This window comes from Mercenaria mercenaria, chromosome 6, assembly GCF_021730395.1.
Source record: "Mercenaria mercenaria strain notata chromosome 6, MADL_Memer_1, whole genome shotgun sequence".
NCBI classification, from domain to species: domain Eukaryota; kingdom Metazoa; phylum Mollusca; class Bivalvia; order Venerida; family Veneridae; genus Mercenaria; species Mercenaria mercenaria.
The window spans coordinates 44686838-44758926 of NC_069366.1; the positions used below are offsets into that span (position 1 = coordinate 44686838).

Genomic DNA, 72089 nt, shown 5'->3' on the forward strand with positions numbered 1-72089 from the left:
ATCTAGTGACCTTATTTTTGACCCCAGACGACCAAGGAACTAACTGGTGGGAATGTTATAAATGAAGAGTAGCATTCTGACTAAGTTCCATTAGGATTGGGTCAAAATTGTAACCTGTAGAGTGAAATTGTTGATGACAGATGACACGAAACAACAGCAGACACAGGGCGATCACATAAGCTTACCATGAGCACCGTGTTCAGTGAGCTAAAACTAGAATGTGTCTGTAGGACACATGGTGTGCCCCCACTGATACATCTGTCACAAATAAGAGGCAATAATTCAAATGTTTGCAGTCTTAAGGAGTTATAGCCACAAACATTTTATATAAAGGACTCATTATTCTAGGTCATATACCTTTAGAGCTATGAGCATCACAAACAAAAATTCCACTATTTTGGCTATTTCAAGGGCCACAAGTCTGTAAAAAGCACCGAGATTCTCATGAAGAATGCCAAGTGTGCAAGGTCACATCAAGATCAAGACTCATGCAAGGTTTCATAAATTTTCATCAAACACTTTTTGAGCTAGGCATGTCATTAGGTGAAAATGTGTATAATTATTTGACAATTTCAGGGACCGTAATTTTAAAAATATGGGATGCAGCCTGATGAAAAATAAGATGTGTGCAAGTTTATTTCATGATAAAGACTCGTGCAAGTTTTCATCAATTTATATCAAATACTTTTTGTGCATCACAAGGTGAAAATGTGAATTTTTGAATATTTCAGGGGCCATAACTCTGGAAATAGGGGCAGAGCCAGATGAAAAAATAGGAGGTGCGCAAGTTCATATCACGATAAAGACTCATGCAATGTTTCATCAATTTACATGAAATACTTTTTAAGCAAGGCGTGTCACAAGATGAAAATTTGCATTTTTTACTATTTCAGAGGCCATAACTCTGGAAATAGGGGGTGGAGTCAGGTGCCTGATTCAAATCATGATTAAGACTCATGAAAGATTTCATCAATCTATTTGATACTTTATGGGCTAGGCGCCTCACAAGGCGAAAATGTGTGTTTTTGACTATTTCAGGGACATAACTCTTGGAATAATGGACGGAGCCAGATGAAAAATTAAAGGTGCGCAAGTTTATATCATGATAAAGACTCATGCAAGGTTTCATCAATTTATATCAAATACATTCTAGCTAGGCACTTTGGAAAGATGGACAGACAGACAGATGCACATATGGATGCATGGACAAGACCAAATCTATACGCTCCCAAAACTGATTAAAGGGCGGGGTGGGGAGTCAGACACAATAAAAATCCCTTGATGGATGGCAAAGTTACGGAACAGGCATAAAACAGACATTTAGCTTTTGTCCTCCAGCTGAGCGTTACCTTGGTATCCGAACTAGCAAACTTTGTGTTGCACATGATACATCACTGAGTTTGTATTGAATGTTTGCGCAGAGTTATTTGAACATTTATCCATGCTTGGCAGTTACCGACTGGACAAGAATAACTATGTGAAATCTTTGACCTAAAAGTTTAACCTGAACATCTGATCTGGTAGTCTGGGTGTTTTGCACATGTCATCTCATTATGGGGAACATTTATGCCATGTAATGTTACAATTCCTAGACAGATGGTCGAGTTATGATGCAGAACAGGAAAAAGTCCTGATGACCTTTGACCTCCAACATTGACCTTAACGTTTGAGCTAAGGGTATGACAGTGGAGCATGGTATGTGGTCTTTCACATGGGGGACATTTTACTTAAATGTGCAAAGTAACATTAAAATCTCTTGATGGATTGCTATTAATGACAGGACATGAAAATGAGCATGGACCAAGTTTGACTGACTGACAAACAGACACTGGACTAATTAACAACTGTAGCAATTGGATTGGAATTCTGTTACTTCATTTATATTTTAAATTTATTCTTAATTTTTCATACTATCATAAATTCATGCTGATCATCAATGAAAAAATGAATGAAAACAATTACATTTAGTACTCCATATACATTGACAATTTCCACACAAATTTGACTCCTGTCTAAATTTTTCTCCACTGTCGTCCTGATAAATTCTGACAACTGCTCTTTGGTGCCTTAACTTTGATATCCTAAGCAATTTTACATTAAATAGATTATACAGAAATCCTAAAAGCCATTACATGTAGTTACTTGTTCTTTAGATGCCATCATTAAATCAGTCTTGAAAGCTTTTGATTGGGTAACATATTTAAATAGAAAAATATTTTCACATAACAAAGTATATAAACCCGTCTTTCTTTTTAAAATTCAGCTATGAAAAAGAGTTTAAATGTATGCAAAATAGCATTTAAAAAGCTTAAGTGTCTGTTGATACCAATTTCAAAATTAAACAATTTTACAGTATAGCTACACGACATCAGGAATATCAATGTATTTTCCTATAAATTTCCTATATGATACCAAAGGGGTCAAATGTCTCTTTTCCATCTCTTCTTTATGACATGAAAAAATCAATACATTTTCTTATCTTCTTATAATGCATGATACCAAAAGTGACAATGTCTCTTTCCAACTCTTCCATATGACATTAAAAATATCAAATGTCTTTCCCTAATCTTCCCTCTAGCCAGTTAAACCTTGAAAATTCAGAGTTATCTCCCCATTTATGTAGTTTTCCGTTGGTTCTATACTGCCAGTGAACAGATCTTCTCCAATTCTTAGTAGAATAATCATCTCTATAAAGACCCATTCCAGAAACTAACTGCATCTGTTTATGTCTTGGTTTCAAAGTGCATTCTACATATAAACGTCCAAAACGCCTTTCAAAGTAACAACCAGCACAGCGCTTCTTCAACACTCGTTTCGCTTTGTAATTCCTGTAAGGCTGCACTTCTAAAGGTTTTACTGTCAAAACTGAGCTCACAGCACATGTTCCTTTTGAACTGCAAGTAAGAGAGGTAAATCCTCTTGAAATAAAACTGCAACTAGGGGAGGTAAATTGTCCTTTCACTGGTAAAACATGCAGATTTCTTAGAAGTCTTGTAAGGTGATTCATCTTTCTGTAAATGGAAAGAATTTATTTTAAAGATAAAGAAACTGTCTAATAATAAAGAGCAGTCATTTAAAACCCACTTTTTTTCATTGATAATACCTGTGTATCGGTCAGTTTTTTCCCCAGTCAATTTTTTCCCCGGGGAAAAAACTGACTAGTTAGTTTCTTCCCCGGGGGAAAGAACTGACTGGTCTGGTCAGTTCTTTCACCCCACCACCAAGTCAATTTCCTCCCCCACCCCCCTCAATTGCAACTGGTTACTATTGATCATGCTTATGGGGGGGGGGGGGGGGAGTGAAACTAACTAGTCAATTCTTTTTCCCCTTGTCAATTATTTCCCCTGTTAGTGAATTAAAACTGGTTATTCTTGGTTATTCTTAACTAACCTGTTTTTTTATTTCCGATAGTCGGTTTTCATTTAAATTTCATATAAAATAAGAAATATATTTCATATTTTGTGTAAATTAAAGAAATGTTTTTAAATGAATTTATTTTAATTTCTGTTATATTTTTTTTAATTGATGGCCTTTTTCCTGTTTCAATCTCTTCTAAGGTAAGGAAATTACTGCTGGTCAGTTCTTTTCCTACCTAGCCAGTACTTGACCAGTAAGGTGGGGGAAGTAAATTGACCAGTCAGTTTTGTATTTGACCTGTTGGGTGGGGAGAATAAATTGACCAGTCAGTTCTTTCCCCCCTAGCCAGTACTTGACTTGTTGGTGGGGAAATAGCTAGTACTTGCTCTGTTAGGTGGGGGAAGAAATTGAGCATGCAGTCAGTTCTTTCCCCCTAGCCAGAACTTGACCTTTCAGGTGGGGAAAAGAAAAGAAACTGACCGGTCAGTTCTTCCCCCCCCCCCCCCCCCCCCCCCCCTCTAGCCGGTACTTGACCTGTCAGGCGGGGGAAGAAATTGACCTAGTAATTTGAAGAAATTTCCTCATAATTTGAGGTATTTGCTATCAACAGAAGTAAGTCTGAATTTTAAACCCCTAGGTCACCATTTGCCTCATTATTTTGAAAACCATCCATAAAGAGATATTTTGTAATACAGTTAATTTTCTTAGTAAATGCTGTTCATATGCTGGTTGTGTATGTATGAGAAATTTCAAAACTATCTCAGTCAACCAGTTTGTCTGTAAAAGACTGAAATACCTAATCACCTGCTTAATGATTGTCCAATAATCAATTGCTTTTACCGGTAGTTAAGTTTTGTACTTTTAATTTGAATGAAATCATATCACTTTTCTGAAAGTTTCTCTGAAAGTGCTAAATTTACCAGTCTAAAATTATTATTGATTGTCACTTAAATAATCCAATAAACAAAAGCACCGCAATGTGGAGCAAATTAAGCCTGAAGATATAACCTTTGACCCCTAAGTGTGACCTTGACCTTGAAGCATGCCATCCAGGACATGCGTTCTGCACGTTGTCTCCATGTGGTAAACATTTATGTGAAGTTTCTTTGAAATCCTTCAAGGGGTTCAGGTATGAACTTTGACCCCTAAATGTGACCTTGACCTTGAAGGGAGCCATCCAAAACATGCGCTCTGCACGTCATGTTGATGTGGTGAACATTTGTGCCAAGTTTCTTTAAAATCCTTCAAGCAGTTCAAGAGTTACAGAGCGGACACGAAACAAAGTCATCTGACCTTTGACCCCTAAGTGTGACCTTGACCTTGAAGAGAGCAATCTAGAACATGTGTCCTGCATGTCATCTAGATGTGGTGAACATTTGTGCCAAGTTTCTTTAAAATCCTTCAAGCAGTTCAAGAGTTAGAGAGTGGACACGAAACAAAGTCATATGACCTTTGACCCCTAAGTGTGACCTTGACCTTTCAGCGAGCCACCCAGAACTCTGCATGTTGTCTCGATGTGTTGAACATTTGTGTCAAGTTTCTTTGAAATCCTTCAAGGGGTTCAAGAGTTACAGCATCACTGTGCCAAAATGGTGACCGCATCGCAATGAAAAGTAAATTTGCACGACTTTTTCAGTCCTCCTGCCCCTAAGAAAATGAATGAAGATTTTAGTTATGCCGAGGAAAGATACAAATAACAATGGTAAATCGAACAAAAGCACTTCAACAAAAGATACCACTGAACATTTAACAACGACCTCAGAATCACAGAGTGATCTGACCCCCACACAGTCCAGTAATTTGAGTAAATCATGTTCCGAGCCCGAAAACAGTGGTAACAAGAGCTGTCTCCATAGGATGACACATGCCCCCGATGGCACTTTGAATGAATAGTTATGGCCGATGTTAGAGTTTAGGACCTTTGACCTACGGACCTGGGTCTTGCGCGCGACACGTCGTCTTACTGTGGTACACATTCATGCCCAATAATTTTAAAATCCATGCATGAATGACAAAGATATGGACCGGACACGAATGCACTATCATGAAAAATGACCTTTAATGTCTAAGTGTGACCTTGACCTTTGAGCTACAGACCTGGGTCTTGCGCGCCACACGTCGTCTTACTGTGGTACACATTCATGCCAAGTTATTTGAAAATCCATCCATCGATGACAAAGATATGGACCAGACACGAAAATTGCGGACAGACTGACAGAATGACAGACGGTTCAAAAACTATATGCCTCCCTTCGGGGGCATAAAAAGTCTAGTAAAACGTCTGACAAATGGAACTTACGTGGCTCAGTTATGATTAAATTAGTAATGGTGACAGAAAGACAATACAGGTAGTGATTATAGGTGAGTTGTTTAAATGTAAAATTTGTATGGCCCCAAAAATTTCAGAATGGCCCATGTTTTCAGGGTAGATGGGCCACGGGCCCGTTGTGCTGAAAACATTGGCAGAACTCTGCATATATAGTCAGTGGTTGCAGAGATTATAACCTAGCTGTAAGACAGTGGATGATAATGGCATGATTGCCTTCGTTGTTAGGGGGATGAGATAATCTTCCATAAGGTTTGCAACTAGTTGATTTGTGATTTTATACTAAGACAGAGTAGGGCGTCAATGCGCCAGAGATCTAGCCTGCGCCATTTTAAACTGTTTAGCATGTCAGTGACACTGGAGGTGCGGCCAGTCGGACATAGCCCAACACACTGCCAATCTTTGGTCCGCTTCTATTGAAACCAAGGTTGGGATCCCTAGCACCAGTTCTCAACATTTTTCTAAAGATCTGAAGTCTCTCATTTAAACGTATGTGTTTATATTCAACTCATTTCAAGCTTCTACATGAATATTTATGTTTAAATCTTAATTTATTGGACCAATATCTAATTATGACTGTTTTGGATTTTTGTAGGGCTGTCATTGACTGGGTCTTAGGCATATCGACGATACTGATATATATCAGAAGACAAATATCGACGATACATCGATATATCGATTATTAAGTTAGATTAACAACCTATTTGTTCATATGCATACTATATACCTTCCTGTAAATGCTATTTTTAGTTTTAATGCCTACTTTTCATATTTCTGTTTGATTGTGTTGTATTTGTATTTATGAAATAAAAGAAATAAATAAAAATTAAAAAAATCTTTCATTTTTTTTGCCTTCACTTCTCTTTTTACATTTATCTAAATTTACAACTTTGTGAACTTAACTGTTTTTGAGGGTCTGAGTGTTTATCTGGATAGTTTTTTCTCTCTGTAAAATATTGATTTTTGAACATGGTAATCGACAACCGATCGACAAAAAAATATCTTTGATCGATATCATTTCTATCGATGACAGCCCTAGATTTTTGAATGTCTTTGTTTTCCTAACTGTAAAATGCAGATATGGCTAAGGCTTAGAGGAATGGCAACTACCAAAATCAGATTATAAAATAACCTATCCAAATAAGCCGAACAAGTAAGGGCCATCCAAATAAGCCCAAGAACGTCTAAAGAAATGAGCGCTGGATATATTTTTGGGCTCTGTATATTTCCTTATCATAGACATTATCATTATTGACCCAAAAAATGTGCCAAATATGGCCAAATGCCCACAGACACTTGGGGGTCAGCACCCGTCCCCCTCCCATGCCGCCCCTGACAACCTTCAAGTCAATACATTTTTGTTTTTTAAAACAAACTGAGCACAGGTCTTGATCATCCAACGACTTCCGTTACCATTTCAACATGTTTGAAAAATTCCCATACTCTATCAATGCTCAAAAAAACTAAAGACAACTTACTTCGCAATGTAAACACGATTTTCTTGTCCAAGGAATAGGAGAATAAATCCCAGCTTGATGTTGCGCAGTCAAATTTACTACGCAGAGCCGGGACACAGACGACATCGTTAGCGGTTAAAATAAAAATACTTGCTTAGAAAGTTAACAGTCGCGATGGTCGAGATAGTACAGACGCTGGATTTGAAAGAACTATTTTGGGCAGGGCCACGGGTTCGCTCCGCGCTTCGGGCATTCTTTTTTTTCTTTTTCTAATATAATATTTTCATTTTCTTTTTAAACAATATATTCTCAAGATATAAAAAAACAAGAGGACCATGATGGTCCTGAATCGCTCACCTCTTCCCACATGACCCAGTTTTGAGTATGACGTCGTTTTTTCTATTATTTGACATAGTGACCTAGTTTTTGAGCTCATATGACCCAGTTTTGAACTTGACCTAGATATTATCAAGATAAAAATTCTGACCAATTTTCATGAAGATCCATTGAAAAATATGGTCTCTAGAGAGGTCACAAGGTTTTTCTATTATTTGACCTATTGACCTAGTTTTCGAAGGTATGTGACCCTGTTTTGAACTTTATCTAGATATCATCAAGGTGAACATTCTCACTAATTTTCATGAAGATCTCATGAAAAATATGGCCTCTAGAGAGGTCACAAGGTTTTTCAATTTTTATACCTACTGGCCTAGATTTTGACTGCACGTGACCCAGTTTCGAAACTGACCTAGATATCATCAAGGTGAAAATTCAGATCAATTTTCATAAAGATCCATTGAAAAATATGGCCTCTAGAGAAGTCAAAATATTTTAATAATTTTAGACCTACTGACCTAGTTTTTGACCGCAGTTGACCCAGTTTCAAACATGACCTAGATATCATCAAGATGAACATTTAGACCAACTTTCATACAGATCCCATGAAAAGTATGGCCTCTAGAGAGGTCACAAGGTTTTTTTATTATTTGACCTACTGACCTAGTTTTTTTAAGGCACGTGACCCAGTTTCAAATTTGACCTAGATATCATCAAGGTGAACATTCTGACCAATTTTTATGGAGATCCATTCACAAGTATGGCCTCTAGAGAGGTCACAAGGTTTTTCTATTTTTAGATCTACTGACCTAGTTTTTGACCGCACATGACCCTGTTTCGAACTTGACCTAGATATCATCAAGATGAACATTCAGACCAATTTTCATACAGATCCCATGAAAAATATGGCCTTTAGAGAATTAGCAAGGTTTTTCTATTATTTGACCTACTGACCTAGTTTTTGAAGGCACGTGACCCAGTTTCGAACTTGACCTAGATTTCATCAAGATGAACATTCAGACCAATTTTCATACAGATCCCATAAAAAATATGGCCTCTAGAGAGGTCAAAAGGTTTTTCTATTATTTGACCTACTGACCTAGTTTTTGATGGCACGTGACCCACTTTCAAACTTGACCTAGATATCATCAAGGTGAACATTCTGACCAATTTTCATGAAGATCTCATGAAATATATGGCCTCTAGAGAGGTCACAAGGTTTTTCTATTTTTAGACCTACTGACCTAGTTTTTGACCGCACGTGACCCAGTTTCGAACTTGACCTAGATATCATCAAGACGAACATTCAGACCAACTTTCATACAGATCCCATGAAAAATATGGCCTTTATAGAGGTCACAAGGTTTTTCTATTATTTGACCTACTGACCTAGTTTTTGATGGCACGTGACCCAGTTTCGAACTTGACCTAGATATCATCAAGGTGAACGTTCTGACCAATTTTCATGAAGATCTTATGAAATATATGGCCTCTAGAGAGGTCACAAGGTTTTTCTATTTTTAGACCTACTGACCTAGTTTTTGAAGGCACGTGACCCAGTTTCGAACTTGACCTAGATATCATCAAGGTGAACAATCTGACCAATTTTCATGAATATCTTGTGTAATATATGGCCTCTAGAGAGGTCACAAGGTTTTTCTATTTTTAGACCTACTGACCTAGTTTTTGAAGGCACGTGACCCAGTTTCGAACTTGACCTAGATATCATCAAGATAAACATTCTGACCAACTTTCATAAAGATCCCATGAAAAATGTGACCTCTAGAGTGGTCACAAGCAAAAGTTTACGGACGCACGCACGGACGGACGACGGACACCGCGCGATCACAAAAGCTCACCTTGTCACTTTGTGACAGGTGAGCTAAAAATACCTAAAAAAGGGAAAAAAATGATCGCCCATAGTGCGGAGCGAACCCGCGGCCCTGCCCAAAAATAAGCTCACAGAACCAGCGTCTGTACTCTCTCGGCCACCGCGGCAGTTGACGTCATGGGCGAGTATTTTTATTTTAACCACTTACGATATTGTCTGTGTCCCGGCTCTGTGTAGTAAATTTGACATCAAGATGGGATCTATTCTCCTATTCCTTGGACAAGCTAGTTTGTGTTGAAAACGCTCGGAGTAAGTTGTCTTTAGTTTTTCTGAGCATTGATAGCATATGGGAGATTTTTTAAACATATTGAAATGGTAACAGAAGTTGTTGTATACCGTTCATCTGTAATGTCGCGGTACTTAACATTTGAGGTAACGACATGAAATAAGAAACAACACAACAGAGTATTTCTTTTCTTTACCGTAATATTTCATGTCATATGCATCAATTACTGTGTGAAAATAAATCAGATATCATCAAAGAAACATCAATGTGTACTTAGAACAACAATAGTCAGCCATTGTCATCATGTGACGTCACATCACTAATTTCGCGGTATAGGTCAACAATTGTGTCAATCAAACTATCAAAGGTTAAAAAACACTAAATATTGCTCAAACATTGAAAAGTTATCAAAGTTAAACTAACGGGAACACTCAAAAGTCATTAAACGCCAACTTGAATGTTTTATATCATCCGTTTATAATGGTACAACCGAAATTATTCTCTAGGCAGTGGACATACCAGATATTTTGCAAGTAAACCACAAGGTCGCGGGCGTGGTCATAATGTTTCGGAGCCTAAGAATTGTACTATTACTGAATATTTTCTATCTGATACTTATCTAACATGTTCCAATTCACTGCTAAGTATCATAGGTGTATTTTGAGGGGATGGTCGCGAGGCCCCCATCCCCTCGTCCCTCTTAAAATCCCGTCAAGTTTAGACGTTTTGATGTTTCACCTAATACTGATATTTCATTCATTTTTTGCCTTGCTGGGTATGTTGCGTAAATTTCGTGTTCTCTAACCTATGGGCGGGACTTAATTTGTATAATTAATGAGGACAAATGCCGAACGGATGGTAGACAAACTTGTAAACATTGCAAATATTTGCTTAATTTATGGATATTTTTGATTTTTTTGCAATAGCTGTGCAAAAATACGCTTTTAATAAATATTATCAGATATTTAGCATGATAACTGCAGGGAAGATCGTTTTTTCGCTAGCATGCGTAAAATAGGTCACAAACTTTGACATGTAAACACCACGCAGGTAGCGAAACTCAAATACCGCGAAATTAGTGATGACGCGAGATTAGTGATGTCGAGTATATGATCGAGACATGTGCTCAGTTTGATTTAAGGCAGTGGCTAGGATTACGGAAGTTCTGTATTCCTAGACAACCCTATGAGGATAGGCTAGGATTACGGAAGTATTTAAGAGACATCAAAAATATGTTAGGACATGCATAAATGATGTTGTAAACTTCTTATTTCACTTTATTAAAATAGCGATTTTTGATGCCTGCCTTATATTGTTATCTAACCGCCATTTTGGGTTAGTATAATCTTAAACGCTATATTAAGGAAATATTATAGAAATATGAGGGTAAAAGTTAGGTTTAAAAAAATATATTCTATACTTTGATTTTTTTTATTTATAACCATATTGTATGTTATTAAAGACCATTTGTGTTGATTTGATGACAAAAATTGCAGGTATATATGAAACATAGATAATTCTATAATATTTCCGCGTGCCACCATTAAGATTATACTAACCCAAAACAGCGGATCGATAGCACAAAATTATAGTGAAATAAGTAATTTTACAACGTCATTTATGCATGTCCTAACATATACATGTATTTGATGCCTCTTAAATACTTCCGTAATCCTAGCCTATCCTCATAGGGTTGTCTAGGAATACGGAACTTCCGTAATCCTAGAACCAGAGGCTAGGATTACGGTACCGTAATCGTAGCCACTGCCTTGATTTAAAAAGCGAAAATATATTGGATGAAGATTGGCAGGGGCGGATTGGGAGGGGGGACAGGTTCTGACCACCAAGTGTCTGTGCAAATGCCCGCAACAAGTTACAAACTCGGTTATTGGCAAGGTCAATCAAGACCCTGCGTTCGCGGAAACTTGTGACATTTGGAAATTCACAGACACCAATACTGGTATGATATATTTGAGAATAAGAGATACATGAAACTTCTGTTTTTAGTTATGAAGATAACATTTTTGGTGGCATTTAAACCAACTTACTAAGTTAAAACCGTATATTTTATTTTATTCTAAAACGTCTGAGTGTCCAAACGCTTGTTTCTAGGTTGAAGACTACTAATTTGTTTCTATGGTCAGTCAAACCTAAATATTATCACTTTATATTCTATATAAAATTTGACTATTTTCGCAAAGCTACCAAACATATCTAGTTCCATTTCAGAGTATAAATCCTTGCCACATTTTAAAGAATCATCCTAAAACTCATATAAAATAAGGAGAAAAGTAGAGGTCAATTATCTCCCTTGTCGAATTTGCTTACTGCAGAATCACTGATAAAACTTCAACGGTATTAAAATTGAGTTTTACTTCACCGAATACATCCTTCTCTCCGATCGTTTCTACCAAAATGACAAAAATATATATCCACAACAACATTTAAATAAAAATTGGCTTTAATTTAGACCTTTGTGGCCACTCCAAGTGAAAATTAGTGATCAGTAAGTATATAACCTGTCCGCCATTATGGGATAAACAAGATGGCTCTCGCACCTGTTCTTTAGTACTGTTACGCCTTATTTCATACAAAATCCACTTACTTTATAAAGAAATTTCGACATTTTCCAGAGTATCAGATTTTCAGAGACTTATATTCACATAGATAATTATATATCGCTACTTTAGAAAAAGAAAACGTGGAGTTAACTTATTATGAAAAAGTTACACTTCATTAAATACAACTCCATGAATTTACTCCTTTTCGCTTTTTCTAATGCCTCTCTTGAGTTCTAATGTCGCCATTTTATCTAGCGGAACGAAGCTTTTGAGAAACGGCGAGAGGAAAGGAAGAGGGGACTATTCATATTAGAACTACTAGACCTACGTATATAAAGGCGTACGTACATATTTGATTTGGTAGTGATTTATGAGTCAATAATTTGAAAAATATCTCTCATATGAATAACTCATGATCAAGATGGTCGCCATTTTCAAAATTGCCACCTGAAATTAAAAACAAGCTTTACATTCAGCTAGCAGAAGCAGAGCTATCCAAATACTTATTTTCGTCCTTAAAATAGCCCAGTATTAATTGAAACAAAGCAGTCAGGTTTACTGATCCATCTTGTTCACGTTATTAAACGCCATAAAATGGCCACCCAAAACTTAAGACCTGTAATGTATATAAGGGAGAGGAATAACTCTTTGAATGCAAACTGCTCTATAATAAGCATGTGGTATTGCTTTTAAATTGCTGTGTATTTTAATTGTATTTTTTTATCTTGATTTCTCATAGCCGGGTGCAGTTGAAATGGTAATCCACCACACGAAGTAAATCTAATGTGAACATATAATCAGTTCAATAACAGGAACAGCTAACTTATGTACACGTACACTTTCAATAATTTACAATTCACACACAAATCTGTTCTATTTCATTCTTACGAGAAAGACCACATGCAACTACCAGGTGGTCAACCAAGAAGATATCAGCACATACTTTTATACAGTCTATACCGTAATGTATGCAGATGGTAAATTAGTCTTCTTATGTGAAATTCTAGCATCTTAACAAACTGTTCTTCCAACAAAGAGCTTGGAAACATTTTTGTATAGTCATTTTTGAGTGGGTTTATGGAAGAGTGTGGCTACATCATTCTCTTCCAGAATATTAACAATATCACATAAGATAGGTTCTGTAACATGTTGCAATGATGCACAGTTTATGAGGAAATGTTCCAGGGTTTCATCTTCCAACGAACATAATGGGCACAATGGAGGAATCGCGTTCTGATTAAATCTGCTTCTGTTTACCTGCAGAACATAATTAAGTACCAGTGAGAATAAAATCTGTAAAAAGATCCTTTGGAAGCAGAGAATGCAACCAAGAAGAATAATAGCAGACTCGGTTTGATTGAGTCTGTTCATGAGAGGTAATGAAATGTGCAACACCTCTCACGCCCCCCCCCCCCCCCCCCCCACACACACACACCCCACAGCAATGGCTTAAGAGGAATTCTATTACAGATATGTTGAATGGACTCATCCCAAAGGACCAGAAAATATAACAGCACTGAATCCAAGTACGGGGATACTTTTTACAGCCGCCAAACGGCACTTAAAGATTACTTTTGTGATAGTTAATAAAATCTGTAAAAAGACCCTTTGAAAGCAAAGAATGCAACCAAGAAGAATAATAGCAGGCTCGGTTTGATTGAGTCTGTTCATGAGAGGTAATGAAATATGCAACACCTCTCACGCCCCTAGCACCGGCTTAAGCGGAATTCTATTACACATATGCTGAATGGACTCCATCATCCTAAAGGATCAGTCTCAGTCACAGTATCGTTGGCATTCTTGTAACTTCCATCACTGACAAGCATCCAACACGCAAGATCGGATGCAGCTTACCAGGTACAAACTCAGTATTCATATGTTTTAAGGTAGAATATGACAATGCAGAACGTTCAACTTCTAATTTCCATTTGTTCACATTAGTTAAGTGTATTTTCGTCTGCATGTTCCCACTGGTTCTTATCTAGTGGATTTTCGAGTAATGTCTGTATGTCGCCGAGGCTGTATTTAACAAGTAGAGCCTGTACTTGAATTGCCCATGATTTAGTCTTCCCAAGTTACACTGTAAGTTGGCGTTCGAGTATTTGACGTTCAGTACTTGTTTCCGTCTGATTGTATATATCATTAAGAAAGTACAGTGCCTTCAAATGCAGATTGCTTCTATAGGTAGGAGTCCGGAAAGAATAAACAGTCGAATCTGCGACATTTCTGGAAGTGACAGTATTTGCTTCACAGTTTTCTTATGAACTAATTCAAGTTTACCAACAAGTTTATTTGATGGTAAAAGGATTTCCAGCCCATACGTAAGAACTGGTAACACATACACTTTATACGGGTTATTAGATGTTTCGTGATCAAGACCATTATGTCCATCCAATCCTGCTCCTAGAAGACTACACAGTACAGAGTGCGATGAGCCTTTACAATGTTTCCTTCTACATTAACTTCAGCATTCTCGATCATTAACCGAGGAAGTTGGTGTAATTCCAAGATGCATTGCAGAGTTGACATTCTTCAGTTGAGTTCCATCCATATCAAAGAGTTGCTGATCGGAAAAGCTCGAATTACTATACTTGGTAGACTAACTTTAATGACATGGCTTTTGCCGTTTTTGTATGTTGTTATTAATATGCATGAATCACTACAGTCATGTTCTTTGACTGCGAAATGATAAATCTTACACTGTAATAACTGTGTTTCCGTTTAAAAAAATCTGTAACATATTTTGGTCATGTAATTTAAATTTTCTTTTCCAGTAAATAATACACTTTCATATGATACCAAAATTATATGAGCCGCGCCATGAGAAAACCAACATAGTGGGTTTGCGACCAGCATGGATCCAGACCAGCCTGCGCATCCGCGCAGTCTGGTCAGGATCCATGCTGTTCGCTTTCAAAGCCTACTGTAATTAGAGAAACCATTAGTGAACAGCATGGATCCTGACCAGACTGCGCGGATGCGCAGGCTGGACTGGATCCATGCTGGTCGCAAACCCACTATGTTGGTTTTTACATGGCGCGGCTCAATGAGCTTACCAGGCATCAATATTTGATATATTTTTACAGCACTGTTATACTAAACTTGCTTATTTGTGGATCGGATACCTTAATACAAAGTAATAGTGTGCATTTTGATGCAAGATAGTCATACAATTATACATTTATTTTCATTGAAATTTGATAAACGACTTTATTTTCTTTTCGTTACAAATTAAATCGTATTTGTTTATTAAACAGATGTACGTTCGCATAAAATACATACCAGTACATTTAATCAAAATCTTGAGTCAGTGGTGTTATCAGATATTTAATGAGGTCGGTATATGTCTCAATTTGATAATAATTGAACATCAGTTTGTTGTATTTATTCTCTACATAGATATATTTATATCAAGCAAATACACCTGATGGTATATTTAGTCTGTAGAAGTGCAAATTCTAGTGCACACGATAGTGATGTCACGTAGTAATGACATTTCTTTTCCCCATAATATGATAATAGGGTTGATATATAGGATAAACGGCTTTATTATTCTGAAATGTTTGGTTTAATTTTACCCTTAAATCAGTACAAATTTATAAATCTATAAAAGCGACATTTTAAATTAATTTATCATTGAAAGAAAATATTAAGTCTTAAGAAGTTTTTAAACTAACTTGAATTTTTGTTTAAAGTATCAATGACTCTACCTTGTTTGAAGTGAACTCAGAATCGAAAAGACACGTGGCCCAGAATTCCCTGGTCACGTGAAAGAATATGGTGTATAAATGAGTAAAGAGTTTAACCTTAATTCGGTTAAACTGAATATTATTATGGCTTTATACCCTATTTATTTTAAAGAATCTCAGTGAGTGTATTGATGCTTCCTTCCGTTACTTAAGTCTGTTTTGTGTATACGAATTTCGTTACCGACTTTATTTCAACGAATATCAACATTTATAATGGCTTATTTTTTGTTTGTTTTACAACAAGTATATACCGTGCGCGGGAAATGTCCTCTCTTCAAGATTTTGATTCTTTCTAACACCATAGACCCAGTGTGTAAATGCAATATTATCTAGCTCAGAATACTCAGCATTTCTAACCAACCGCTTTGTTCTTGTATATTAGAATATACTAACACGCATTTAAGATTATTTTTTTTATAACCTGTTTTCATGAAATCCATCCTAGATGTACATAGAATATTTGTAGGCCTTCATGACCTAGTGATTAAGGCCGCTAACTTCAAATCACTTTCCCTAAAAGATGCTGTTTCGAAATTTTGCTTGGAGTTTATGATTCTAATATTGGAGGAAGTCATTTATTTGGCTTAACGGTTAACCGATGGCTCCGCCAAAGTACCCGCTTGTGCCTGAAATAATGTCTGGCGGTTCACCTGGGGTCTTTTCCACCGAAATTAACCGGAAAGTCGCCATAGGCTAGAGTCCATAATATTCGAAATAGTTCAATAAAGAATCAATGTAATGTTCAAATAATAATAAATATATTCAAATGTTAAGTAATACAGTGGGCTGTTGTTGCTTCAACAAAATGCATACATATACAGAAATTGTTTAGCGGAGACAAGTCGTGTGTTGTTGCTTTAGACATAATGATCAGAAACTTTTTAGCGGGACACAGTCGTGCTGTTGTTGCTTCAGACATAATGCACAACATTCACTGATACACATTGTTTAAGAGACGACGACAGGTCGTGCTGTTATTGCTTTAGACATAATGCATCATTGAAACATATTGTTTAAGCGGAGACGACAGGTCGTGCTGCTGTTGCTTTAGACATAATGCATCACATTCACTGAAACATATTGTTAAGCGAGAGACAGTCGTGCTGTGTTGCTTAGACATAAGCACACTTGAAACATATTGTTAAGCGGAGACGACAGGTCGTGCTGTTGTTGCTTTAGACATAATGCATCACTGAAACATATTGTTTAAGCGGAGACGACAGGTCGTGCTGTTGTTGCTTTAGACATAATGCATCACTGAAACATATTGTTTAAGCGGAGACGACAGGTCGTGCTGTTGTTGCTTTAGACATAATGCATCACTGAAACATATTGTTTAAGCGGAGACGACAGGTCGTGCTGTTGTTGCTTAAAAAGACATAATGCATCACTCAGAAACATATTGTTAAGCAGAACGACAGGTCGTGCTGTTGTTGCTTCAGACATAAAGCACCACATTCGCTGAAACATATTGTTTAAGCGGAGACGACAGGTCGTGCTGTTGTTGATTCATATATAATGCATCACATTCACTAAAACATATTGTTTAAGCGGAGACAACAGGTCATGCTGTTGTTGTTTTAGACATAATGCCACATTCACGAAACATGTTTTGCGAGACACAGTCTGCTGTTGTTGCTTTAGCATAATGCATACATTCACTGAAACATATTGTTTAAGCGGAGACGACAGGTCTGCTGTTGTTGTTTTTAGACAAAATGCATCCATTCACTGAAACAATTGTTTAAGCGGAGACGACAGGTCGTGCTGTTGTTGCTTTAGACATAATGCATCACATTCACTAAAACATATTGTTTAAGCGGAGACAACAGGTCATGCTGTTGTTGTTTTAGACATAATGCATCACATTCACAGAAACACATTGTTTCTGCGGAGACGACAGGTCCTGCTGTTGTTGCTTAAGATATAATGCATTACATTCACTAAAACATATTGTTTAAGCGGAGACGACAGGTAATTCTGTTGTTGTTGTTTTAGACATAATGCATCACATTCACTAAAACACATTGTTTAAGCGGAGAGGACAGGTCGTGCTGTTGTTGCTTTAGACATAATGTATCACATTCACTGAAACATATTGTTTAAGCGGAGACGACAGGTCGTGCTGTTGTTTGACTTAGCAATCTTTCACTGAAACATATTGTTTAAGCGGAGATGACAGGTCGTGCTTGTTGTTTTAGACATAATGACACATCACTGAAATTGTTAGCGGACACAGGTCGTGCCATTGTTGTTTTAGACATAATGCATCACATTCACTGAAACATATTGTTTAAGCGGAGACGACAGGTCGTGCCATTGTTGTTTTAGACATAATGCATCACATTCACTGAAACATATTGTTTAAGCGGAGACGACAGGTCGTGCTGTTGTTGCTTTAGACATAATGCATCACATTCACTGAAACATATTGTTTAAGCGGAGACGACAGGTCGTGCTGTTGTTGCTTTAGACATAATGCATCACTGAAACATATTGTTTAAGCGGAGACGACAGGTCGTGCTGTTGTTGCTTTAGACATAATGCATCACTGAAACAAGTCGTGCTGTTGTTGTTTTAGACATAATGCATCACTGAAACATATTGTTTAAGCGGAGACGACAGGTCGTGCTGTTGTTGCTTCAGACATAATGCATCACATTCACAGAAACATATTGTTTAAGCGGAGACGACAGGTCGTGCTGTTTTGCTTGCATAAGACATAGAACGCAAGTCGTGCTTGTTTAGACATTGCAACTGAAACATATTGTTTAAGCGGAGAGGACAGGTCGTGCTGTTGTTGCTTTAGACATAATGCATCACATTCACTGAAACACATTGTTAAAGCGGAGACGACAAGTCGTGCTGTTGTTGTTTTAGACATAATGCATCACGGAAACACATTGTGTAAGCGGAGACGACAGGTCGTGCTGTTGTTGCTTCAGACATAAAGCACCAAATTCGCTGAAATATATTGTTTAAGCGGAGAGGACAAGTCGTACTATTGTTGTTTTAGACATAATGCATCACTGAAACACATTGTTTAAATGGAGACGACAGGTCGTGCTGTTGCTGCTTTAGACATAATGCACCACATTCACTGAAACATATTGTTTAAGCGGAGACGAAAGGTCGTACTGTTGTTGTTTCAGACATAAAGCACCACATTCGCTGAGACATATTGTTGAAGCGGAGTCGACAGGTCGTGCTGTTGTTGACTCAGACATAATGCATCACATTCACAGAAACATATTGTTAAAGCGGAGACGACAGGTCATGCTGTTGTTGACTCAGACATAATGCATCACATTCACAGAAACATATTGTTAAAGCGGAGACGACAGGTCATGCTGTTGGTGCTTTAGACATAAAGCACCACATTCGCTGAAACATATTGTTTAAGCGGAGACGACAGGTCGTGCTGTTGTTGCTTTAGACGTAATGCATCACATTCACAGAAACATATTGTTTAAGCGGAGACGACAGGTCGTGCTGTTGTTGCTTCAGACATAATGCATCACATTCGCTGAAACATATTGTTTAAGCGGAAACTGCATGTATGTGATATATATACATTATATATTGATAAAAACAGTTTAAACTGTATGTGCTTCCAACAAAAGATCTCCAGGTGAAAAATCCTATTGAGTACAAGTTGCAAATTTTACATTGATACATTTCATTGTTAGATATTTAAGTCACACGACACAGTAAACAACGTGAGGTTGCGAAATGACGTTATCTAGTAGATAACTGCATCTGTCTTATTCTATTGTTACTTATATATTGAGTCAGTAACTGAAACATCGTTAGACATTAAGGATATCAGCTAGCCCGGTTGTGAAAATGTTTCGTATTGCTCTGGTGCTGAGTTCTGTCTTAATATGTGGCTCTGTTACTGGAAATGCGAAGAACGTCACCAGTTCCAAATCACAGCTACTGCCAAGCAATGTGAATATGACAAAGGCAATAGATAACGCTCTTGGATTGCTAAATAACACCAACATGACACAGGCTTTAGACAACGCTTTTGGATTGCTAAAATCAATTCCCTGTTGGCCCCGCTTCTACCGCTGTTATCCAAAACTGGATTAAGCGACCCAACAAAGTTAGTTCCTTTGGCTATAGGTTATCTGAGGTCCAATATGAATCTGCTAGCAAAGAAAGGTGTAAGTGAACCTTGTACGAATGATCTATATATGTGGGCCACAGGACTTCAAACGTTTCAAGGCTGGGCTTGGAAAAGTAAGTATATTTTCGTAATTCTTGTTGATTTTGTAACTTTCAATATTATTAAAAAAATATATATTGAAAAAAAGTTAAATTGCATTTTATTCGTATCACTTTTTATAGATTTCATCACAGCTTTAACAATACCTTACGCTAGCTGGTGATTTTCTCAACATCTATAATCCTCCTTTTGCTCACATGACCGGTTCTACTACAGTTATATAAAAGTAAGATATCGGATAAAAATAGTATATGTGCATATTACAGACGATTTCAATTTGACATTAGGTATTTTCTTTTTCTTTATTGGGGATGTGTTCCGTGCTACACCTTATGGGACATATCTCACTTAATATAATTTCATTGTTGTAATTTTTACGTAATCAATATACAGTCTCATTTCGATATTTCGAATTCCAACAGACCACGCGTTTTATTTTGACAGATGCAGAATTCGGCTTAAAAACGATACTATATTTATCTACATGTTAACATGACATATACATCTAATGTACGTTTTGAGAGTACTTAGCAACTTGAAACTTGTATTTTGTCTTTAGATTTTACTTATCTAATAATAGCAACGCATACTTACGCATGTACGTAGGAAACAATTTCTTTACTTCGGCATGCCGAGGCGTAAAAATAAATTGAATTTTGACTGAAGGGCCTTCACATTCACTTTGACACAACCGAGGTCGGAGTCGCACTATGTCGAATTTGACCCAACTGTAGCGAAAATACATATAGGGCGTTCCATGAGAAAACCCGTATTAGTGACAAAAAATCAAAGTTGAGATAATAACATATTCATAAAGAACATTCTTTTATCTTTCAAATCCGAAAATTTGAAGTGTTTATCTTCACTATCTTAAGAGCTACAATGTTTTTAAGTTAGTCACCGAGAGTATTTTGCGACGTGACGTTAAGAACATCATGAAAGCAGTATGACGTCGTTGTGCATGCCCTGTATTTTTCAAGTCATTAATGGAACAAATTATGCGTAACACTTACTTAACATCATACATTTGAATATTTAGGAACAGTTTAAAGCGATTTTACTGAAAATAACTTAACCGTATATTTATAGTTTCATCACAAACCTTTTTTCTATACACCTCTATATTTTCATGACGCATGGGTGCTTTGGAATTTCCGTTGCCATGACAACAGAAACAACATTTATATGAAAAATATGGTAGAATTTGAATTGTCTTAGATGACACAGTTACAATATATTAGTTTCTAGTTTCTGGAGCAACATAAGAAAAACAGCGATTATTCAGTATTTTACACTACTAATTATACAATAGTTATATCATGTCACTAATACAGGTTTTCTCATGGAATGGCCCATGGTAATATTATATTAAGAAGGGATTTTGACACTTGACTTGAACATTTCTTCGAGACAGGCGAGTTCGAGATGAAGAAAGTTACGTCAACACTGCTTAGTGATAACAGGCCGCTGTTTGACGACGTTCGCTTATAGTCAGGGAGAACGTTCCTTAGATGACGTCGCAGTTGTTCTGCCTGTTGTTGCTTCAGACATAATGCACAACATTCACAGTCTGGTGAACAGAATGGCCGGGAAGCTGATTTTAATGTCAAATGCAACAAAATGTGTGCAATTTATAATATAATCTTGTTTACAAATGGAAAGGAAATATAATGTAAATGAGAAATGAGACTCTTTTTTTTTTCGGTGTTCATGCCAAACGAACGACAGAATAGGATCGGTAAATTAAACATGAATCGCTAGCGCAATTCATGGATTTGCCGATCCTATTCTGTCGTTTATTTCGCATGAACACCGAAAAAAAAATCATTTTTTAAATAAAGCTGTATCTCTTATGACAGCGTGATCTTTTGTGGTATAAACAGAAGCGAATAATGAAAGTTACAGTCAAACTTCGTTATCTCGAACTCGACAGGAGCGGCAAAATTTGTTCCAGGTATCAGTAGTTCGAGCTATCGAACAATATAGATTATATAGCGGTTTGGCCGGGACCTGGCGATGAGTTCGAGCGAAGGTCGGTGTTCAAATTATCCGAGTTCCAGCGAACAAAGTTCGACTGCATATTAGATACACACTGATTACAGAACTCGACTTTGATGTCATTCGGTTGTGAGAAGTTTTCATTCGGCAGTGGTTAAATGTCTTAAAGAAGTTTGTACTTGTAGTACTACCTTAGTGGTAGTTTTCATTCTGATGTTGTCACTTCACATCATTCGGCCGATGTAAATTTTCACTCGGCAGTGGTTATTTGTCATTCAGCAATGCTAACTTGTTATTCGGCAGTTGGTATTTGACATTCGTTACTGTAAACTTTTTATTATGATGCTGGTACTTTATATTATGATGTAGTTCAATGTCATTTGGTAGTGGTAACTTGTCATTTGGCTCTGCTAGCTTGTCACTCAGCAGTGAGCAGTGATAACTTTTCCTCCGGCAAGGCTAACTTAATATTCGGCCGAGCTAGTTTATCATTCGACAGTGCTAACGTTTCATTTGGCAATGCTTACTTGACATTCGGTTTTGCTTATTTTTGATTTGAAAGTGGTAACTTGTCATTTAGCAATGCTAACCTGTTATTTAGCAGTACTTACTTGTCATTCGGCACTACTATCTTGACATTCGGCTTTGCTAAATTTGTCATTCGGAAGTGCTTACTTGTCAATCGGCACTGCTAGCTTGACCTTCAGTTCTGCCGAATGATAAGTTACCAAAGCTGAATGAGAGATAATGAACCACTTCCGAACGAAACTTTACCACAGCCGATTGATGTAAAGTCGGAACATCAGAATGAAAAGATAGCACTGCCGAATGAAAAGTTAGCACTGCTGAATGACAAGTAAGCACCGCCAAATGAAAACCTTCCACAACCGAATGACAATGAACAATCAAAGCCGTGTTTCGCATGTCAAAGGTGCATGGTGTTTTTCCATGGCGGTGGATTTCGAAACTTATAACGCCCCCACGATATTTTTGACGATAAATCATAATTCTTACAGTATGTCTATCAAATTTTTAATAATAACACATTCAAACTTCAACAAAAGCAAATACTGCAAGGACATCATCTCATTTAAAACATTTTAGAGTCACATAAATACACACAAGGATAAAGAGGTGTAAATATTGTCTTTTCACTGATATGTGGTTAAATATAATATTAAATCTTGAGAATTTATTCCCAAGGTGTTATTTTGTTTCTGTCAAAATTTTCTTGTCTTATATTAAAATTTGCCCGTTTGTCATTTGTAAACATACGTATATTTTTCTGACTTTGTAAAATTGGATTGGGGCGGTAGAACAAATAAAATGATATCATGGCATCACTCGACTTTGTTGAAATTTTCATATATTCTTTTAAACATATCTTTATACATAAACATTGTGAGAGGCAATGTATGTTTGAATACTAATGTTTAGTTTTTGCTTGTAATTAATGAACGAGCAAACAAAAATAATTTGAATATCAGAAAAATAAAAGAGGGAGAAGCTTGACTACTGTATCAAAATGCCTTTTCATATTGAATTTCGTATCATTTCAGTGATTGATTCAGGATTCAAGATTCCGAGTAATTTAGCAGGTTTAAACCTTAAATGGATGGGCGACATGGGCGAATGCACCGCTATCCATGCTAGCGCTTATAACAACTACACTCGAAGTATGCAGGAATTTGACGGGAAATACTGTCGTCTTCTTATACCAGTATCGGGCATTCCAGGGGTATAAATTATTTTGAAACTATTTACCAAGGTTTTGTCAAGGAAATAATCTTTCCTTAGAGGCAGATTGTATTCCATAGTCTATTTTACAACAATTGTATTTTATCATGGTCTTAGAACCTCCAGAAATTTTCAAAAGTAGCCAATTCTCAATGGAGGTGTATGCACATGTGTGACAAATTCACGAATTTTTCGGACACGCATCCCCGGAAATTGTTCGATTAATGTAGAACAACTGTAGTGCATTTAACTTATTAATAAATGGAGATTTAATTAGCCACTTCTGAAATTGTCAATATAACAAAACCATGTGCTACTTTTTTCTACCACATTACGGCAAAATTTTTCAACCCATTTGTACAGTTAGCACAGTGTTATCTTGCATAGGTGCACCAGTGAAAATATGACTATTACATACATAACACTGGAAAGCGATTTAGAGCTTGTCTATGCTCATTTACCTCGCTTTATTCAAAGAGATATCATTTATGTTCGTGCACTTGTTCCTCCACACTAACCACTGTTATAATTCCAGGCAGGTTTTCAGATGATGGTGCTGGGTTCGTGCGCATCAAGCCATTGTTCCAACAGTGATGTGAAAATTATTGTAGACTCACGTTTGTATATTTTTCTGCATCAGAAGTGACATAGATATCTCCATGTTATTCTGCCAAAAAATGTCCTGAAAATGCCAGTAAATGATGCATGATATTTTCTTTACATTTCATCAGCATTTCCCTTCCCGAATACATCTTCTAAAACTTGACAGGAACCCGGTTTGAATTAATTTGATATAAAGAGAATATTTATCTTAAATTAGCTAAATGCCATATAAACATTGGAACAAATTTCTGTTTCTAATCAGCGACATCAGAGAAGTTTTTACGGGCACTAATCACGGGACCATATCTTAATTCTCAAGACACCGTAGGCTGAAGGTCGTCAAGAAGTAGTGTCGAATAGTTTGTTTATTTGAGCCGCATCACGAGAAAACCAACATAGGGCACTTGCGACCAGCATGGATCCTGCGCGGATGCGCAGGCTGGTCTGGATCCATGCTGGTCGCAAATGCACTATGTTGGTTTTCTCATGGTGCGGCTCATTTCATGTTTTGATTTCAGATTAAAAAAAAAATACTTACCTTCTGTTTTTTATTTTAGCTATAGAAGCTGTGGTACCGAAAACATTCACTAGCAGATCAATAGTATCGTGCGTTGTGGAGAAGGAACTAGATTCTAAGGCCATCGCCGTCATGTAAACATAATATCATTTTATATAAAAAATAGTAGCGGAAAAGATAACAAAAGAATACTTAAAGGAATTCAATATTCAAATTTAGAACTCATTATTTGATATGTTTTGTGGTGCGACCACACCTTAATTTTGAATACTTTTTAATGTATTCAACATCTTACATTGAAATCTTTTCTAATCGACTAAACGAACGGTGCGTAAAGGAAAACATACATTTCAAGGAAGGAAGATACATTTGAAGATGGCATCTGCTCTAGGACACGGCTTACATAGCCTACTATCTATATATGAACAAGTTACAATGAATATGGCTTTTACTATATATTCACTCCAATACGATGTTTATTTTCAGATGTTTTTTGGCTATTCTTGGAGCGGTCGTCACTATAGCAACGCTCTATGACGTAATCACTATTCAGCTTAAGTCAGACGACAGCGAACCAAACTCTTACAAGCTACAACATAATGAAGCAGTAAATATGAATACTATTCACACTAATGGCGCTTACACTGTGACAGAAGCTGAAAATGGCCCACTTCCGGTAAAAGAGGATCTTGGGACTTCAATACAAAACGGAGTAATACTAACCTCCGATTTTAGTATTACCAATAAACCGAAACAAGAGCAAAGTAAGAATCAGAAAATAATTGTGGTACCATTTCATTCATCATTTAATAGTCAAAGGAATGTAACAAACGAGAAAAAATACAATGTTCTGGTTCATATTTTCTGTTAGATTGTTTCAGTAAAGCCCTTTTGCTGTAATCTCATTAACTGTTGATCTTCACATATTATTTTCTAAAGTAATAAATGTAAAAAAGAAAGAAATGGTCTTTGTTGACATGTGGTCTGTAAACACAGGTAAGATTGCACTGTTTGTACATGTAGTTAAACGGAAAAAGAAAATAATGACCTTTATAAACAGGCTTTATGACTATGACCTTTCTTCTGGGTAGATATTTAGCACAATTTTTACTGTCATTAGATAACAATAAAAATATAAATCCCAGCACATTATTTTTTAATAGATGACTTTAATACTAGGAATTGTTAGCAAAAGTGATAAACCTTAACACATTTTTTTTCAATAGACGACTTTAATAGTAGGAATTTTTATCATAAGTGATACATCTTAGCACATTTTTTTCAATAGACGACTTAAATACTAGGTATTTTAGCAAAAGTGATGTAATATGAAGTTAAATGAAGCACCAACCAAAACATTAGGTGCAAAAAGTCAAATGAAACGTCTAGAAAACTGTATTTGAGATTCATTTCCTTTCAGGCAGAATAGTGAAGGCGGTTCTAGCTTTCTCTGCGTATACAAATGCACGTAAATTACTGAGTACCAGCCAAGCTTCCGGAAGTTTGAGCGCAATCAATGGCATCCGTTTCTTAAGCATGGCTTGGGTCATTTTAGGCCATACTTACTTTTTCGCATTGAACTATACAGGTATGTATTCAAAAACGATAAGACAGAACTATATGTGTTTCGTGTCAGTTGTCATGCCGGAAATATTTTAATGTGCGTTGATGCATGCATATTATAGCCGCATAATATCTTCAAATGTTTTGAAATGGTTGGGCTCACTTCCCTTTCATATACTTTATTTATTACAACCGAAGAGGTTTTAAACAGTCAGAGTATGCCAATTTGTTAATGTACATTTACTTCTTGAAAAATGTAACCTTTGCCAGAAATCAGTAAAGAAGAACACCTATTGAATATTCGCCAAGCAATTTTACAATGTATTCAAGCTCAGTAAAACATTGTTATTTTATATTTATTTTCTTATTACAGAGTTCATTACTTCTGTTTCAGCTAATGGTTTTGACTTAGGAAAAACAAAAATCAATCAGTATTCATTCATGGCTATCATATATGCAACCCCGTCTGTGGACAGTTTCTTTGCGCTCAGGTACTTTGCTCTTGCAATTTCCTTTCGCTCAGGTACGTTCGTATTGCAGTTTCTTTGCCCTAACGTACGTTGGTATTGCCGTATCTTTTGGCTCACATACGTTGGTTTTGCAGACAGTTTGTATTCACGGACGTTGTTGTATTTAGATTCTTTGCGCTGATATACGTTGGTATTGCAGACTCTTTGCATTCATGTACGTTGTTGTATTGTAGTTTCTTTGAGCTTAAAAATGTTAGTATTGCAAACGCTTTGCGCTCACGTACGTTGTTATTGCAGTTTGTTTTTGCACTCACATACCTTTGTCTTGCACATTCTAAATGCGCTCATGTACATTGATCCTGCGACAAATACATACAGTTACATGTCTACGTTACTAACTATTTACTCTCTGAAAAAATTAACAACAACTTCAGTTCCTGAAAACTGTTTCTATTTTTTCCAGGCTTAACTATTCTGCTTTTTAAAATAACACAAATGCAGCTGCATATTTACTAGTGCAATAAATTCTGTAATTTTCCTTATGATAGATGTTCCGTAGTTCAGTGACACTTCCGTTTTTGAAACCAATTTCAACGGAACTGATGCAAATATAAATTTATTATTTTTGTAGAATTAATACTGTAGTATGTTTAAAACAAGTATGCTCAACACTATAAGTTCAAACACTAGGACAACTAAATGATATTACTCATATCTATAAATTTTAATTTATAATATTATGACATGTCTTGTACATTATAACGGGATTTTGACTTTATTTTTTTTCTCTATGAGATAAGATAACAACACGTGTGATAGTTGTGTCATTAATTTTGAAATTATTGCGAACCCAGTCTGGTTATTTGCATAAACTGCGAAACAAAAACACCATGCTTGGAGTCTACAAATAACAATCTGTTTTACGAAACAGGACACACATTTTATCTCAAGTTGTAAATTGTTTTTCACTGTTCTGAACAGAAACTGTTTCTTTTGTCATCTACAGCGGTTGTTTGGTTGCATACCTGACTCTACGGGAACTCCAGAAGGTGGGAGGAGCTAAAAAACTGAATTGGTTCATGTTCTACTTTCACCGATTTTGGAGGTAATTTAATATTTACTATTATCCTATTATAATAAACGAATCTAAGTCAAGAGTGGCTGACACCTCTTTATACGTTGGTATAATAGCTCGTGATATGCTCTCGGCCAATCCGAGAGGTTCATTTGTTTATGAATAATATTGATGTATTATAAATTGGAACATGGAGAACTGGAAGCGAACTATAATAATATCCAATTATGGAATGTTTACTGTGTCTGAATTTTTTACATGTTGAGAAACATGATTTTTATTTCATTGATATATCGCGAAGGTACCGGACACATTTCTACCTTTTGATAATTTTTGTTGTAACGATTCTTTTACGGTGCCCATTGAACTTTCAAAAAGACAACTTCTTATGGTATGCTGACAGTCACGAAATCTCGATACTTCATAGAAATATCTTTATGACATCTGTAATATTTTTAAAGGCTGACGCCCCCATATATGTTGATAATTTTGGTTGGAACGATATTGTATCGATATATCGGTAACGGTGCACTTAAGCCAGATGGCGATAACCCATTTATGGAGAACTGCCGAGATAACTGGTGGACGAATTTGCTGTACATCAACAACTTTGCAAAAACAGATAAAATGGTATGTGCTGGTTCATATTAAAATGATAGGTCTTGGTGCATATTACTGAGATAAAATAAAGTATAAAGTTTCGCTACCACTATTATACTTTATTGCTGTCAGTAACAAATGGAAACATTTCATACATCATCATGAAAGCCTACACGATAGGTAGACCTTAACATTTAGCCTGCTGGCGGCAAGTGATGCTGCCTTTGCGACCAGTGCAGACCAAGATCAGTCTGCACTACTACCGTGCAGGCTTATTATGGTCTGCATTGTTCGCTGTTCAGTCAGTAAATTGTCAGAGAACACACACTGCTCAAATTGAATGATGGGCCGGTCCATTTTAGAAATTTAGAAGGGTAAGGGTTAAAGCCCGTTTGGTCTATGCTGTCTTGATACTTCTCTTCTGATGTGCTTCATCATGATGGCGTTTCATGTGGTGGTTTTTCCTCTGACTTGAGTACATTGCGTATATGTTACGTAAGTGTGTTAGTGATTCATTTTATCTTTATTTACTTTATCTACACTGTCATGTTTCTTTGGCACATGGTTGGATACAGATTGATTTTTTTCTGCATAGTTAATCGATCCAAACACCACAGTGGTAATTTTTCACTGACTGTTCCATGGCGGTGGCATAACACTCTTGTTCTGTCCTTGTTTTTTGTATACAATGTACTTTTTTACCCTTTTCAATACCCTGATACAGTGAATCTATAAAATCTTAATTAATATTTCATCTGGCATAAATATTTTTCAACAGTTTTGTTTGTTTGTTGAATAAACGTTGTCCTATATATAAATGGCAGCCATGCAGTTGATGGTATAAACAAAAAATAATAATATTTACGCTTGCAGTCCAAATTCGTCCGATTTCAAAACAAATATCCCTGTTATCAATTTTAAGTCAGCTGTCAAGAAATATAAATATTCCTTGAAAAAAAAAAAGATATTTGCGTCTTTTGATGTCATGGAATCAGCGAGGTACGAAACAAAATTCTTTCATTGACAATAACTATTGAATTGTTTCGACTGTTCATACATATATGTTAAGCGTAATTTCAATGCATTTCTAACATGTACTTTCAGTGTATGGGATGGACCTGGTACTTGGCCAATGATATGCAGATGTATATTCTCAGCCCGCTTATTTTCTTACCACTGTTCTAGTACGTTTGCTTTTATAACACTATCTTTATTTTAGAGAAAACTATTGTAAGAAAGTAAGATTATTCCTAAGAGTTGTCATACACTTGCACTTACTATGAAGTTCAGTTTGATAGTTCGTAAGTTAAATTTAAATTTTGTAAATTAGCCCCACGTGACACCTTTATCTTAATTTCTATTTCTGAATCAAAATTAAAATATGGCAAGTTGAATGCGCAAAACCTTTTTCTGTCGTTTCTGCAAGCAAGACATATTATAATTAATATGTATGTTAGATTCGATTAACACGATCCTTCGTACCGTTTTACAATAATTATAGCATATATATCAATGTTTTCAGTAACATAATTGCCGGTGGAGTAGTGTCTGCGATATTCATGATTGGCACAATCATAGCAACAGCCGTGATATCACATGAACACCAGTACCCTGTACAAAGTGCTTCGCCATATGCACCTACAAAGTAAGTTGAACGACGGTCTCACCAGTTGCACCTACATAGTATGTTCAACAACATTCACAATTTATTCTTACAAAGTAAATCGAAAAACATTCACCATTTGCGCCTACAAAGTAAGATGAATAACGCAGATGACAGTTTAATAAATGGGTAGGTACATTAAGGTTTATTGGATTTGAATTTAGTATTGTTATTATTTCTGGTCCTTTTTTCAGTTTGGTTTTGTGTGGCCTGAGAGTTGTTGCATATTTCAGTGCCTTTCATGAACATGTTTCACTGGTCTCGTTCTATGCATGCAAAGGGTCTTCTGATATTTTTTTATTAAAAAGCATAATATACTTGACAATTGTATGCGTTTTTACAGACATACAGACAGACAGACAGATACTTTATTTACAATCAGGTTCTACAGCATGAATACATGAGAACAACATGATTTATGATATTAACAAATGTGGGTGTATGTACATAGCAATACTGAAACAAACATTTACATAGTTTTATACATATATACATATATGGGGACAGTTTGTAGTTTTTAAATAGGTAATAATTCTAGTTTCTATGTGGTGGACAATACAGTTAACATTACATGTATATGGTATGCTACATTTGAACTGTGATTTTGTCCTTCAAACGTGTTTGGTGACTATTTAATATCACCATTAATTCAAATTTAAACTTTAGTTTCAGAAAAGTTGTCTAATGACAAAATAATTCCATTTCGTGTACTTCGTTGCTTAAGCGACATACAATGTGAATATTTTCAGTCTGTACTTAGATTTAAATGACTAACACCAATTACATGAATATGTTACGGGTTTGCTCGAACAGATTCATGCACATGCTATGTATACATCTTTATTCTCAATTTTTAGACAAGACGGACACTATAATGATTTGATGTACATACCGTTTTATACAAGAATGGGACCTTACATAGTTGGTCTAATAACTGGCTTCGTTTTGTATAAATGTAAATGCAAGTTCAGGATACCAAAGGTACGACAGGAATAGTACATATTGATGAACATTTAATCATTTATCAATGATCTCACAAAGAATTTGTTCTTTTTTGTTTATGTTAAAGAGAGGTACTCTAATGATATTTTCTAGGGGATTTGTAATTTAAAACTTGCCATGATATTAGTTTGACCATTGATGTTCTCATCTCGCTTAGTGAGATATCTCGCTACTTATTTTGAGTATATTTTTGGAGCTTTTCTTGCTCCTTATTTCTTCAGGCCATCTGGCTGTTTGGTATTGCAGAACGCTCCAGTTATATATTTTTCATATTTTTTTTAATTTCTTACTTATATTTGAGATATAATTCATAAGGTCAACACCCAGTTGCCAGCATAAGCGCCCCTAATTTATTGATAAAGTATTAAAACTGTTTAGGTAATAAACCTTGGTTGCTGGGTCCTGTGTGTTCTGATGACAACAGCGGTTATCTATGGTCCCTATACGAAGGATGACGGCCATATAATGAGCACAGATGATTCTACGGCGTACTATACATTGTTTAGGACAGTGTGGGGAATAGCCGTTTGTTGGGTTATCTTTGCTTGTGCGACAGGAAATGGAGGTATTCTTACAGTGTCATTATAAGTGTTGTTTGTTTGCTTCGTTTTATTTTTGTTTCTTCGGTCATTCACAGTATGTCCTGGCATTTAGCCGATGAGCCGGATGGAATTTATCACCTCCAAATATAACTGGAATCTAGCCCGCATTATATAATAATATGACATGTTCTGGTTTGCAATCCTCTGTACAAAAATGTTATAAAAATAGAAGGGCTGGAAAGGGAAGGCTTAACCTATAAGTGGCACGCAAATTTCACAATCTGAATCCAACCTGATAAATAAAGCAGTGTGCTAATAAACAACTCGTACATGTATCTTAAGCTAGCCTTTAATATTAGTGACACAATTTAAACTTGTTAAATGTTTGATGTGTACCCTTTTATATTTAGCTTTAAAGTGATTTCTTTGAAATATACCTTAATGATGATTTTTTTCCAAGCATTATATCTGCTGCAAGCAAAATCAACCAGTTTTAGATCATTCTGTATACGTGTGTTTGTTTTGAAATCATCTGCATTGGGCCTTGTTCAATGCTGCGGCAGTTATACTCTCACTCTTCATTTTATCAATGGCCTGTATGTAGTGTATAACAGCAGTTTCAATTAATTAAAGCTAAAACACAATTCAGTTGGAAAAGGTCGCGATTTTATTTAAAGATTTCTCATCGCAAATGGGATGGTGAATTTTTTCATTAAAATTCGAACACTATACATAAAAACTCTATGTATAAATTTAAAAAAGTCTAATTCCATTTGCCCCAGGAAAAACTGTCAAGGAACAAATTAAATAAATAAATTGAATAATTTTGTGTCCCAACACATTATTACAAAACAAACGTGAAAGTTAATTTGAATAAATCTATCATTTTTGTAACAATTTCACATGATTGACCAGCCAAAGTTTAAGATGTATAAGAACATCAAAATACATGCATTCGATATACGTCTGCCCCTGCAGGCATTTCATTTTATTCCATAATAGATATTCATGTCCGCAGTTATCTCACAGAATCTCACAGAATCCCTGCTATTATTTTGACTATTGGCTATTTTCAACATGTATACTACCAACGAATCTTTAAAGATTTTATTACACAGCAAAATAATTAATCATTCATGTTTAGCACAGCAATTGTTTGTATGACACTTTGCCTCTGTCAAGTTCCCCTAATAAGCATCTTTGTGTCTGAAACAGATCTACAGGGAAGGAGTCTGAAAGAAAATATACCAAAACAATAAAGTTTTCCGATTCATTTATATATTATATCTTCAAATAAAGGGATTGGTGGATCGGATAAATTCGATGAAAGTCTTTGTTGTTCCATTGTTGACAAAGAAAAACAAGCGTGTCGAATTCAAATATGAAATTCATTCACGTTTTTGCTTCTCAATGAGAAGGGAAACAAGTAAGGTTGTCACAGTAATACATACTAAGATACCGTTATCGTTATGACCGTCTTAAATGGAATGGTGTCCATGAAAAATAAACATTTTTTTCGTGTGCTTAAATGCAACATAAATCGCATTATTTTACAAATTATGCGAACGTATATGTTTCTTTAATTCTTTTCTATCTGTCTTCGTGCAGGTTGGATCAATGATATACTGTCCTGGAGTCCGTATGTTCCACTAGGACGACTTACCTATTGCGCATATCTCCTTCACCCTCTCGTCATGATGATGTTCTACGAGAACAGAATGCAGCCGGTCTATTTCACAGACTATGATACGGTATGCAACTTGCTGTTATATCTGCTTTGCGTATAGTAAAACCAAATTATTTGTGTTGCTCCTGCGTTCGCAAAGGTTCACTTGTATGACCTATGTGTTTCCAATTTCTCATGTACTCGCTCGGCAGTGACGTCATATACAATTAACAAACGTCACGTTGTCATATGAGATATATGCATTTACCGAACGTTACTCGTGGAAAGCGTTTGTCATGACGCAACGTTAGAACGTTTGCAAATCTAAAAACGCCGTTAGTTGACAACTTTGTTGTTTCAGAGATGTATTTTTTCAACAGTATGCCAGAAAAAAAACACGGAACTATAATTACATGATATGCATCGCCGTTAAGTAATTTTCATTTGGGTTTTAAATATAGGGTTTAGTTTAAAGTATTTGATCCAGTGTAAATCATCAAAGTCAGATGTACTGTGTAGTTGTTTCTATATTCTAGCACAAATTAGCACGACATTAATGCCATTTGTGTAATGAAATTATGATGTTTCTAATAGAAATGTTATTTTGAATTCAATACCTATTCATTAAATGAATGACAAACCGGCCAAAAATGTACCCGTACGGACTGTGCTTTGTACCTTACACAAATTTGATTTTTATGCTACCTCCCCCACCATTTAGGGGGCGTCTTAAAGTAACATCATCGTCCGTCCGTCCGTTCGTTCGTTAGTTCGTCCGTCCCCTTTATGGATTTCAAAAAGACTTGACACAAATGATCAGTAAGGCATGACATTATGTCGCGCGCAAAAACTTTAAGCCAATTTCTCTTACTTTTTGAATTATCTCCCTTTATTGAATGTCCATTCTGAGTTTGTGTCCTGTGTGTAACTTTGTCATCCAAGAATGGATTTCTAATAAAAATTGCACCAGTGATCAGTATGACGATGTTTCGCGTGGAAGACCCTTAAAACAATCCCACCTACTTTTTTAATTATCTCCCTTTATTGAATTTCAATCCGGATCTCTTGTCCGGTCTGTTACTTTGTTACGCATGGATTGATTTCAAAAATTCTTGGCACCAATGATCAGCATGACATGATGATGTAACGTATTGAAGACCATAACTCTTCCCTTCTTCCCTTTTAGTTATCTTCCTTTATTGAATGTTTTTGTCCAGGGCATATCTCTGAAACTTCTTTAAGCATTTACTGTAAGGAATTTATGCAAATTGCACACAATGATAGAGAACATTTAGAGGAAGAGCAATAACACGGACCTTAATCTATCCACCTTACTTTTTGAATTATCTCCCTTTATTGAATGTCCATCCCGATTGCCTGTCCGGTCAGTAACTTTGTCGTTCACGGATGGATTTGACTAAACTTTTACCCAGATAATAAAAAATATTGGATATCAGATACCACTTCCATTCAAACGAAAAAGTATCGGGGCTTGCTCTTTTTCAAAAGTAGTATCTTATTTACACATCCGGTCTGGGTAGCTCAGCAGCATGAGCGCACGATCACATGAACTAGAGGTCGCCAGTTCGACCTGAATTTACTAATTACAAATATACTGTAGTGCGTATAAAAAGTTTCAAAAATATGATTAATGTAATGGATGGAATTCCCTTATAAAAGTTAAGTATTACGTAAACTAGAGATTTCGTGGCTTGTTGTGGAACAGAAATTGTATCGATGGTAATATAGCACCGCATTTATATACGATAGGTACACTTAATAAACGATACGGTATAAAATGTCATTTAAGATAACTTTTATCTAACGTCATAGATTGTCACCCTGTCATAAAAATAGAAATAGCATAAAACGACGCAATATTTCGAATAAAGTCACCTCACATTTCATTTAACCTATTTCGAAAAGTTTTCAAGGTTATCAACTTTGTGCCATACTAATAATCATAACATCTTTTGAAATGTTGATTGTAAAATACATGATATTACTTTGGAAGATAGGTATGCACCCTAAAACAAAACAGAAATAACGCATGACATTATTATAGTTTAGCTAATATTAATATACGTTTCTGGCTCTCTTATGCTACTATATAAATATTGCCTTTTAGTGAGGTCGATATGAAGATAGACCTCATCATATTTCTAAGGTTGATATTTTGCAACACTTGTTTAACATTTAAATCCAGCCACTCAAAGGTTACTTGAGGAATATCCAAACAGTTGCAGCCGGCTATTGGTCACTTCCCTGTGTTTTGGTTTTAATTTGTGTTAACGGCACTTGTATTGAGGTCAAAATGTCATGACGTCACTGTGGAAGGTCAATACGTGTTTTTGACTTCTTTTTCATATCAATTATATTTATTATCATTTACCCTTATCATGCTGGACACGACTGATTCTGCCTTTGCGACCAGTGTAGATCATGATCAACCTGCATATCCGTGCAGTTTGATGAAGATCTGCACTATTCGCTATTCAGCCAGTATCTATTTGGTAAGCACCCCTTTTAAGTAATGGTACTGTCCAAATTGAAAGAAGGGCAAGTTCATTATAGAAATTTAGCCGGGTACGCGTTAATCATGCGACTATGTTAACACCGATGGGAAGAATTATGAATAATGATTTAAAAATAGATAGATATATTTTATTCAACCATAAGATGAGAAACATGTAGTACAGACAATTGATAACAGTTACACATACGGAAGTGAACAGAGTAAACAAATACATGAAGTAAACAAATACTTGAATGGAAGTGAACAAAAATTAAACAGACAAATTTAAGCATTATATATTTTCATAATGAGCGGACAACAGAAATCGTTCTGATTTGAAATGATATTACTTATTTATAATAAATATTTACAATATAATAATACGATCATTACTGTTCTCACAACTTAATATGTAAGCAGAATTCAAATTACTGGACTATTAGCACTTCCCTTATATAATTGGTAAAGCTATATATACAATGTACCATAACTTCAATCTGACAAAAGTACTTGATCTTCTAAACGAAGATCTGAGAACGACCTATTCACATTCGTCTCCTGTATATTTTGGATTTCCATTATTGCAATTTTATGTTATCCAATCGGACGACTTGTTCGATTGTCAAAGGATAAGAAAAATATGCGGTTATTCCAGGACTCGAACTCGGGACCCCTCGCTTACAAAGCAAGTGGCCTACCGACTGAGCTAACCGGCTATCTGATACATTACGACATAAGAATTGTAAATATCAAAAGTCAGTGCAACATGTAGATTTGCAAGATGTTGTAAGCTAGGCTCTGATTGGCTAGTGAAAGAGCCGTCAGAACGAGGCAATGAATAGGTCGTTTTCAGATCCTATGCGTAGCGTAATATAGGAGATGTACTTTAGTCAGATTGCCATAACTTAACAAAGCCAGAAGCGCGACATATAATAATGCATAATTATTTGGGACTACAATCACAAAACAAAATGTAAATTTCATCAATTTTACTTTCAAATTCAATATACACAAACTATAAAAAACAATGCGAGCTTTTTGATGTATCTATGAATGTCTTGTTCATCAAAATAATGTTTTAACGAATGGCTTATAATGGGCACGGCTCCAATTAATCTTTTAAATCGGGATACCGGGCAATACTTCAAAATCCCGTTTGGGCATCCCTTAAGCATAACAAATATATATATAATCACTAATATAGTTCAGCAAATAGTAAGCAAATGTCATTTAACACATCCCATAAACAAACACAAATGTATTATAAAATCCACCAATAGTGTACAGCAAATAGTCAACAAATGTCATTCGTCACAAATTTTGGCAAACTCCAAACGAGTTCATACAAATCACACTGATGCTTTATGCGATAAGGCCCTGGGAAACAGGGGCATTATCACCGGCATCGGTTTAAAACGATTCGCCGGCCGCCACAGGCCTCCTACTGAAGGCTGGGGAGAAGTCCCCAAGCTTAAGTAGGAGGCCACCACCAATTTCAGATTGGCTAAGGCGAATCTCCCTACTGAGAAAAAAAAATGCCGTGCCCAGCCTTAAATTGTGTGTCTAGCAGTGGTGTTCCCTGCTTATACAGTTTCTAATGCTGATCAATTTGCTCAAAATAAATCATTGCCCGTGGACGACAAATGAACCATATCTGCATTAAACTCGCTTTGGAACTTCGTATTGAGATCGATATAAGAGTGTAAAACGTAATATTCCCCCGATTAAAGAACATGAATTTATGCGCTTGCAGTTAACACGCGTATTCCATTGCAGACAGAGTCCCAAACTGTGCACAGAGTTACCTTTCATAGAATCACCATCAGCCACTATTTAAAATCGGCAAAATTTAGTTATTTCAGTCTTTCAGACATGATTACAAGCATAATGAGGATTCAATGGCGAAATGAAAATATTTCGGAATAGCAAATTTATTACTGTGCTTGTCTTGTGAAATATAGATCTACGATATGTAATGTCTGAAGAAAGTCACCCACCGATTTACATTATCGATTCGTTTTTCGTCATTGGTGACGTCACAGCTTTATTACATCACTATCATAGTCAGGTACTGGTAATGGATAGCAAATAATCGGAAGAGCGTCTTCGGCTAATTCTTAGTGTATTAACGCAGTACTGTTTGTATATTTACCACGATTTAAAGTTAAATGGCGAAAATTGAAAACAAAACAGATCTTTAGAGATATCAATTCATATTATATTTTCTTGTGCTGGTTCCTTCATGAACACCCGGAATAAAGTTAGACGACCAAATCGATTACGCCTTCTGAACACCTGTGCTACGTTTATGCATGTAAATGTATTTAATAATTGTTTTTCTACAGTTTTTAAAGCAGAATATGTCAACATAACGTTTCTGTTCACGAGATAAAAGTAATACCAAAAACAAACAAAATATTGTTTTTTCCTTTTTCGTACTGATAAGCTTATGATTTATATTCTCATGATTTAATTATTATAGATGACGCCTGTTTTCAGACGTTTTAAATGTAAATATCAGACTGAAATGAAATGAAAGTGATAATTGCGTCACGAGTACCAGGTTTCTCTGCCTTTCAACCCAAAATTCGGACCTTCAGGCTGTTTGCACACAGGAAAGAATCCATTACGTATTATGAATGAACAAACCGCCCATTTTACTGTTGGTGCTGTCATATAATGCTAGTACATTATGAGTAGATGTTCTATTAACCAAATTATTGTCACTAAACCAAAGTTACTAACCATTAACGAGTTATTTGAATCTTAACGAATCAGAAACAAATATTTCATACACACAGACAGTATTAACTTATGAACTTTGACAGAAGAACGGGACTTTGAACGTAACTTTTAAAAGCTACAGATTTCCACCTTAACGGCCGCTTCATTTTAATAACTTCTTCGGTCAAACCTAGTCCCGCAGCAGTTGTTACGGGATTTTTTTTTTTTTTTTTAACCGCAGAGAACTAGTTCTTAATACTGGTTTGTTATTAAAATAAATGAGCAATGGCCTTACGACCTCAGACTTTATTTTAAGTCCTCAACTAATGCCCTATTACATCTATCATCTACAAAATTACATTTCTGTTGGCCGAAATATACCCCCAAAGACAGTTTGCCAACAACACAGTTACACTGGCACCATTTGCAGAACAGTCATGTCTTTCATTATCGGGGTTGTGACCAAAGTACAAGGCCACTGAAAGGAACACCACTTCCAGTTGAAGTAACAAGCCGCCCCGAATTCAGCACCATCAGCAATTTCCGTATGAAAAATATTATATCAGTTTAACTGTATAACCATATTCGAGGTGAGATATATTCCATATTCACACGGGAAACAAACGCGCGTAAACGACCATTACGTCACTCAGACGTGTTGTGACGTTAGAAAGACGCACACGACATAAAGTTCCATCTTACTAATATATTTCCTGTTTTATAAATGTTATGAAAGTGTAAATGTTAAGTGTAAATAATTTGAATCGAGAAATATACTGTAAAGAACAAAGTGCGACTACAATTTTCATCCTGTTTTAAGCAAATAACTTAAAATTCATACACAATGTACAAGTAGACCGGCACATAAACAGTGAGTGATACGGATTATATCTCACTGACAGAATCCAGTATTCCATCGGTTAGCATAAAATATTATAGATAACTATATTTGCTCTGAATATGTTCTACCCATTTTAACATTTCATGAAAATTGGACCAAAATATGCAAGTATGCCTTCCTTTCAATGAACAACCGACCATGGTAGAATATTTGTAATAACCCCATCATTGCGTCAAACAACCGTCTGATAAAAGTTCTACTAGACCTCATGACACTAATTATGAAAGTGAACCTAACCAAAATTGTAATTCATGAAGGGTAACCGTGCTTTAACACAAAAATGACTGAAGTAACCCAAAGAGCTAAAAAAAACTTTTGTTTGCAGAACCCTTTTGATCTTAATTGGTATCAATCCAAGACTCAAAAATACAAGAATTGTCGCTGTGACAGGACCAAGTGATTTTTATCCGCTATTGGAATAACAAGTCCTTGCAAACCTGTTCATATCAACTGTTAACAGTCGAGCAGAATCTCATTATCGTAAGACTTATCTCTGATTGCAAAAATGAAATCACTCAGGTAGAATTTGCGATCTGTAATGATAAGTTAGCTACCAGATAAAGAATAAATTTAGAAACCTTTCCCAACATAGCACAATAAATACTTAGGCCCATTGCCAGACACTAAAACAAAATATTTTTACCCACTTGAGAGCCTAGCAAGTAAAGATTCCCGAAAAAGGCGGGAAGCAGCTTTAAATGCATCTTTGAATGATGTCTCGTTTCGGAAAAAAGAACTGAATTGCCAAGCCTAGAGACCTTGTCGGCTACTTTTCCCTTGTGTTTTGCTTCGTAAGTGTTCCTGGAACACTAATTATATACATGTAGTTCAATTTAAAGCCAAAACTGAAACCATCCAGTAAAATGTTTTATCCGTCTTATTAGGGTAAATAACCAACTGCTTAATTCTGTTTTATTGATTAGACCGTTTAAATCTTTGGGACTAGATATATTTCCTTTACAAGACAAACATACATGTGTATACGGACAGCTAAGTTTGAAGTATACAGTAACACCGTCTGAAATTGAAGTAAAAACATTACTTTTAAGTTTTAATTGTTTTAAACACAAGCATTGTGCGCAGCTGTTGTGGTGTGTTCATGTACATGAGCCACTTGCAAAGTTCGTTACGTAGTCAGTCTTAACAAAAAATAAATGAAATTCTATAACGACGTTAATCGACATATTCTTACCAACCCAACCTGCTTCAAGATTCTTATACGCTTTGCACCGGACCATATTAGCTCTGTGTTTATATACATCTATATGTAATAACTAATAACCTCCTTTATATTTCATTGATGACATGCTAAACTAGATCTATAAAGGCATTGTTCCATGTTTCTGTAGACCTTATTTTTGTGACTTTAATTTTGGTCTAAACATGAGCTCGCCAGACAACCTGACTCTCGAACTGGCACCAGATCTAATAAATTAGCTAAGTCTATTTAGATCCAATTCCTACCACAATCTTAATAGATTTACAGCCTCTGAGATTTTAAACCTAAATAAGTATGTACAATAAGAACTCCAGGGGCGGCAAATTCAATTGTCCGTATTGCCCAGGTTGTCCCAAAGCTTGTACGGAAAAGTGAAATTTGACCAGAATTAACTAGATTCTATATAACTATTGTACTGCAGTACGGACAAGTACAAAATAGCAATTGACAAAAACGGACAAGCAAGACAAAATCAGATTTCACCGCCCCTGCAGAACATAAAAAATCGAGATCACCTTTATCAGAACCAATATTTTGACCAACATCACTCTTCCCATTGCCTTTGCCACACTTGGACCCCATCGGCTTTTCCATCATGTGCTGATTTGCCCTACGTAAGTACGTTTCTTCCAGTGTTGTCCGTGCCATCATTCCCACCATTCTCAAAGGCCGCTGCTCTGCAGGGATACACAAGTCAAGCTCTTTCGCCCTTTTTTCTAAACGTTGCCTCCGCTGCATAAATTTGTCTAAGGCCGCTTCTCTCCAGGGATACACAAGTCAAGCTCTTTCGCCTTTTTTATAAACGTTGCCTCCGTTGCATAAATGTCTAACTGGATGTCTAACTGGTACGATGTAGACCTTTATCAGTTCAAATTGTAGATGTAGATCTAATAAAATAAACATGTAATCTGTCCAAAAACAACCATTTCCAATTCCATTTTTTTTTTATTTTCCCTTGTACTTTTGCGGCTCTCAATCTGCGCGAGACCGTGAGAAAGAAAGTAACGTATAGGATTACAAGTGACGTCACAGGTACAGGGTGGCGGATAAGTTGTAGCCCAAATAACGGAGACTATCCTACAGAGATAGTCCTTATTATATAACGTTATGTACAGCACATATTTTAGATCACTGTTAAATTGATTATCAACTGAGATGAAGTATATCATTTAAACATTCTAGATAATTCTATGTTACAATTTAAGTATAGCGGTAAAATCAGACTTACTTTCAAACTTTATATGATACATCCCAACAAATAAGTGAAAGCAGACATGAGCCGTGCCATGGGAAAACCAACATAGTGGGTTTGCGACCGGCATGGATCCAGACCAGCCTGCGCATCCGCGCAGTCTGGTCAGGATCCATGCTGTTCGCTAACGGTTTCTCTAATTGCAGTAGGCTTTAAAAGCGAACAGCATGGATTCTGACCAGACTGCGCGGATGCTGGTCGCAAACCCACTATGTTGGTTTCTCATGGCACGGCTCGTCATTATTCAATCGAACAGTTTCAAATTGTCGGGTAAGTGCCGATCAAGTGCCTTGTAAATAGTTTTGAGATGACAATATAGCCAATTGAAAATTTTCACAGCTTTCATGATTAAATTTAAAACAAATAATTGAGTATTAATCAATAACGTAACGAATCTGTTAAGAGCTCTTAGACCACACAGAGCTAGTGTTGAAAGAAAAACTTTTTTTCAAACCCGAACTGAAATGCATGTTAAACTTATCTGATACAATGTATACAGGAGACGTAACTTGAAATTTTTACATGTCAAAATGTCCCAGTGAAGTATTCCTGTAATGTAAAATAGAATTATGTTTTCCAGATATAATTAGTTATTTTCTATTCATGTAAATGGAAACTGCAACAGGGATGTGATTTTACTGACTATTAATTTACAGGTTTATTACAACATTTGATGACTATTTTATTTCAGTATACAAGTTTTCATTTTGTGGTTGCATCAAAAAAAGATAAAAAGGATATACAAAGAATGTATGATCCGAAATTCAAATTTTCGAGTTTTATAAGTATACATTTTTTGAGCCGTGCCATGGGAAAATCAACATAGTGGGGTTGCGACCAGCATGGATTCAGACCAGCGCATCCGCGCAGTCTGGTCAGGATTCATGCTGTTCGCTTTCAGAGCCTATAGCAATTAGAGAAACTGTTAGCGAACAGCATGGATCCTGACCAGACTGCGCGGATGCTGGTCGCAAAGCCACTATGTTGGTTTTCTCATGGCGCGATGGATTCAACGACTGTGCTTCCAGAATCCAGTTATTCGGTAAAATTGCTTGAAGTCAATTATTCAAAAGACGGCAATGTCCATTTCGTCTTCCATTTAATTTTAACACATGATTATGATTACGGGTTACTGAAGGTTATGGCACACTATATAACTTATCGTATATATTCGTATTATCAGTAACTGTATCAACCGGTTGACGAAACTTAAAACATTCAAGATGGCGTCCATTTTTTTGCCTGGTACGGTTCCTGAAATTAGTCGTGTGGGCTGAACAATCAGAAGCCGTATCGCTTTCAGTCAAGTTGATTAAAAATTACTAAAAGAATCTATTATTGGTCTAGAAAAAAAATATATTGGTCTATAGCCGATGTTATCCTCGTATGACTTCGGCATTTAGCTTAGTATTTGGTCAGATATTACTTAGTTTATTAATTAACAGTATTAAAACTGTGAAACAATAGATTCCTATTTCTTTTCAAGGTTTCGATTTTCTGACCAACAATAATTTATCTCAGTGTTGTATCAGGATTTAGATATAGAAGCAAATATATTGGATTAACGGGTAGTGCAGACCAATGTGCTTTAAAACTAATAAATTAGCGATAGGTGCACTACATCCCGACATTTTCAACTTTTGTAGATATGATAACTATAATGACCTAATTATCAGGTGCGAAACCTTTATCAGAAAGGTCACTTTGAATCCGATTGTACTTGATTATTCAGGAGATTATACCTAAAACTGAGTCATTGATCCCGACTCGAGTATCACCAATCTGATGGCATACATTTTAACCTTACTGATAAACTTTGATATGTGGCAGTTGACCTAAATCCAGTCGACACTGAATATTTTCCAATACAGGTAAATCCAATATGTGCTGTACAATAGATCTATGACGGATTATCTTTGAACATCCCTGGACTTATTGGACTCAACTGCCACATTATCAAAGTTTACTAGTACATAGTCATTGAAGTAACAATACAAATTAGGCGTTATGTAAACATTACAGAAGCGTAAATCTAGATATGGGAATGCTCTTGAAAATGTTTTTATTTTTCATAACATTTCAACTAAAATCAAAAACACACCTGCTCAGTTATGCCACGTTTTGGATCTTAAAAAGCATATATTCATTTGTTAGGAAGTGTTATTCGAAAGTAAAGATCGCCTCGATAGCTTAGTTGTGGAGCATGCACTTGTCGTGGTTCCGATCCTCAGCCGCGTCATACCTAAGACGTGAAAAATGGTATTAGTAATCTTCCTTGCTTGGCGCTTAGCTTTAAAAGGGAAACTGGCTTCTCCTCTCTCATACCCTCGTGGCAATGGATTTCATCAGGAATGAGATGTCGATAGTGTAACTTGTAGAACTTGCTTCACAATCGATCTAAGATAAATTAGTATAAACTAAAAGTAAAGCCAAACAGTTTCAATATATTCACGTATACAATAAGTAATGCATTCTATAACATTTGTCAAAAATTATCAAATGCGGTAGCCAGACAGTTAATATCATACTGTAACATAGAAATAATTAAGTTATTATCATACTGTAACAAAGAAATGATTTAGTTAATATCGTACTGTAACATCCAGATAATTTAGTTAATATCGTACTGTAACATAGAAGTAATTTAGTTAATATCATACTGTAACATAGAAGTAATTTAGTTAATATCATACTGTAACATAGAAATGATTTGGTTAACATCATACTGTAACATCGAAATAATTTAGTTAATATCATACTGTAACAAAGAAATGATTTAGTTAATATCATACTGTAACATAGAAATAATTAAGTTAATATCATACTGTAACAAAGAAATGATTTAGTTAATATCATACTGTAACATCCAATATCATACTGTAACATAGAAATAATTTGGTTAACATCATACTGTAACATCGAAATAATTTAGTTAATATCATACTATAACAAAGAAATAATTTAGTTAATATCATACTGTAACATCGAAATAATTTAGTTAATATCATAGTGTAACATCGAAATAATTTAGTTAATATCTTACTAACTATATAACACCTTAAATGTTACTAATTCATGTTGTTTGGTATCATTACACGTGACTATTTTATTTAAAAATGGGATTATAATATTTTTAACAACGTAATGTGTACATCTAGAGACAAACCTCTTTTTCAAAATATTTTACTATATTTCAGGTCTATTATTTCCTTGGAAACCTAGTTCTGTCGTATGGTGCAGCGTTTGTCATTTCGTTATTCTTTGAATCGCCGATGATGGGCCTGGAGAAAGCCATCTTCAAAAAGTAGCTGATATAGAGCTGATCCCTGAAGTGCTTAAATATTACAGTAGATAAGATAGAGTGAACCATTATCATAACTAAATCATCTAAAGTAATGGTTTATGAGAAAGATATTGGACAACACATTCAAATAACATGTTATACGAAATCAATAAAATCAGTTCTCGCAACATGGGACTATTTTTCACATATTTCAGGATTGGATAAATTATGAAAATTGTGAAACCACGAAGTGTTATTCCCAGGAAACCAGATTTTACATTTTATGAACATACATATTTACATGTCAATGCTTTGATGAAGTAAACAAAATAAAAATTCTATTCTGTACTTTTTCTGTCATGTTCAAAATGTACCCACATAGTATATAAAGTGTATGATTTTCCCTTAAAATGAATAACCTTACTTTCAACAATAACGTATTTGCAGGTACATACATGTTATTATTTCTACAGTTTACAATGGTTACTTTTGTACTTTCAACGGATCTTTGTGTCAGTAATTAAAGCAAATGAGCTTTACTCTGTAATTATGAATTAAATTGGTCTTCAAGTAAATTTGACAGAAAGGACCACAAAGAAACGGCTGCTCACATTCGTATGTTCTTTTTGCACAGTTCAATGAGAACGGCATTGACCAAAACTATATCCTCTTATAAAAGAATGAGGTGAGAATATTTATGATACTTGTGGAATTTACCACTTATAAATGTCTAAATCTCAAAATTATTTTACATACAATGTAGGCCATTCTACTAGGTCATAAGTGATGAGGGTAATATATACATATTAATTTATTTTGTTTTAGTTGACAACTGGTTCAAACCGGAGAAACACATTGGAATAGATATAACCGAAATTTAGTGTAAAATCATAGAAAAAAAACACAAACAAATTATGTATAATGATAGACAACTTTCTAGGCTTTATACAAAATAGTTGCTGTAAACTAGAAAAAAATCTAATTTCGTAAATTAGATAACCTTGCCAGCAAGCAAGACGAATATCAACTTGTGTTGATATAACTCCTCTGTATAGACACACGACCATTTCATATTTAAAAAAGAATTTAATAACACGGTTTTATTTCTTGCATGAATAGCGGTACACAGTAAGTTGCTGTTTTCTTTAATATATATAATTATAGGTTTTTAGCCTTGTATCGGGAAATATCCACGAGTTCTGCAATGGAAATATTGCCCAACATTAGGAGCGCAATATTCTTCCGCTAAAGAACAGATGCAAAGATAACTTTTTTTACTACATACGTATCTACAGGTATAACTGTAAAGAAACAATTCTGAATTTGTTCAACAGCCTGAATAAGACTGACAGTACTGGACTTAATAAAAGAATTCATGCAACGACACATTAAATTACGTCAAGCACCCGTAATGAAATTTAGGCGTCAGTATTATGAGTATATGAAAAAATATTGGCGTTTCCGGTTCCACTGTAGTTTAACGGGGAAAAGAAACGTGTATGTAATAACATTGGATATTCCTTTATGTTCTGTTTCTGCTAGAGAACTCCATCACAGTTCCCTTTCTGTTTCTTTTGCATCTAGCAATAACGTTCTTTATATCTTGTCTAAACCTTGTCCCAGTCAGAAAGTATACGTAGAAATTAAGTACGCTGTTTAACCTACTTAGAATAATAAAACTTTTGGACAAATACATCATTCGGAGATAATTTTCCACAGCCATGATGTCAGGTTGTCCTGTTAAGGAAAATATTGTGTCATGGTACAGGAGAATTATCAACATTAGAGGAAACTTTGTGACAAGGAAAACTATGTTGACTTTCATCATTGTCATTGTGACAGACCTCCTGATCGTCTTTGAAGATTTGCTGCTTTTCATTTTCCTTGTTGAAAGTAGAACAATTATTATGACCGAACTGATGAATATTATGATAAATGGCGCAAAAGTGGGTTCTATCCAGATCATGGAGGTATAATAAAATGATGCAAACTTATCATCAATTCCACAGTATGTATCTGAACTGTCAATTTCTAAGGTTTCAAACGATGCAATAGTACTAGACAAACCGAACGACAAGATCCAAACAAAAGCGATAGAAACTTTGGCAACTTTCATTGTTATGATTCTTTTAACATGAAGCGGTGCGGCAACACTGAGCAGCCTCTCCATAGAAATCATTACTAGTATCAAAGACGAAGCAAACGGTCCTGCATGCAAGAGGGTAGTCATTATGTTGCAATGAATATCAGAAGTATACATGTATTGGAAGTTAAATTCTATCCAATCAAAGAGGCAGTTCAACATCACAAGAATGTCTGCAAATGCAAGGAACATCAAGAACATTGCTGTGGAAACGTGCCGATACTTCTGTTGCAGTAAGCTGCCAATGATAATTATATTTCCAGGAACTGAAAATATGCACATCATAAGCAGAAAATATTCCGCTAGGAACTCATTCATTTCGCGTAGATTCTTCAGCAGAACACGGTCAATGTAATCCATCTCCTCATAAAAGCAGTACACTTGTTTGTAATAATCATTTGCTCCATAATTATAATATGCATACTCGTCAGAACAATTAAACTCCATTTTTCAGTAGAACTTTATAATAATGTAATAACTAACGCCCTTATTTCTTGATTTTTTTTTCTTTCTAAAAACTGTAAATTGTTTCACTGATATTACGATATTTCATAAAGTTGTATATGAATGCAAAACTTCTTGAAACATATGTAAGACTACACGAACTGTTTTATTTAAGTTATGCTATCTTTCCATGTCAAAGACAAATATGAAACTGATTTTAAATGGCTGTATTATGTAACGTATACTGACATTTCTCCAATAAGGAAAACTGCGACATTTCATAGTGTAAGATATAATAAAACACAGAAATACACACCCTTAGATCGGAGGGAGTGGACTTCTTTATAGCGTGAACTTTAAGGATCGTTGAATGTCTGTCGTCCAACCGTCGCTCACGGTCCACAATCTCTTTAAAGAACGTCTCCCTCTAAGTCATTTCCAACCGACGTCACAGGTATATTCTTTTTGGGTAGTCCCATTTAATCTAGATCATCCGCGAATTTTTGTTTCCGGACAATAAAAAGGCAAAACGTAAAAATCTTGGTCTGATTTTGAAATAGTTTCACAGAAAAGTTTCATCGTTGGCTCTGTACCAAATTTCTTCAGATCAGTCTGTGCGGTTTAAATTTCTGGCCTCCCATGAGCGAGGCTAGTTTTCCCTATACGTCTGAAAATACTTCCTGAAATCATTGGCCTGGTTGTAAAACATTTCACAAAAGTGTTTCTAGGGTCTCTGTCTGACAAAATCCTTGAAGATCTCATTCACATTACAAAAACCTCCACCCGACCCGATTTTTATTTTACTTTTAGTTTCTGGTGTGTCTTGATTTTGTATCTTCGTGTCACATTATCATCCACCTGCCCTCATTGTCCACCCCTATTCCTAAACTCCTGCTACATTACCACCCCATCTCACTCTTCAAAAGATTTGTTATGCTTTTTCCTGGTACTGTACTTTAGATTCCTTTGTCAACATCCCATCACCCAATACCCCACTAACAAACACGCAATGCCATAACCAACCCGTATTTATTTAGTGGAAACGTTTAATAACCTTCCTGTCAGAAAACACTGACCTTTTTTTTCAAAATTATTTCACCGTGACCCCTTACCAACACTGTTCAGGCAATCTGTTAAACTATGTTGGGTCCTCTTGTAATTAGATTTCCGTTTTGGAGGCGTGAAGGATAGTGTGCATTTATCATCTCTCATCAAGCCGAGTCTGTTATATCATACTTAGTTCTGTGCTATGATTCCAAAGTATCTACTTATAGATTTGGTTATTCATGTCTTCATATAATACAAAAATACCCTGCAACAATGATTTATCATTCCGAAAAATTATTCATAGGTCCGTGAAACAGTGTTATAAGAACAATTTCTTAGTACATATCACTTACAGCAGGTTGGGAAACGAGAGAATTCTTAGTGGACTCTTTATAAGCATTTTATGTTGACTTTGAAATTTAATGTTCTGCTTACTGAAGAACAACTGTATCTTTATTTCTAAATTTCAGGGTATAAATTTGACATGAAAATAACGATTTCACTCATGATTGCTGGGCTCAATGGCAACTATTCCAAGCAAAGACTTTATGATGCTTGAGTTCATGACGACAAATCATGCAAGTAAAGAATTACCTTTATAGTTCGGTTTAATTGAGGGATATTAAATGTTAAAACAACTGTATTCCTTTTAAAGGTAAATTCAATGTTAAATTATGATATCTATCGCCCACTTTGGCTTTTGATGTTGGGTTTGTTGGGGGTTTTTTTATTGTAAGCGTGTATTTATGTTGCTAGAGTATAAAATCTTAAAATGTCGAGTGCATACATGTTTGGGATGGATTGCTTTTAATTGATGCAAAACACGAAGTCACGTTATTATTAGCTTTGATAATTTAATGTTATAACCGTTTTACAATAAAAAAAAAACATCTCAAATTATATCATCTTCAGATAAAATAATGTTCTTATCGACCTTCCCTGACAAAGCAGCATGATGTTTATATCCCATACCTCTAATGAACATTTAGGAAGATTTACAAACAATATACCTCTTACGAAATTATAAAATGATGTAAATGCCTCTGATGAAATTATAAAAACATCTGTTATGAAATTATAAAATGATTTGTTTTTACCTCCCACCAAATTCTCTCAGAATAAGTCATCCATTTTAATTCTTTAAACAATTCAGCTGATGGAGCATTATATTCTTGGTCAAGTATGATTCCTGCGGCACGTTTTTGAAATTTTAAGACAGTTTCTAAAAGTTCATCAGTACAGCTCCTCTATATATTACAACAATAATCAAGATGGGGTAAAATGTAAGAATTATAAAATACTTTTCTTGAATGTAGGTTCAGATAAGATTTTATTCGTAAAAGAAGATATAAATTAGAATTGCATTTGTTCATAGTTTGTTCAGCTGGGATCTTCCAGTTAACCTAGTTATGAATAGGTAATATCTTTTTGCGAAGGCGGTTTACTTAAGGACAAAATACCCTTTGAAGTTAATGTTATAAATGGCCATTAAATTAAATGATACAGGTCACAGTGTCACATTCAGATTACATTGTATTTTATGGGATTCTTTTATGCGGATAATGTCACCACGTTTATATATGATATTAGGAATTTCAGTCCTGATCGGTCACGACAGATATTTGACAAAGCCTGTGGAAAACATGAATATGTACTTATAATGTTGATAAACCATCAAACTTGACTTTAAACACATCTCACATGATAAGCACAGAAAAGGTTTGGCGATGTACAGCTGTTTTTAATTTTGAAAATTTACTTATTTTGCATAAAAATAACACATGATTTTTTTCACTGGATCCACTCGTGTATCGACGGTGAAAAATCGTGTGCAAAAAAAGCTATACACGTGCTGTTAACACATGATTTTTATTTTTGAAACGCATATATATTTCTACAGAAATTAAAACCTGGTATCTGGGTCCTGTTTCTTCCATAATAACGTCTTCCTGTAGCATAAAAGATGCAATTCAATCCATAGTAGGTTTTGTTACATCAGCTACCACCACAAACGTACTGCCCCCAAGAATGTACGTACGTTTGCTCGTCTTTTCAAGGTCAGCGTCGATTTAATTCTTGTCTATAACCGTGAATGTGTATCTTGACTGTGGGATTGTTTGTTGTTAAATTATATTAATGACTTTTGTAAGCATAAGTCGGTATGCTTTTATCTAATTTATCGAAGAATTTATATAAAAATTTGGAAGCTTTTCACTACGTTCCTCCTCATTCGTACCTGAAAATATGTTTGTACTAAAAAAAAAAAAATCTCGAATGTAATGTTATCATTCTTGATATTTCACGCGAAAAGTTTGAATGATTTTAAAAATTTCTTTTCATGTTTTAAGGTAGTGGCATACACTGGCTATGGCACGGTATGTTTCAAGATAAAGTATAACGAGATGTCAACCATATTCCTAGAAAATGAAAACCAGTAGTCAGAATTCTGCTTTGTCAACGGTAGTAAACATAATTTTATGCAATTTTTGCCCATTACAAAGAGATCTAGGACTTTTAAATATTACAAGATCTGTTATTTAACTTTCACTTTCTTAAGGTTTTGGAATTATTCATCAAAACACAGAAATAGTTTATAAAAGAACAACATCTTTAGCAATGTTTTATCTTACCATTACATGTTTTGCCGTACTGGCTCGTACGACGGATACTTAAAATATTCTGAAAAAGTTGTCCACCTTTGTAAATGTATGCCATTTGTAAAGAAATAAAAATAAACAATTGCTGAAAACTGCGTTCCACATAGTTATGTGAAATTTCAACACTAGGTCTTGTACATTTTTGAAAATGCATCAAAACTAACATTTATATGTAACAGTTCTTTGAAACTAGTGAGTTTTTAAAGACGTTTGACTGTCCGGAAATGTTTATATTAGTATAGTGACACTTGTTTCGTAGAGTATTGAATGCACATGCTTTACATGCTGTTCAATTTTCATGTGAAACAACTCTTTCTTTCTATTATTGGATGTTAAGTGGGTCAAAATTCTGATTTTGGCTGCACTGGCTAATGTGACGTGATCTTGTCTAGTATACTTATACATACCCTAAAATTATTATTATTATTATTATTGCAATTATCATACAACACTTTTTCTTACTGATAGAGTTCTGGCAGCCTCTGCTTTGAAAGTCACTGAAAAATGATCGCTTTTTTTTTGATGTCCTATGACAATCGGCAAATTACGTATCCTCCATATGCGAATTCGGTATTTTCCGTTTCTTTACGGAAATCAATATTCTCGTTCAGGCCGATCACAACCAAATCAAATGTCTAGTCACAAGTAGTCCAAATATAAATAGTGCTTATCTTTTTTCCCTTTCCTAGTGCCTTTTCTCAATAGCAACGTGTTTGCTTTTACTTTACCGCGTTTCAGTATGTATATGTAGAATTCTGTCGAAATCGGCATGTTCCTACCGCGTGCTAGGTAGAAATGGCGGCTTATGAACTTAGTTCTCAAAAAGTGATATTCGAAGAAGCGAAAAGGAGTAAATTCATCGGGTTGTATTTAACTAACTAGTTTTTCTATTGTAACGATATAGTTCTTCGTGGGAATATACGTATCTGAAAATCGGATATGCTAGAAAATGTCAAAACCCGTTATAAAATAAGTGGATTTTATATGAAATAAAGAACGGCAAGATTTAGTGGTGTTCAGCCTTCAGATATATTTACGTTGGAAGAATGTCGTATTGCAAAATGGGAGTACGTAATCATACAGAAATTGCCGAGTGACATTATACCGGTCCACTACCTTAAACGCTAATAACCATTTAAGCGTAATTTGTAGAGGAAGGCAAGAACTATATATCAAATGGACATAGTCTTAATTAAGTTTGCTCAAAACTTTACATGTAAATTTGTCTTGTGCGAGGGAGAACATCGTGGGCACTGCACGAGACAACATTGCATGCACAGCTATGTCTCTTTCAAAGACATGCAATTTATAATTCGCCTCGCCCTCTATAAAACATACTGACTCGGCTTCGCCTCGCCCTCTTTAAAACATACTGAACCTACTCTTTAAAACATACTGACTCGGCTTCGCCTCGCCCTCTATAAAACATACTGAACCTACATATTTCCGTAGAGGGTCAGTAACAAACCCAATAATTAATAGTATTTACCCATCACCTCTTACGAAATTATAAAATGATACATATACCAAGTACCTATTATGAAGTTATGAAATTGATGAATTTACCAAAGACCTCTTATGAAGATACAATATGGTCACGAAGACCCTTTATCGCTCACCTGTTAAACTTGGCCTTGGAACAATCAAGATGAACATTCTGGCCAAGTTTCAAAAAAGATAGGGTCATAAATGTGGCCTTTACAGTGTTAACAAGCTTTTCAATTGATTTTAGTGGTGACCTAGTTTTGACCTCTTATGACCCAGTTTGGAACTTGGCCTAGGAATCATCAAAATAAACATTCTGACTAAGTTTCATGAAGAAAGGGTCATAAATGTGGCCTCAAGAGTGTTCACTAGCTTTTCTTTTGATTTGACCGGGTGATCTAGCTTTCGGCCCCACATAACCCAGTTTAAAACTTGGCATAAGAATCATCAAGATAAACATTCGTACCAAGTTTCATGAATATATGGTCATAAATGTAGCCTCTATGGTGTACAAAATTCTTTTCCTTTGATTTGAGCGGGTGACCTAATTTTTGACCCCACATGATCCAGTTTCGAACTTGGCCTAGATACCACCAAGATAAACATTTTGTGCAGATTATATCAAATAAAAGCGTAAATGAAACCTCTATATGGCTGAAAGAGCCAAAATAGAAAACTTTGCTCTTTCAGGGGTAGTAACTCTAGAACCCATGATGGAATCTAGCCGGCTTTCAAAAGGACCGAGATCTTATTGTTACTTAAGTTGTGTGTAAGTATGGTTAAAATCGGATGTAAAATGCCACTTCTGTCGTATTCACAAGGTAAAAATTAACAAATTTTGGCTTTTTCAGGGGTCAATCAGGGGCCGTAACTCCGGAACCTATGCTTTGATCGATCTGAAGGATTCAGCATGGAATCCAAGATCTATTGTTGTTAAAGATATTTTGCAAGTTTGTATCAAACAAACTAAAGATAAAGTCTCTATATGGCTGCAAAAGACAAAATAGCAAATTTTTGGGGCCATAACTCTGGAACCAATGATGGGATCTAGCAAGTTTTCTGAAGGAACCGAGATATTATGCCAATACAGGTTGTGTGTAAGTTTGATTAAAAACAATTGCAAAATGTGGTCTCTATCGTATTCACAAGCCAAAATAACAAATGTTGGCCCTTTAAGGGACCATAACCCATTGTGGGATATTTGCCAGTTTTCGAAAGAAATCGAGATATTATGCCAATACAAGATGTGTGCAAGTTTGATTAAAATAGATTACAAAATGTGGTTGCTATCGTGTTCAAAAGAAATTGTGGACCTCGAACGGAAGGACAGACGACGGACGAAGGGCAATCACAAAAGTTCACCTTGTCTCTACGTGACACGTGAGCTTACTAAATGCTGTACCAAAAACCTCTTATGAAGATATATAATGCATCTCTCATGAAACTTCCTAACGTCGTCGTCGTACACTAATCTATTACTTCAGCCAAACAAATTAGAAATATTCGTTGATATGAACTTCTAAAGTTTAGAAAATAATGCAAAATTAAAAGAGATTAAAGTTCGAAATATATAAATCAGTTAAGTTTTCAAAATTAACAACAGCTGTACCTTTTCTGGGTGTTTTTAAAGTCAAGTTTGACCGTTTATCAATATTGTAAGTACACATTCATGTTTTCCACAGGCTTTGTCAAATAACTGTTACAGTAGTGCTTGATCAGGATTGAAATTCCTAATCCCATTCATAGACGTGGTGACATTATCCGAATAAAAGAATCTAATAAAATACAATGCTATCTCAAGGTGTCGCTGTGACCTGTATTATTTATGTCAACAACAATCTATAACGATAACCTCAATTTCTTCAATAAAGGTATTTAACCGCCTTCGCAAAAAATAGTATCTATTCATAACTAGGTTAATGTAGTTGACCTATTATTTACGACCATCGGAAAATTACGAATTTTTCCGATGCGATTTAGGCATTCTCCGTTTTTTACGGGAAGTCACGTGCGCGTTCAGCTATATTTATATCCAAAGAATTCCGAGTATGTAATCAAACGGAAATGGTCGAGTGTCATTACGGGTCGATGACCTTGACATTAGAGTAAAACAAATTTTGATGACATCTGATCTGAATCCCATTAGAACTTCGTTATACAAGATGTACTTGTGACACCAATGATCCTATTATATTTAATTTCCATACCGAAAGTGGTAAAAAGACAAACAATTTAAAAAGCGGTAAACGGTTTCGTCCTACAATCGTTCCATTGTTAATATACGAATATTTGTGCGTGATCGGTGTCACACTTATCAGTTTGTAGCATTTTTCTGTTGTCAGGTAAGTTAATAACCCTGTCGTTATATGTCATCAAATATGACCCACATTAAAACACAGTTAGTGAAATATCTATGTAAATAACAAAACCTTAAGAGCGCATTCAAAGTGGAAAGTCTCTCTGCTAGTGGTGTATTTGACTGCTTTATTCCGTTTGTTCTGAATATTTGTATGAAAATATCTGCCTGTATGCAATTTTACGTTTCAAGCTTTCATTATCATTTGATAACAGGGAAATTGCTTGGATCACAAGTGCGACAGTCATCCACTCCGATGCAATACAATTTACACTAAAAAATTTGACAATTATAAATTGCATGTCTTTGAAAGAGACATAGCTGTGCATGCAATGTTGTCTCGTGAAGTGCCCACGATGTTCTCCCTCGCACAAGACAAATTTACATGTAAAGTTTTGAGCAAACTTAATTAAGACTATGTCCATCCGATATATAGTTCTTGTCTTCCTCTACAAATTACGCTCAAATAGCGTTTAAGGTAGTGGAACGGTATAATGTCACTCGGCAATTTCCGTATGATTACGTACTCTTATTTTGCAATACGACATTCTTCCGACGTAAATATATCTGAAGGCTGAACACCACTAAATCTTGCCGTTCTTTATTTTATATAAAATGCACTTACTTTATATCGGGTTTTGACATTTTCTAGCATATCCGATTTTCAGATACGTATATTCCCACGAAGAACTATATCGCTACAATAGAAAAACTACAGTTAGTTAAATACAACCCGCTGAATTTACTCCTTTTCGCTTCTTCCAATATCACTTTTTGAGACTTAAGTTCTTAAGCCGCCATTTCTACCTAGCACGCGGTAGGAACATGCCAATTTCGACAGAATTCTACATATACATACTGAAACTCGGCAGAGTAAAAGTAAACACGTTGCTATTGAGAAAAGGCACTAGGAAAGGGAAAAAAGATAAGCACTATTTATATTTGGACTACTTGTGACTAGACATTTGATTTGGTTCTGATCGGCCTGAACGAGAATATTGATTTCCGTAAAGAAATGGAAAATACCGAATTCGCATATAGAGGATACGTAATTTGCCGATTGTCATAGGACATCAAAAAAAGAATAAATGAGCCGCGCCATGGGAAAACCAACATAGAGGCTTTGCGACCAGCATGGATCCAGACCAGCCGGCGCATCCGTGCAGTCTGGTGAGGATCCATGCTGTTCACTAACGGTTTCTCTAATTGCAATAGGCTTTGAAAGCGAAGAGCATGGATCCTGACCAGACTGCTCGGATGCGCAGGCTGGTCTGGATCCATGCTGGTCGCAAAGCCACTATGTTGGTTTTCTCATGGCGCAGCTCAAATAATCTTATTGACCGGTAATAGGATAATCTTTTCTAGGAATATTGAAATAGCACAGAATTACCGAGAGCTTCAAATCAATTTTTCGGGAAATGATGAAATATCAAAATTATCTTGAAGCATGATTCGTGTGTGTTTCGCTGCTTTAGAAAGAAGAGCAGTGTAAAGAAATGAAGCTGGTGTGTTGCTAGCAAAATATCCAAAATTTAATAATAGATTTAGATGGTAGGTCTGCCTTTCAGATGATTTCGTTCAGACACAGTAAAAGATAGCATCTACAACGCATTTTAGCTTGACTATCCTACTCGCCCCGGCATCGGCGTTAGCGTGACCGTCACACAAATGTTAAAGTCTGCGTACCACTCCAAATATTTTCGAAGTCCATTGAGATATTGCTTTCATATTTTGCATACGTGTTTACCATCATGACCCCAGTCTGTGAAAAGAAGGAGGAAACTCTATCAAGCATTTTGACTGAATTATGGCCCCTTTTCGACTTAGAATAAATGTTAAAGTTTGCGTACCACCCTAAATATTTTCAAAGTCCATTGAGATATTGCTTTCATATTTTGCATACTTGTTTACCATCATGACTCCAGTCTGTACAAAGGAGGAGGCAACTCTATCAAGCATTTTGACTGAATTATGGCCCCTTTTCGACTTAGAATATGCTTATTTTAATGTTAATGTTTTACTCATAGCTTATATTATACTATCAAGCACCGAGAATAGTCGAGCACGCTGTCCACTGACAACTCTTGTTTCTAATTTACCTCGTTTTTCATTAGAAGAAAGAAAAACAAGGAAACCGCTGCACAGGCCACTGAAACAACAAAGGAACCAGAGCCGGAAATAGTTACAGCCCCACCTCAGAATGACGAACATGCAGACGATAATAAGAAAACGAGAACGTTTCCCTGTGTGTGTATATATATATATACACACAGCTGATTTCATATATGTATGAATCAATGATTTCAATGATTTCAGTAACATGATTGCCGGTGGAGTAGTGTCTGCGATATTCATGACTTGCATAATCACTGCAACAGTCGTGTACCCTGTACAAAGTGCTTCACCATTTGCACCTACAAAGTAAGTTAAGGTAGCTATGCACGTTTGGATAGATTTTTTTTCTACAATGTAGAATTTGATTAAACTCTGATTTTTCAAAACTTCATAATATACCTAGAAAATTCAGCAAATAAAAAAGATAGGGTCGTGTGCTTGATTTTTTGCTGGATTGATTTGAAAAGTTTGGACCTTATGCAATATTTCGTAATGGGAGTCTATGGGAAAATCATAACTTTCATAACATTTTTGCAAATAGATTTTTCCCTCTAGTGTATATTTTGATGAAACTTCTCAAGGCTGTTAATAAACATATGGCCTATAATTTGGTGAAATAAAATGTATAGGTCCGTGTGCTTATTTTTGAGATATTTGACCATGATTAACTTGAGTGAACCGGACATTTCACACTAATTGTAAGACATTATTTGAATTTCTTAACGTGCCTTATGTTTTAATATCATATTTTGACTTTAGAAATATAGCAACAGTGTCATTGTAATAAATTTACTCATAGGTTTCGATTAATTCATAAATTGATTTTCATTTCCGTACGCAAAATCCAGGCTTTATTCTACGTTTTCCGGATAAATTATGTTACGCCATCACTTCCGGCTTTTCAAACGTGCATAATTACCTTAAACGACGACCACACGTTGCACCTACATAGTATGTTGAACAACATTCACAATTTATTCTTACAAAGTAAGTCGAAAAACATTCACCATTTGCACCTACAATTTAGTTAGACGAATAACGCAGATGCCAATTTAATAAAGTGGTAGGTACCACAACTATCCATAAAGGTTTATTGGATTTGCACTAAGTGTTGTAACATTCACATTCAATGTTTGTATAATACAGTTCCATCCAAGTCAGTTTAGTTTTGTGTGGCCTGAGAGTTGTTGCATATTTCAGTGCCTCTCATGAACATGTTTCACTGGTCTCGTTCTGTGCGCGCAAAAGGTCTTCTGATATTTTGTTATTAAAGGGCATACTATACTTGTGAATGTTATGCGTTTTTACACTACATGTATATGGTTGCTACATTTGGACAGTGATTTTGTCCTTCAAACCTATTTTAATATTATTAAATATTATCACTAATTTAAATTTAAGACTTTAATTTCAGAAAAGTTGTCTAATAACAAAATAATTTCACCGCTTAAAAACGATATACAATATGAATATTTTCGGTCTAGAATTAGATTTTAATGACTTACACTACTTCACAATTTCAAGCTAGACATTACATGAATATGTTACGGGTGTGCTTGAACAGATTCATGCGCTTGCTATGTATTCATTTCAATTCTCTATTTTCAAATAGGACGAACACTATAATGCTTTGATGTACTCATCAATAATCTCACAAAGAAATTGTTCTGTTTTTAGCTCACCTGTCACGTAGTGACACGGTGAGTTTTTTGATCGCCCTTCGTGTCCGTCGTCCGTCCGTCAACAATTTCTTGTGAACACGATAGCGACCACATTTTGCAATCGATCTTAATCAAAATTGTACACAACTTGTATTCGCATAATATGTCAGGGTTTTTTTTTTTAAACTGGCCAGATCCCATCATGCGTTCCATAGTTATGGCCCCATAAAGGGCAACTATTTGCTATTTTTGGCTTTTGAACACGATAGAGATCACATTTTGCAATCAACTGTAATGAAACTTGCACACGACTTGTATTGGCATAATATCTCGGTTCTCTGCGAACACTGGCACGATTCCATCATGGGTTCTAGAGTTATGCCCCTTAAAGGGCCAAAATTTGCTAATTTTGGCTTGTGAACTCGATAGAGACCACATTTTGCAATAAAATTTTATCAAACATGCACACAACTTGTATTGGCATAATATCTCGGTACTTTCGAAAACTGGTCTCAGATTAAGGGGTCAATCTCAATAACAGACAAGAGTTATCTCAGACAATCCCCATACTTGCAGAGACTAGTCAAGGTGCAAGTAAAGTATCAGCTGTGTCTTCTACCAACAAAATTAAAAATGTTGTACATGTACAACGTGAACCTCACTCTCTAGTTAAAAGTCAGACCTCTATTAAAGTATGTAGTATCAACCCAAGATTAGTTAAAATAAAGCTCTCTCTTTTTGTGACTATATCATTTTAAATGAATTTGATGTAGTTGCTGTTAAAATAAAGCTATCTCTTTGGAAGTGATGTAGATGAATTTGATTAAGTGAACTTGAATCAAGCACGTCCCTCGCTGAAACGGCAGTCATGGCGGTGGCGTAGCAACATACATAGAACTTCTATAGATGTCCGCCTTCTTGCTTCAACACGAGACAGATTTCTCAACCTCCGAATACATGGACTGCAGTATGAGCATAAAAAATTTCATTTTGCGTCTAGTTGCCGTTTATAGACCACCACCATCCCGGGAAATGGACTTAAAATAGGAGACTTTCTTGAGAATGAATGGTTCAATTTCCTATCTAGATTTGCAACACCTGACAAACAAATCACCACTGTAGGAGATTTAAACTCTCATTTTGACATTCCGACTGACAGACACACAGCCAACCTTGTAAGTACTTTGGATACACACGGAATAAGACAGTATGTTAATGTAGCCACTCACGTCGGTGGACACATCCTGAATGCTGAAAGAAATAACGATGACATCGGGTCAACCATTGAAGTCACAGATCCAAGTATGTCTGACAACAGCGGTAAGGTCGCTCGCGATCATTTTTCAGTGACTTTTAAAGCAAAGGCTGTCAGAACTCCATCAGTAAGAAAAACAGTTGTATGATAATTACAATAGTAATAATAATAATTTCAGGGTATGTATAAGTATACTGGACAAGATCAAGTCACTTTAGCCAGTGCAGCCAAAATCAAAATTTTGACCCACTTAACATCCAGTAATAGAAAGAAAGAGTTGTTTCACACGAAAATTGAACAGCATGTAAATAGGGGTGGTATAATACGTCATCAACAGGTGCGCGCAACATTTCCCGATGCGGCTTTTTTGTGTCAAGACACCTCGATTCGGTGAGTAAACTTGCGATTATCACATTGATAACTAATAGATTCGGAAATGACATATAGTCTAAAGTACCCGCACATGCGTCTAGTTTATATCATTTACGTTTGCATTTTCCAAGAAAGCCTTCCGTTTAAGAGAACATTCGTGCACAATGCACTTCATGGAAACACTTCACTATTCACCACACCATATTATGTCGCATAACAAGAGTTTACATGCATTTCTGATCAATCCAAGCATTGACGGGTGTTCTTTTATGGTAAACAGATGTCAGTGATACCTTGATTAGTCATTGGAATCTAAACTTTCCGAAAAATCAGTAAACTAAAATTTCTCCTTCCCGGTTCACCAACTGAATTGATGTCCTTCCCGGCTCACCAATTTCCAGCATGACTAACATGTCCTTATATTTGTTATTTTAGGTACATGAAAGATGAAAAAGGAAACAAAACTTCTAGTCTGCAACAATAATGGAATTGTCAATATATGTTAAAAAGGCTTGCTGTGTGATTTGCATGCAAGATATAATTGTCGTATTATATTTTCCAAAAACTGTACGACATAATATTTGAGAAGTGGAGAACATCCTCTAACGGAATTACCCCAGACAAGGATTTCAACGCTCAGCTACGTGTAGGTCTCCGTACCAAACACGACTATGTCGGTTGCTGTTTGAAGGTATGGATATAAATAACTGATTTAACTTCAATAATTTTACAGTAGATAAACCTTAACCAAGGGTATAGTTAGATAGGCACTTCAACACATGATAATATAAATAAAAAGTATTTTGGAAACCATTAGTTAACTTGTTACTCTAATTATTTTTTCATGATAACTATATGTGGCGTGTCATCGAAAATAGTCGAGTATGATGGCTTTGATTCCGAACTTGAGTTCAAGGCAAGACCCGATGAGACAAGTGAGAATATGCATTGATAATATGCTAAGTAAAGCAAAATTATATAGTTAAATTATTGTCATGTGCTGTTTTTTAAAGGAGCAACCTTTTATATATTTTAAAGGTATAAAGTCGCACTAATGCAGTTTAGTTTTTAATGATATGCTACTAATTTTGTTTAACGTTTCAGGACTCACGTATTCATCACAATTGCTCGGGAAAAAATGAGAAATGACTGTATCGCGCCAACGAAATATTCTTATTAAGGGGTTTTAGATGTGCGCAGGGAAAGAACAAGAGTGACTGCAACCGAATTATAATTACCACGTAGTAGAATGGGACATCGATTGAATCTACACTAGAAAGCGGTTCAGGATTTAACATTTGACTGATGTTCAGATTTTGCTTGCAAATCTTAGTGCACCCAATTTCATGTTAAAACTTGTAGTGAGTTTGAACAGTGGTAGAACAATTTTACTTGCGATGTAAATTATTTTACTTTCTTAAACTGTTTAGTTGTTGAAAATGTTGTTGTATAAAAGATTATTTAAAATAGGAAATTTTACTGATTTTTTACACGGTGGAAGCCGTTGTGACATAAACATACGCACACACACTTTCAAGACAAAGCAACATTTTTCTTGTTATTAGCTAATGTTATATATTTACACAAATCAACGAAAGTAGATTTAGTACTTGATTGTAGCAATTCTAAATTTTATACACACTTATACGAGTATAATGATAACATTTCATTAACTTTGGACGTAATTCTTTATAACTCAACATTTAAAAAAATTTAAATTCACCTTAAGTGTCATTAAGATCGCATATTTGACAAATTCGTTCCACATTGTATGCCTTAATTTTCTTCGATCAAGAAGTAGTGTACATCTCTATGTCACATATTCTCAACAACTGGTAATATTCAGACACGACGGGGAACCCTAAAATAATTACAAATCTTTTGTGGTAATTTTATTGTAAAATAAAAATGATAAAAGACTATTGGTAATTTATTATCACATATTCTAAAACGCACAAGGCCCTCAACAAGATGGTTATTATGAAATTAAAGGTGTTTTATTTTAAATGGCCGTTTGTTTTCATCCACATTCTGAATAGACGACAGCAGCTTTCTGTGGAAAACATGTCAAAGGAAGGAATTACACGGAAATGAAAGCTCTAAATGTTACTGAGAAGTTACCGTTAAAACCAGTAATTGCCATGATATATACCATGTGCATGTTTTTGTTATTATGAAAATTATAAAAAGGTTGAAGTGGAGATGCACTGCCTATACTTCAAAATCAACAAAGATTTGAATATAATAACTCTTGAAACCATTAAACTAGAAAATGATGAGGTTTTGCGCAACTACACTAATTATAACTCAGAAATTTCATTAAAAACACACAAAATGATAAAGTGGCAATATAGTATAATCTGTGAACGTTTATTGACCGAAACATAGAGATAATAAGAATATTTACATTGTTGTGTTTTACCCGTTATGAGCATTAGTGTCAACTACATTTCATACAAAGTTTAATGCTACTGTTGCCTTTTATCAAAATCTGTCAAATGATATTTAGAAGAAAGGAGAGGCACTGACAAGACTCTGTAACTTCAACACAGACAGACAAAACAAAAAAATGTTTCAATATAAAAACTCACGATTGTTTAAAGGGCACCATAGTCACGCAAAATCACATTAAATTCCGTCTACAAAAGCTGTTTATGGCTAAACATTGTACGGTAGTGGTCACACGTAACAGTGAGCTGTTTTAAACGGTGTCTGCATATATTGCCAGTGAGTGAACCTCAAACAACGACTACTTCTGTGGTCTTCATTTCTGACTTTTTTTCACAAACATCCACAACAAGCGGGTATTGTTCTTTCTACAATTCTGATTTTTTTGACGTGTCATTTTATTCTCGAGAAATACATGAATTACTATATGCAGTTTATGTCCATCTGTCTACAAATATCATACTGCTGAACCCCAAGTGTTTAGCTTCATAATTTAATTCTGATCAACAGAATATCTCAGGTGTTTCTGTTATGATCTGAAAAAGAAAGAGTAAATCTGTCATAATATAGCCCTTGAAGGTAAATTGATCACTGTTTTTACTGACATAAACGTTCATTGCTAAATACTAGTTTTGCTGGTATGGCAACCGAAGTACCATGCGTCAAAATAAATTGAAAGGCTACATATAGTTAAGTCAAACACAATGCCACACGGGTGGTGAGCCGGGAAGTGCATCGTTTTACCTGGTGAACCGGGAAGGCGAAATTTTATATTACTGATTTCTTTGAAACTATAGATTCCTATAACTAATTAAGGTATCACTGGCCTCTGTTTGCCATAAAAGAACACCCGTCAAAGCATTTAGTCATTAAAAATGCATGAACACTCTTTTTATGCGATATAATATGGTGCGGTGAATGGGGAAGTGTTTCCATGAAGTGCATTGTGCTCGAATGTTCTCTTAAATGTAAGACTTTCTTGAAAAATGCAAACGTCAGTGATAAACTAGAGACACATGCGGGTACTTTAGACTATATGTCATTTCCAAATCTTTCGTTACCAATGAAATAATCGCAAGTTTTCTCACCGAATCGAGGTGTTTTGACATAAAAAAGCCGCATCGGGAAGTGTTGCGCGCACCTGTTGATGACGTACTATACCACTCCTGGCATGTACATTCAATACTCTACGAAACAAGTGTCACTATACTAATATAAACATTTCCGGACAGTCAAACGCCTTTAAAAACTCACCAGTTTCAAAGAACTGTTACATATGTTAATTTTGATGCATTTGCAAAAATGTACATGACCTAGTGTTGAAATTTCACATAACTAGGTGGAACGTAGTTTTCAGCAATTGTTTATTTTTATTTCTTTACAAATGGCATACATTTACAAAGGTGGACAACTTTTTCAGAATATTTTAAGTATCCGTCGTATGGGCCAGTACGGCAAAACATGTAATGGTAAGATAAAACATTGCTAAAGATGTTGTTCGTTTATAAAATATTTCTGTGTTTTGATGAATAATTCCAAAACCTTAAGATTGTGAAAGTTAAATAACAGTTCTTAACTTGTAATACATGTATTTAAAAGTCAAACATCTCTTTGTAATGGGCAAAAATAGCATAAAATTATGTTTGCTGCTGTTGAAAAAGCAGAACGCTGACTATTGGTTTTCATTTTCTATGAATATGGTTGACATCTCGTTATACTTTATCTTGAAATATACCGTGCCATAGCCAGTGTATGCCACTACCTTAAAAATATAAAAAGAAATTTTTAAAATCATTAATAATTTTCGCGTGAAATATCACGAATGATATCATTACATTCGAGATTTTTTTAGTACAAACACATTTTCGGGTACGAATGAGGAGGAACGTAGTGACAAGCTTCCAAATTTTTTTATATAAATTCTTCGATAAATTAGATAAAAGCATACCGACTTATGCTTACAAAAGTCATTGATATAATTTAACAACAAACAATCGCACAGTCAAGATACACATTCACGGTTATAGACAAAACCTAGAAATTGCTTTTGTAAAAAAGCGCATGTCTCCCCCAATGCAAAGTCCTATAGGCAAGAAGTCAATAGGGGTCAGGAGCGAAAGTCAAAGAGACACTGATGGTTGGCTACAATAGGGATCATCTACTTGGCATGTCCAGTCATCCCGCTAAGTTTCAACACTCTTGGCCTAGTGGTTCTCAAGTCACTGTTCGGGTTCCTGTGACCTTGACCTTTGATCAAGTGGCCCCAAAATTAATAGGGGTCATCTACTCTGCATGTCCAATCATCCTATTAAGTTTCAATATTCTAGGTCAAGTGGTTCTCAAGTTATTTTCCGGAAATGATTTTACATGACCAGACCCCTATGACCTTGACTTTTAATAGACTGACCCAAAAATCAATAGGGGTCATCTACTCTGCATGTTCAATCATCCTATGAAGTTTCAACATTCTGGGTCAAGTTGTTCTCAAGTTATTGATCGGAAATTGTTTACCATGTTCAGGCTCCTGTGACCTTGACCTTTAATAGAGTGACCCCAAAATCGATAGGGGTCATCTACTCTGCATGTTCAATCATCCTATGAAGTTTCAACATTCTCGGTCAAGAGGTTCTCAAGTTATTGATCGGCAACGGTTATCATGGTTCAGGCCCCTGTGACCTTGACCTTTAATGGAGTGACCCCAAAAACAAATAGGGGTCATTTACTCTGCAGGAACAATCATCCTATGAAGTTTCAACATTCTGGGTCGGGAGGTTCTCAAGTTATTGATCGGAAACGGTTTTCCATGTTCAGGCCCCTGTGACCTTGACTTTTAACAGAATGACACCAAAATCGAGGTCATCTACTCTGCATGATCAATCATCCTATTAAGTTTCAACATTCTGAGTCAAGTTGTTCTCAAGTTACTGACCGGAAATTGTTTTCAATGTTCAGGCCCCTGTGACCTTGACCTTCAACAGAGTGACCCCAAAATCAAAAGGTTTTATCTTCTGTGCATGACCAATCATCCTATGAAGTTTCAATATTCTGAGTGAGTCGTTCTCAAGTTATTGATCGGAAATGGTTTTCCATGTTCAGGCCCGTGTTACCTTGACCTTCGACGGAGTGATCCCAAAATCAATAGGGGTCATTTACTGTGCATGACCAATCATCCTATGAAGTTTCAACATTCTGGGTCAAGTCGTTCTTGAGTTATTGATCGGAAATGGTTTTCCATGTTCAGGCCCCTGTGACCTTGATCTTTGACAGAGTGATCCCAAAAACAATAGGGGTTGTCTCCTCCATAAGCCCTACCAACCTATGAAGTTTGAAGATTCTATGTCAAACGGTTCTCAAGTTATTGATCGGAAATTGTTTACCATGTTCAGGCTCCTGTGACCTTGACCTTTAATAGAGTGACCCCAAAATCGATAGGAGTCATCTACTCTGCATGTTCAATCATCCTATGAAGTTTCAACATTCTCGGTCAAGAGGTTCTCAAGTTATTGATCGGCAACGGTTATCATTGTTCAGGCCCCTGTGACCTTGACCTTTAATGGAGTGACCCCAAAAACAAATAGGGGTCATTTACTATGCAGGAACAATCATCCTATGAAGTTTCAACATTCTGGGTCGGGAGGTTCTCAAGTTATTGATCGGAAACGGTTTTCCATGTTCAGGCCCCTGTGACCTTGACTTTTAACAGAATGACACCAAAATCGAGGTCATCTACTCTGCATGATCAATCATCCTATTAAGTTTCAACATTCTGAGTCAAGTTGTTCTCAAGTTACTGACCGGAAATTGTTTTCAATGTTCAGGCCCCTGTGACCTTGACCTTCAACAGAGTGACCCCAAAATCAAAATGTTTCATCTTCTGTGCATGACCAATCATCCTATGAAGTTTCAATATTCTGAGTGAGTCGTTCTCAAGTTATTGATCGGAAATGGTTTTCCATGTTCAGGCCCGTGTTGCCTTGACCTTCGACGGAGTGATCCCAAAATCAATAGGGGTCATTTACTGTGCATGACCAATCATCCTATGAAGTTTCAACATTCTGGGTCAAGTCGTTCTTGAGTTATTGATCGGAAATGGTTTTCCATGTTCAAGCCCCTGTGACCTTGATCTTTGACGGAGTGATCCCAAAAACAATAGGGGTCGTCTCCTCCATAAGCCCTACCAACCTATGAAGTTTGAAGATTCTATGTCAAACGGTTCTCCAGTTATTGCTCGGAAATGAAGTTTGACGTACGGACGGACGGACGGACAGGGCAAAAACAATATGTCTCCCCCAGAGGGGGGTGGGGAGACATAATTAAATCGACGCTGACTTTGAAAAGACGAGCAAACGTACGTACATTCTTGGGGGCAGTACGTTTGTGGTGGTAGCTGATGTAACAAAACTACTATGGATTGAATTGCATCTTTTATGCTAAATGAAAAGGTTATTATGGAAGAAACAGGACCCAGATACCAGGTTTTAATTTGTGTAGAAATATATATGCGTTTCAAAAATAAAAATCATGTGATAACAGCACGTGTATAGCTTTTTTGCGCACGATTTTTCCCCGTCGATACACAAGTGGATCCAGTGAAAAAAAATCATGTGTAGTTTTTATGCAAAATGAAAAGGCGGTCACGTTCAAAATATACAGATAAGTAAGTTTTCAAAATTAAAAACAGCTGTACATCGCCAACCCTTTTCTGTGCTTATCATGTGAGATGTGTTTAAAGTCAAGTTTGATGGTTTATCAATATCATAAGTACATATTCATGTTTTGCACAGGCTTTGTCAAATATCTGTCGTGACCGATCAGGATTGAAATTCCTAATATCATTCATAAACGTGGTGACATTATCCGCATAAAAGAATCCCATAAAATACAATGTAATCTGAATGTGACACTGTGACCTGAATCTTTTATTCTAATAGCCATTTATAACAATAACCTCAATTTCTCAAATAAGGGTATTTTGTCCTTAAGTAAACCGCCTTCGCAAAAAGATATTACCTATTCATAACTAGGTTAACTGGAAGATCCAAGCTGAACAAACTATGAACAAATGCAATAATGTAATTTATATCTTCTTTTACGAATAAAATTTTATCTGAACCTACATTCAAGAAAAGTATTTTATAATTCTTACATTTTACCCCATCTTGATTATTGTAATATATGGGGGAGCTGTACTGATGAGCTTTTAGAAACTGTCTTAAAATTTCAAAAACGTGCCGCAGGAATCATACTTGACAAAGAATATAATGCTCCATCAGCTGAATTGTTTAAAGAATTAAAATGGATGACTTATTCTGAGAGAATAAAGTATAAAAAGGCAATCCTTGTTTATAAATCCATTAAAGATCACTCTACTGAACACCTTGCTTCAACATTTATTGAAAAACAAACAAGTGATCGCCAACTTGGGTAAAATGAAAACAAAGAAATTAAAGTACCAAAGCCAAGCATTGAATTCTTTCATAAATCATTACAGTACTCTGGAGCTGTAATTTCGAACAACATTCCTAAACATATACGATCTTTAGATACATTAGAAAAATTCAAAAGATCCTATTTTCAGTGGCACCTCTCTAATATATATAATTAAAAGTAAGAATATACTACCGGCCACTACTAATGTATAATCATTGTACAAAGCAATATTATTGTGGCATGTTGTCATATTTTGAGTTTTTTTTATTTTTTTTTTATTTGGTATATTTTAGATGTTAAATTTTTACATAAAATTGATTCATTGTCATTGCTTTTTGCTTCTGTTCGTATCATAATGTTCTCCTTTCAGGTTTGTTATATCTGTTTGTATTCTATTACATGTAAGAGTATGTTTGATGTTCTGTACATAGTTATTCATTGTACACAGTGGACCATATTGTTAATCGGTTTTGAAAAATGTATCCCATGCCGTATATGTTATCCACTTTAAATAAAGTCGTTATTTACTTACTTAATTACTTACTTACTTACTCTATTTTCTAAATTTCCATACCGAATTAACCAAAAGTGGCAAAAAATGCAGGATGCATTTTTAGTATTATTCATTCATGTGTTTATATGTATGCAATCCGAAATATACGGGGTTATCCAAATTTGAGTCTGAAAATAGTTTATAACTGTGTTGGTTCAAACGAAGTTAAGTTTTATTGCAATTTCATGAAAACGTATTCTTTTCTAATCCCTGTGGTAAATTATACTCAGGATTTCTTTCAACCACATATCCAGTCTTTTTAGCAAAATTCTTAAGATATCGTCGGAAGATTGAGGATATTTATCGATTTAAATTTTATTATTAAAATGCTAATGTCCCTTATATGTAATTGATTGCCAAATCTTGTTTATCTTGGACTTAAATTTGACTCATGTCTCCAAAGAGAATTGTACTGAAAATTATATATTTTGAACCGAAAATGTTCCAAACACTTGAAATAAGTAAATAAGTTTTTATTTTATATACGGGTACAAAGTTTAAAGAGATATACATTAAGACTAAACAAAACATCAGGCAAAAAGGAGAAATACATCAACAACAAAAACGTCTGTCACGGAACATATGAATAAAACTTTCAAGCAAAGTGCTGGTTTAACACCACCGAGAAATGTTTATGGCATTTCATTAAAACTTTGATGTGACAATCAAACTCATCTTGATCAAAATCACCTCAACTGAAAATAGATGAGCCGTGCCATGAGAAAACCAACATAGTGGGTTTGCGACCAGCATGGATCCAGACAAGCCTGCAGGCTGGTCTGAATCCATGCTGGTCGCAAACCCACTATGTTGATTTTCTCATTGTGCGGCTCAGATATGTTCATGTTTCACTAGAAAATCATTTCTAAGATACCAAGTTATTGAAAAACGTGATCCAATATTAATTTGTGAAATTTAGTGTTAAACAGTATAGCGCTTTCATTTTTAATTTGATACCATTATCAATATTTCCACACTCTCCAATATGAAAAGGTGCATTGTTGGACATTCCCCAAAAACATTCTCGATACTATCCCTATCCCAGTTGAAATGGTATAGGTAATTTAACGTTATGGCTAGCATCTCAGGAGGAAAGATATTCCTAAAAGCAGAACTGAATGGTAAAGTTGGAGTAATACAAATTGTTATCAAATTACCGTTCTTTTTTAAGACTTTTTTTTAAATTTTGTAATACTTTATCATTTTATCAGTACTGGGGATTTCAATCAAGGGGATTTTGATAGCCCTGTCAATTTCATAGTGAAAGGGGATTATGGCACCCTGCCAATTTTTACGAACGAGATTATAATACGTACCCGACTAATTTCACAGAATCAAACGTTTGAAGGGATTTTGTAACACACTGTCTTTTTTCTGAAAAGGGGATTTTGATTAAGGGGTTTTGATGTACACTCAAAATTTAATTGATTTTACAATTTATTTATGTATATATATATATATATATATATATATATATATATATATATATAACATGATTATTATACATAAAACAAATATTTAGATAGCTAATCAAATGCATGTTGTTGTAAGCTAATCAAATCCAATCAAATCAATGTATCCATTGTAAGGTAATCAAATCCATGTTACCACTGTAATCTAATCAAGTACATGCTACCACTGTAAAATAATCAAGTCCATGTTACCAAGGTAAGCTAATCAAATCCATGTTACCACTGTCAGCTAATCAAATCCATGTAACCACCATAAGCTAATCAAATCCATGTTACCACTGTCAGCTAATCAAATCCATGTAACCACTATAAGCCAATCAAATCCATGTTACCACTGTAAGCTAATCAAGTACATGCTACCACTGTAAGCTAATCAAGTCCAGGTTTTATATCTTTATTTACGTCTCATTCTAACATACAACATATAATTACAGTGTACAATTACAACAAACTATTGCAAGACCATTCTATTAAAGAATTATAAGAGATTGAAAATGTAATATGTCCATGTTACCACTGTGAGCTAATCAAGTCCATGTTACCACGGTAAGCTAATCAAATCCATGTTACCATTGTAAGCTAATCAAGTCTGTTACAAGAAACGGCCTTGAGCATATCCTTGTTTTTGGACCCGCGATGAAAACCCTAAATAACGAGCGTAAAACAATGCATGCGTAAGTACACTGATAAGGCTATAAATGTGTTACAATAACAAAGTTATTGATATTGCAAGATGTAATAAATCATTGAAAACAAATATTCGAAAGTCATTTTATTTTTTGCCACACCACTTATTTTGCTAACTTAAAGTATAAACAAGCATTTTTGCCGTAAATGTTTGTTAATAAATCAACCAATGAGATCCTATAATAATCTGTAGAATGATAAACAAGGTATGTTTTTGGTTCCGTATACTGAACTCGAAAATAATATGATACGAACAATATATAATATTGCATATGATATTTCAAACGGGGCGACTTGAAAATAAAACTGTTTTTAGAAAACCTGAGCTTAATAAGTCAAGAAAATAGCAGTATTATTATTTCCGCTAAACGAATACTAGGCAATTGTTATCAAATGTGGTATTCTTATAATTAATGAAATAATAAACAATTTATGTTTCGCAACGATTTCTCTCTTACACTAGATTTAAACACTCCTTTAATCTTGAAACCCATACTATT

The 72089-nt window shown here is 35.4% G+C and overlaps 1 protein-coding gene and 1 long non-coding RNA gene across 2 annotated transcripts; one reads left to right on the forward strand and one right to left on the reverse strand.

Moving 5' to 3' along the window:
* Nucleotides 1-1858: 1858 nt before the first annotated feature.
* On the reverse strand, nucleotides 1859-11716 carry LOC123549061 (uncharacterized). The gene is made up of 2 exons (XR_006685992.2): nucleotides 11642-11716; nucleotides 1859-3011 (listed from the first exon to the last, which is right to left on the reverse strand). It is a non-coding gene; the product is annotated as an uncharacterized LOC123549061 (long non-coding RNA).
* Nucleotides 11717-19952: 8236 nt separating this feature from the next.
* On the forward strand, nucleotides 19953-45805 carry LOC123549060 (nose resistant to fluoxetine protein 6-like). The gene is made up of 15 exons (XM_045336844.2): nucleotides 19953-20148; nucleotides 23692-23870; nucleotides 24405-24486; nucleotides 25030-25123; nucleotides 25476-25753; nucleotides 26410-26577; nucleotides 26947-27043; nucleotides 28029-28127; nucleotides 28559-28727; nucleotides 29802-29881; nucleotides 30220-30342; nucleotides 31218-31341; nucleotides 31741-31927; nucleotides 33513-33655; nucleotides 45379-45805. The coding sequence occupies exons 1-15, from the start codon at nucleotides 20049-20051 to the stop codon at nucleotides 45487-45489; spliced, it is 2034 nt and encodes a 677-aa protein (XP_045192779.2). The 5' UTR covers nucleotides 19953-20048; the 3' UTR covers nucleotides 45490-45805.
* Nucleotides 45806-72089: the final 26284 nt, after the last annotated feature.

Coding starts and splice junctions, on each gene's coding strand:
- LOC123549060 (XM_045336844.2), top strand. CDS start 20,049: ATGAATCTGCTAGCAAAGAAAGGTGTAAGTGAACCTTGTACGAATGAT. Junction 20,149..23,691: donor TCAAGGCTGGGCTTGGAAAA/GTAAGTATATTT, acceptor GTATCATTTCAG/TGATTGATTCAGGATTCAAG. Junction 25,754..26,409: donor TAAACCGAAACAAGAGCAAA/GTAAGAATCAGA, acceptor ATTTCCTTTCAG/GCAGAATAGTGAAGGCGGTT.